The following is a 72089-nucleotide window of genomic DNA, read 5'->3' on the forward strand; positions in this document are numbered from 1 at the left end:
AACATGTCAGAGACAACGCTCTCACGCAGGATGTGAGCCTCATCGAATCTGCCCGGATATTTGGCGTTCACTGCCATAGTTATCTGGTTGCAGTCGACAACTAATTGGACCTTCAGGGAGTGAAATCCTTTTCTGTTGCGAAAAACCTCTGGGTCCTGAGAAGGTGTCCGCATGGCGATGTGAGTACACTGTATTGCTTCCTGCACCTTGGGTAACTTAGCAATGCGGTAGAATACTCCAGCCCTGTCAGTCTGTGCCTCGGTGGTCATGGAGAAGCTGATAAAGTCCATCCTATGCGTGTATAGAGCCTCCGTGACCTGTCTAATGCAGCAATGTGTGGCATGGTGAGACAGAGGGGAAATGTCGACCACGGAAACCCGAAAGGAACCGGATGCGTAGAATGACAGTCCCGCAGTGACCTTGACCTCGACGAACAGTTATGTCCTCAAGATGCTGGCAGGCTGCAGATCTGCCCTGATGAGCTGGCATATTTCACTGATCACCACTTTGTGGAAGCGCAGTCTAAGAAGGCAGGTGTTCTCGGATACGTTGAGGTAAAACCGCTTCTCCCTGTAAGTGCGGGGTGTGTATGGTCTGGATCTCCTCCTCAGTCTGGCATGTCTTAGATTGGGCACACAATGCTGTACATTAAACATTGTGCCATTTGCACTCTGCATCATCAGCGTAGTAATCGATGTAGTTTGAGAAATGTCTGGCCCCATTCATAGAAACATAGAAAATAGGTGCAGGAGTAGGCCATTCGGCCCTTCGAGACTGCACTGCTATTCAATAAGATCATGGCTCATCATTCACCTCAATACCCCTTTTCTGCTTTCTCTCCATACCCCTTGATCCCTTTAGCCATAAGGGCTATATCTAACTCCCTCTTGAATATATCCAGTGAACTGGCATCAACAACTCTCTGCGGCAGGGAATTCCACAGGTTAACAACTCTGAGTGAAGAAGTTTCTCCTCATCTCAGTCCTAAATGGCCTACCCCTTATCCTAAGACTATGTCCCCTGGTTCTGGACTTCCCCAACATCGGGAACATTCTTCCCGCATCTAACCTGTCCAGTCCCGTCAGAATCTTATACGTTTCTATGAGATCCCCTCTCATCCTTGTAAATGCCAGTGAATAAAGGCCCAGTTGATCCAGTCTCTCCTCATATGACAGTCCAGCCATCCCTGGAATCAGTCTGGTGAACCTTCGCTGCACTCCCTCAATAGCAAGAACATCCTTCCTCAGATTAGGAGACCAAAACTGAACACAATATTCCAGGTGAGGCCTCACTAAGGCCTGTACAACGCAGTAAGACCTCCCTGCTCCTATACTCAAATCCTCTAGCTATGAAGGACAACATACCATTTGCCTTCTTCACCACCTGCTGTATCTGCATGCCAACTTTCAATGACTGATGAACCATGACACCCAGGTCTCGTTGAACCTCCCCTTTGCCTAATCTGCCAGATAATATTCTGCCTGTGTTTTTTTTCCCCCAAAAGGGATAACCTCACATTTATTCACATTATACTGCATCTGCCATGCATTTGCCCACTCACCTAACTTGTCCAAGTCACCCTGCAGTATCTTAGCATTCCTCCTCACAGTTCACACCGCCACCCAGTTTAGTGTCATCTGCAAACTTGGAGATATTACACTCAATTCCTTCATCTAAATCGTTAATGTATATTGTAAAGAGCTGGGGTCCCAGCACAGAGCCCTGCGGCACTCCACTCGTCACTGCCTGCCATTCTGAAAAGGACCCTTTTATCCTGACTCTCTGCTTCCTGTCTGTCAACCAGTTCTCGATCCACGTCAGTACATTACCCGCAATACCATGTGCTTTGATTTTACACACCAATCTCTTGTTTGGGACCTTGTCAAAAGCCTTTTGAAAGTCCAAATACACCACATCCACTGGTTCTCCCTTGTCCACTCTACCAGTTACATCCTCAAACAATTCCAGAAGATTTGTCAAGCATGCTTTCCCTTTCATAAATTCATGCTGACTTGGATCGATCCTGTCACTGCTTTCCAAATGCGCTGCTGTTTCATCTTTAATGCTTGATTCCAACATTTTCCCCACTACTGATGTCAGGCTAACCAGTCTATAATTACCCGTTTTCTCTCACCCTCATTTTTTAAAAAGTGGTGTAACATTAGCTACGCTCCAATCCATAGGAACTGATCCAGAGTCGATAGACTGTTGGAAAATGATCATTAATGTATCCACTATTTCTAGGGCCACTTCCTTAAGTACTCTGGGATGCAGACTATCAGGACCTGGGGATTTATCGGCCTTTAATCCAATCAATTTCCCTAACACAATTTCCCGCCTAATAAGGATATCTTTCAGTTCCTCATTCTCACAAGACCCACTGTTCCCTAGTACATTTGGAAGGTTATTTGTATCTTCCTTTGTGAAGACAGAACCAAAGTATTGGTTCAATTGGTCTGCCATTTCTTTGGTCCCCATTATAAATTCACCTGAATCTGACTGCAAGGGACCTACGTTTGTCTTCACTGATCTTTTTCTCTTCACATATTTATAGAAGCTTTTGCAGTCAGTTTTTATGTTCCCTGCAAGCTTCCTCTCGTACTCTAATTTCCCCCTCTTAATTAAACCCTTCCTCCTCTTCTGTTGAATTCTAAATTTCTCCTAGTCCTCAGGTTTGCTGCTTTTTCTAGCCAATTTATAAGCTTCTTCCTTGGTTTTACACTATTCTTAATTTCCCTTGTTAGCCACGGTTGAGCCACCTTCCCCATTTTATTTTTACTCCAGACAGGGAGGTACAATTGCTGAAATTCATCCATGTGATCTTTAAATATTTGCCATTGTTTATCCACCATCAACCCTTTAAGTATCCTTTGCCAGTCTATTCTAGCCAATTTACGCCTCATACCATCGAAGTTACATTTCCTTAAGTTCAGGAATTAACTGTGTTACTAGTTTCTGAATTAACTGTGTCACTCTCCATCTTAATGAAGAATTCTACCATATTATGGTCACTCTTCCCCAAGGGGCCTCACACAACAAGATTGCTAATTAGTCCCGTCTCATTACACATCACTCAATCTAGGATGGTCAGCTCTCTAGTTGGTTCCTCGACATATTGGTCTCGAAAACCATCCCTAATACACTCGAGGAAATCCTCCTCCACCACACTGCTACCAGTTTGGTTTGCCCAATCAATATGTAGATTAAAGTCGCCCATGGTAACTGCACACATCCCTTATTTCTTGTTTGATGCTGTCCCCAACCTCACTACTACTGTTTGGTGGTCTGTGCACAACTCCCACTAGTGTTTTCTGCCCTTTGGTATGCTGCAGCTCCACCCATACCGATTCCACATCATCCAGGCTAATGTCCCTCCTTACTATTGCATTAATTTCCTCTTTAACCAGCAATGCCACCCACCTCCTTTTCCTCTCTGCCTATCCTTCCTAAATATTGAATACCCCTGGATGTTGAGTTCCCAGCCTTGGTCACCCTGGAGCCATGTCTCCGTGATGCCGGATATAAAAGGGGTCAGAGGGTCTAGTAAGGAGGAGGAACTGAGGGAAATCCTTATTAGTCGAGAAATTGTGTTGGGGAAATTGATGGGATTGAAGGCCGATAAATCCCCAGGGCCTGATGGACTGCATCCCAGAGTACTTAAGGAGGTGGCCTTGGAAATAGCGGATGCATTGACAGTCATTTTCCAACATTCCATTGACTCTGGATCGGTTCCTATCGAGTGGAGGGTAGCCAATGTAACCCCACTTTTTAAAAAAGGAGGGAGAGAGAAAACAGGGAATTATAGACCGGTCAGCCTGACCTCAGTAGTGGGTAAAATGATGGAATCAATTATTAAGAATGTCATAGCAGCGCATTTGGAAAATGGTGACATGATAGGTCCAAGTCAGCATGGATTTGTGAAAGGGAGATCATGCTTGACAAATCTTCTGGAATTTTTTGAGGATGTTTCCAGTAAAGTGGACAAAGGAGAACCAGTTGATGTGGTATATTTGGACTTTCAGAAGGCTTTCGACAAGGTCCCACACAGGAGATTAATGTGCAAAGTTAAAGCACATGGGATTGGGGGTAGTGTGCTGACGTGGATTGAGAACTGGTTGTCAGACAGGAAGCAAAGAGTAGGAGTAAATGGGTACTTTTCAGAATGGCAGGCAGTGACTAGTGGGGTACCGCAAGGTTCTGTGCTGGGGCCCCAGCTGTTTACATTGTACATTAATGATTTAGACGAGGGGATTAAATGTAGTATCTCCAAATTTGCGGATGACACTAAGTTGGGTAGCAGTGTGAGCTGCGAGGAGGATGCTATGAGGCTGCAGAGTGACTTGGATAGGTTAGGTGAGTGGGCAAATGCGTGGCAGATGAAGTATAATGTGGATAAATGTGAGGTTATCCACTTTAGTGGTAAAAACAGAGAGACAGACTATTATCTGAATGGTGACAGATTAGGAAGGGGGAAGGTGCAGCGAGACCTGGGTGTCATGGTACAGTCGTCATTGAAGGTTGGCATGCAGGTACAGCAGGCGGTTAAGAAAGCAAATGGCATGTTGGCCTTCATCACGAGGGGATTTGAGTACAGGGGCAGGGAGGTGTTGCTACGGTTGTACAGGGCCTTGGTGAGGCCACACCTGGAGTATTGTGTACAGTTTTGGTCTCCTAACTTGAGGAAGGATGTTCTTGCTATTGAGGGAGTGCAGCGAAGATTCACCAGACTGATTCCCGGGATGGTGGGACTGACCTATCAAGAAAGACTGGATCAACTGGGCTTGTATTCACTGGAGTTCAGAAGAGTGAGAGGGGACCTCATAGAAACGTTTAAAATTCTGACGGGTTTGGACAGGTTGGATGCAGGAAGAATGTTCCCAATGTTGGGGAAGTCCAGAACCAGGGGTCACAGTCTAAGGATAAGGGGTAAGCCATTTAGGACCGAGATGAGGAGAAACTTCTTCACCCAGAGAGAGGTGAACCTGTGGAATTCTCTACCACAGAAAGTAGTTGAGGCCAATTCACTAAATATATTCAAAAGGGAGTTAGATGAAGTCCTTACTACTCGGGGGATCAAGGGGTATGGCGAGAAAGCAGGAAGGGGGTACTGAAGTTTCATGTTCAGCCATGAACTCATTGAATGGCGGTGCAGGCTAGAAGGGCTGAATGGCCTGCTCCTGCACCTATTTTCTATGTTTCTATGCCAATTACATCATACCTGTTAACTGCTATCTGCGCAGTTAATTCGTCCACCTTATTCCGAATACTCCTCGCATTGAAGCACAGAGCCTTCAGGCTTGTCTTTTTAACACACTTTGCCCCTTTAGAATTTTGCTGTAATGTGGCCCTTTTTCTTTTTTGCCTTGGGTTTCTCTGCCCTCCACTTTTACTATTCTCCTTTCTATCTTTTGCTTCTGCCTCCATTTTATTTCCCCCTGTCTCCCTGCATAAGTTCCCATCCCCCTGCCATGTCAGTTTCACTCCTCCCCAACAGCACTAGCAAATATTCCCTGTAGGGCATTGGTTCCGGTCCTGCCCAGGTGCAGACCATCCGGTTTGTACTGGCCCCACCTCCCCCAGAACCGGTTCCAATGTCCCAGGCATTTGAATCCCTCACTTTTGCACCACTCCTCAAGCAATCTGAGCTATCCTGCGATTCCTATTCTGACTAGCACGTGGCACTGGTAGCAATCCTGAAATTACTACTTTTGAGATCCTACTTTTTAAATTTAGCTCCTAGCTCCCTAAATTAGTCTTATAGGACCTCATCCCATTTTTTACCTATATCGTTGGTACCTATATGCACCATGACAACTGGCTGTTCACCCTCCCTTTTCAGAATGTCCTGCACCCGTTCCGAGGCATCTTTGACCCTTGCACCAGGGAGGCAATATACCATCCTGGAGTCTTTGTTGCAGCCGCAGAAACGCCTATCTATTCCCCTAACAATCGAATCCCCTATCACTATAGCTCTCCCACTCTTTTTCCTGCCCTCCTGTGCAGCAGAGCCATCCACGGTGCCATGAAGTTGGCTGCTGCTGCTCACCCCTGATGAGTCATCCCCCTCAACAGTACCCAAAGCGGTGTATCTGTTTTGCAGGGGGATGACCTCAGGGGACCCCTGCACTACCTTCCTTGCACTGCTCTTCCTGTTGATCACCCATTTACTATCTGGCTGTGTACCCTTTACCGCGGTAAGACCAACTCGCTAAACGTGCTATTCACGTCATTCTCAGCATCGTGGATGCTCCAGAGTAAATCCACCCACTGCTCCAGGGCCGCAATGTGGTCCGTCAGGAGCTGGGGGCGGATTACACTTCCCGCACACGTAGTCGTCAGGGACAGCGGAAGCGTCCCTGACTTCCCACATAGTACAGGAGGAGCATAACATGTTTTCCAGCTCTCCTGCCATGAATTAACCCCGAGATAAACTTAATTTGGCAACAACATTGATAAATGTTACTTACTGATAAAGAAAAAGAAAAAGAAAAACTACTCACCAATCACCAGCCAATCACTTACCCCCCTTGGCTGTGACGTCACCTTTCGATTTCTTTCTACATCTTTTTGCCTCCCAGCTGCAGCTGCACCAGCTGGCCTCTTGTAGGCCGCTCGCCTCCCGAACTCCCACCTCTCCCTGGACTGCTCACTGATGGGCCTCTTGTAGGCCGCTCGCTTCTCGAACTCCCTTCTCTCCAACGCTCCCTGGACTGCTCAATGATGGGCCTTTTGTAGGCCGCTCACCTCCCGAACTCCCTCCTCTCCGACGATCCCTGGACTCCTCACTGATGGGCCTCTTGCAGGCCGCTCGCCTCTCGAGCTCCCGCCTCTCCGACGATCCCTGGACTGCTCACTGATGGGCCTCTTGCAGGCCGCTCGCCTCTCGAGCTCCCGCCTCTCCGACGATCCCTGGACTGCTCACTGATGGGCCTTTCATAGTCTGCTCGCCTCCTGAACTCCCGCCTCTCCGACGCTCCCCGGACTGCTCACTGATAAAAGTATAATGCCGATTGTTCACAAGCAATAAATTTCAACACTAAAGGACACCTACAGTAAAACCCAATCGTCCACAGTCTGAAAAGATGTCTGTTCAGATGGTCACTTCACCTGAGAAGAACTCCAGAGTTAATCCAAACTCCCCCGAAGTTGAAGCAGCCTTTTCAATGAAGCGACCTGCGATTTGAAAAATAGCTGTGATTAGTTCAGAATAGTTCCACTTTTTCAGAGCGGTGTTTTGGGCGAGCGATATTGTGGGCGAGATGTGCGCGAGGTGGTGAAAGTGATGCTGGGCGATATACTGGGTGTTAGTTTCTGCAAATGTGTTCTTTACGACAAAAAAAAAAGTGGGCGGTCGGTATTGTATCTCGGCGTTAATTACGTGCCGAAAGCTGGCCGATATTATGGGCATTGATTTCACCCATTCTGATGATTCTGCCCCAAAAAAGTGGGCGGGTGGTATTATTTTTTTCCCGGTGTAACGTACATGCCGAAAGTAACGCTCGGCAATAAGTGTCCGAAAAATGGGTGTCAGTTTCCATTTTGTGGCTAAATGGGCGATATATGGACATTACACCTCATTTCAGCGTTAAAATGGATGTTAAGTGGGCATTATGCATGTCAAAATAATGGAAAATCTAGCACTCTCAATATTCTTGCACAAGATGAAGTGAATCCCTCTAAGGCATTTGAAGCATAAAGATTGCTTTAAACGGGAATGTTAATGATAATGTGATTAATAAAGCATTGCATTGCTGCTGGTAAGTCTTCCTGTGTTTAAAGTTTCATTTGCCAAAGCTTGTTTGTTTGCTAGTTTCTCGCTTACCTGAGATGCGACTCTTCCTGGCATATAATTCTGCCAGCAGCCCTTCACAACATTGCCCAAGTTACTATCATTCACATGTGAGCTTGGGTGGTGTGAAAGAGTATACAGGCCGGGGCTCTTTTCTCTAGAAAAGAGCAGACTGAGGGAGATCTGACAGAGGGATTTAAGATTCTGAAAGAGTTTGATAGAGTGGATAGAGAGAGATGTTTCCATTTGTGGGGGAGACTAAATCTAGGGGCCATAAATATGATAGTCACTGATAAATCTAGGAGAAACTTAGTTACACAGAGTGGTTAGAATGTGGAACTCATGACCACAAGGAATAGTTAAGCCGAATAGCACTGATGCATTTAAGGGGAAGCTAGAGAAACACACGATGGAGAAAGGAATAGAAGGATATGTTGATGGGGTTAGATGAAGAGGGGTGGAAGGAGACTCATTTGGAGCATAAACACTGGAATAGACCAAATGGGCTATTTCTGTGCTATACATTCTCTGTAATTCTATTTAATGGTAGGTTGTTGAACTATGGGAGAACATCGTCATCAAGGCTAATCCTGTGTTTCACAGACACCCACACATGGTCACTTTTCAGTAAGAGTCACTGGACAGTGATTGTGAGCTGGGAGCCTGACTCCACTATGCTGTGGCTGAGGCTGAGGCTTTAAACTGCCAAATAAATATGTTAAACAGCAAATATATAAGTGACTAGAAGCAATGAGCAATGATATAGGAACAATAAGAACAGGAGTGGGCCATACGGCCCCTCGAGCCTGCTCCGACATTCAATAAGATCATGGCTGATCTGATCATGGACTCAGCTCCACTTCCTTGCCCGCTCCCCATAATCCCTTATCATTTAAGAAACTCTCTATTTCTGTCTTAAATTTATTCAATGTCCCAGCTTACACAGCTCTCTGAGACAGCAAATTCCACAGATTTACAACCCTTAGAGAAGAAATTTCTCCTCATCTCAGTTTTAAATGGGCAGCCCCTTATTCTAAGATCATGCCCTCTCGTTCTAGTCTCTCCCATCAGTGGAAACATCATCTCTGCATCCACCTTGTCAAGTCCCCTCATAATCTTATACGTTTCGATAAGATCACCTCTCATTCTTCTGAATTCCAATGAGGAGGCCCAACCTTCTCAACCTTTCCTCATAAGTCAATCCCCTCATTTCTGGAATCAACCTAGTGAACCTTCTCTGAACTGCCTCCAAAGCAAGTATATCCTTTCGTAAATATGGAAACCAAAACTGCACGCAGTATTCCAGGTGTGGCCTCACCAATACCTTGTATAGCTGTAACAAGACTTCCCTGTTTTTATATTCCATCCCCTTTGCAATAAAGGCCAAGATTCCATTGGCCTTCCTGATCACTTGCTGTATCTGCATACTCACCTTTTGTGTTTCATGCACAAGTATCCACAGGTCCTGCTATACTGCAGCACTTTGCAATCTTTCTCCATTTAAATAATAACTGGCTGATCATACACCTCAACTTTATTTATTCGTCTTTGCTCCATATTTCTTGATATCCTTACCGAACAGAAAACTCTCTCTCTCAGTCTTGAAAGCTCAAATTGTCCCAGCATCCTCTTGGGAGCAAGTATTCCAGACTTCTACTACCCTCTGTATGAAAAGTGCTTCCTGATTTCACTCTTGAATGGCATAGCTCTAATTTTAAGATGAATTCTTCTTGTTCTTTTTTTCCTCCACCAGAAGAAATAGTTTCAATAATTATCAAATCCTTTTAACATTTTAAACTCCTCAATTAAATCACTCCTCAATCTTCTATCCTCAAGAGTGGTAACAGCATTTACCACATTAACTGTCCCTCCACAAAAGATACAAAATAACTAGTTGCATGTATTGTGCTAACCTGAAATGTTAACTGGATCGGACACAATGCAGAAGGAATTTGATGGGCACGAAGTCAGTGAAACGGCCGCACCACCTGCCCAAAGCCGGCATCAAGAGACCTGAACAATATTGGGGTTCGGGCCACATTTAAAAGTTGACAAGCTACGAAAGCCAAAGGTGCGAACTGATGCAGCTCGCTTGTTCTGGGAGGACAGAAAATCAGCAGACAGATCAAAACTGGTAGGCTGGTAGGAGGGAAAGGGGGCTTCAAATGGGCCAGTGAGGGGCCAAAAGTTTTTGCTCCTCCTAGCTCTATCAAATAAAATAACAGTTTCCAGGGTCTCCAGCGGTCCCTTTAAGGATAAGACCCCAATTTTCAAATTTAAGCAACCTCTTGCCTGTTTCATGCTGGCAGGCTCCTCGTCCATTAATAGGCCTCCCTGAAAATTGCATCAGGTGGGCCTTGGGCACCACTAGGGTGACCAAGGTGACCCCTCCCCCACTGATTTTCAGCTGCCATTTTTCAGGCGAATAACTGGTGACCATGAATTTGGAATCCTCCCCACAACCAATGTTAACCTTGATGAGATGGTTTGTTACTCACCATCCACAGACTTTCGGTTATCTGTCTATTGATCTCTGATGGCTTCTGATGGACTACCTAGTTGGAACAAGGCAGACTGAGAAATACTTTTCAAAATTTGACTAGAACAATGGTATTTTACATATGTGTCTTTTAAACTCAAGTAGAGCTGCCAATCAAACATATATTCAAACAAAACCCACAAGACACTTGCAAATAAATTGAATGCAAGCACTCCCTCTATTACTTGGCGCATTCAAAGGCCGGGAACTTTCACAGAGCTGCTCTCGGTCCGTTGCCATAACTCTGCTAGAAATGATTTGTGTGTGTTTAAGCAAGGTTTCAGAGGCATTTTCACCAATGCTATAGCAAAAGATCTAAGGGAATTCCTGGGAAAAATATTGATTTTTCTAGGACTATTCTGTGTCAAAACAAGCTGGACCACTTCCTGCGAGTGATTCTGGTTTTTAACCTGTTATGTACTATTACTAAAAGAAAGAAGCCAGTACCATGATACATCATAGTCACAAATGCTTCATTTTTGTCATACAGGAATTGAACCGGGAACATTCCTGGCTCAGTACCAAATCAAGTAGTGCATTTACCCACTGATCCACTTGGGTGCTATCACTGAACTTTGATCAGAGGAAATGAATCCTGAAAAGAAACACAATAAACTTCTGGAATAGACATGGAACTAGTTATGAGATAGAGAAAAGCTACAATGATCCTGACACTGAAATAAAAGTTCGTCGTCATATCATCATCATAGGCAGTCCCTCGGAATCAAGGAGACTTGCTTCCACTCCTGAAGTGAGTTCTTTAGTGGCTGAACAGTCCAATACGAGAGCCACAGACTCTGCCACAGGTGGGACAGATAGTCGTTGAGGGAAGGGGTGGGTGGGACTGGTTTGCCGCATGCTCTTTCCACCGCCTGTGCTTGATTTCTGCATGCTCTCGGCGTTGAGACTCGAGGTGCTCAGCGCCCTCCCGGATGCACTTTCTCCACTTCGGTGGTCTTTGGCCAGGGACTCCCAGGTGTCAGTGGGGATGTCGCACTTTATCAGGGAGGCTTTGAGGATGTCCTAGTAACATTTCCGCTGCCCACCTTTGGCTCGTTAAATATGTAAACAAATGAGGAGAATATTTTTTACAGTTCACCTTTTTTATACCTCAGGCAAATTCCCAGTACCCAGTGTATGCATTAACTGCCTCCATTACATATTGTCCCATGTGATACTTATTAGACATAGCCTTGGGAACAGAGATTAAATATATTAGTACATGGGCATCCCTAATAACCATGGCCGTGATTTCTCCACACGCAGCGGGATCGATGCGGCTGAGGTCGGTGGCCTGTTGAAAAGCCGCTCCCGATTCGAACTCGCTCTCTCTATGTAATCTTCCCATGATTGGGCTTGTTAAGCCCGCCCTGCAGGCTTCCCGGCCAATTAAGAGGAAGCCGGTCTGATGACATCAATTGATGGCGCATCATCAGCCGGTTTCCTTAAAGGGATCATGCCCACAATGGTTTTGACAGTTCTTCTTTCAGTGTCCTGCAGCATTGGGGAGCTGCAAACATTGACAAGCACTGCACAGAGGTGCACGGCTACATCTGGGCTCTCCCATGACTCACTTTAGATGCTTATGGAGGGAGTCACAGCACGCAGAGAGGTCTTCATCCCTTGCCATGGGCGGAAAGGACCTTCCCAGGACACCAACGCAGCCTGTTTTATACATTGCACGGGAGGGCACAAGAAGGGACGTCATCAGAAAGACCAGGCTGCAGTGGCACAAACACTTCAATTATCTCAGCAGATAACAAAACGTTACTGCAAAGCAAAACTCAACATCATCCTGCTGTGCCACTCATCACATCCCCATCACTCTGGCTTCCCTACTCTACCCTGTGATATATTCTTTATGACATCACAACACACTCAGACTTCACAAGATAGCTCTTAACTCAGGAACATGTCAGGTGACCTGTCACCGGATGTCTTTATTGTATTGATAGCAATGTCTGCATTACCACAGTAGTCCACTAGGTGGAACTATATTACACTTCTAATTCCTTAAATGAAGAAGTAATTATAACAATCATCATACAAAACTTGCATGGGTATACATAACAAAAGATATGGACTTGTTTAGTCATATTTACAAATCAAAGTTAACCACATGTTTTATGTTTCGAAGAGAATACCTTCACTCTCGAACAGAACCTTCCAACATGGTGTCAAACTTGGACTCATTCTAGGCTGATCCTGAGGAAAGTTTTCCTCCAAGGGATGCCTTTGATTTATATTTGAACTCTCTACAACTTGAGACTGTTTGTCTGCCTGATTTGGACTCAGACTTAAATTCTGACTTTCTCTTGGACTTGTTTCTAGTACATTTGATGTAGGATTTGCTATTCTACTTTACTTGTAATAAGACTATTTGATGAGTTAGAAATAATCGAATCATTCCAACTTTCAACTCCTTCCACATCTGTAGGTAAAATATGATCAATGTGAACAAAGCTAACCTTTCCATGATCAAACATTTTGACAAAGTATGTGCAAGGACCACATATCTTCACCACTCTTACTGGTAACCAGTTACCATTTATTGTGATGGCTCTTCACTCTCACCTTCTGATTTAATTTCACACTTCTCTCCCTTATTCTACCTCTATCATGATTCTCTTTAGATATGTCACAGTGAACTAACATGGTGCTCTCTACCAATTGGTTTTTACACTCATTGAATGCTCTTTCGCATTCTTCTGACCACTTCCAATGGACCTGTTTTTTCAACAGCTCTTTCAGTGGAAGTAACATGCAGCCAACTTCCCATAATAGTTCAAAAGACCCAAAAATGATCGAAGTTCAGTGACATTCTTGGGAGTGGGTGCATTTCTAATAGCATCCAGCTTTCCCTTGGTTGGATGTAAACCATCTTTGTCTACTCTGTGCCCAAAGTACGCCACTCAGTTCTGAAACAGCTCATACTTGAGAGCAGTCACTCATACTCTATGCTTCTCTAGCTGTTTAAGCACTTCATTCAATACATTATTATGAATTTACCTGTTTGTTGCTGAAATGAATATGTCATCTAAATAACATACTACCCTTCAATGCCTTGCAAAATCTGGTGCATCCCCCTTGGAATATGGCGGCGGCGGCGGAAGACACTCCAAATGATAGCCTATTAAATTGATATAGGTCTAGATGAGTATTTATAGTCAAGCATGACTTGGACTCCTCATCTAGTTCAAGCTGTAACTAGAAATTTGTAAGATCCAACTTTAAGATCTGACCACCTGTCAGTGTTGTGAACAAATCTTCTACATCTGGCAATTTATTGGGTAGATTACCCTCTAGAACTTGGTTTACGGTTAGTTTATAAACACCACACAACCTTGCCTTACCATTGGATTTAGGTACAACAGTAATGGTTGTAGTCTAATTACATATATATATCTTAGAGATAATGCTCTCAGTCTCTAGTCTTTTGAGTTCTTGCTCAACTTTCTCTTTGAGTGCGTATCGTACGGGACATGGCTTGCAGTAAATTGATCTTGCATCCTTCTGTACACTAACACTCGCCTTAAAGCCTTGGATCAGACTGGCTGTTTCGCAGAACACCTTCGGATACTTCTTGATGACATCATCCTTTGATGCAAATCTTGTTTCAACACAAAAAATCTCACTTCAATCCAGCTTCAGTGATCCCAAACAATTTCTACCAAGTAAGGCAGGCTTGTCTCCTGCCACCACTAAGAGAGGTAAGCTTTAAAGTTTATCCTTGTATTTCATTGGTACGGTGATACGGCCTACCACAGGAATTTGGTCCCCTGAGTAGCCTTGCCGGGCGGGAGTCGAGAGAGGCAGCGGCCTATAAAAGGCTCAGCAGTCCGGGGAGCGTCGAGAGAGGCGGGAGTCGAGAGAGGCAGCGGCCTATAAAAGGCTCAGCAGTCCGGGGAGCGTCGAGAGAGGCGGGAGTCGAGAGAGGCAGCGGCCTATAAAAGGCTCAGCAGTCCGGGGAGCGTCGAGAGAGGCGGGAGTCGAGAGAGGCGTACCGGTGCAGCTCCAGCTGGGAGAGAAGGCAAAAAAGAAGTAGAAAGAAATCAAAAGGTGACGTCACAGCCAACGTGGTAAGTGATTGGCTGCTGATTGGTGAGTAGTTTTTCTTTTTCTTTATTAGTCAGTAACTTTTAACATTGTTGTCGGCAATTTAAGTGTATCTAAGGGTTAAGTCATGGCAGGACAGCTCGGTCACGTGATATGCTCCTCCTGTACCATGTGGGAACACAGGGACAACACCAGTGTCCCTGACGACTACATGTGCGGGAAGTGTGTCCACCTCCGGCTACTGACGGTCCGCGTTGCGGAGTTGGAGCTGAAGGTGGATTCACTCTGGAGCATCCACGATGCTGAGAATGACGTGAGTATCACGTGTAGCGAGTTGGTCTTACTGCAGGAGAAGGGTCCACAGCCAGAAAGGGAATGGAAGACCAGCAGGAAGAGTAGTGCAAGGAAGGTAGTGCAGGGGTCCCCTGTGGTCATCCCCCTGCAAAACAGATACACCGCTTTGAGTACTGTTGAGGGGGATGACTCATCAGGGGAGGGCAGCAGCAGCCAAGTTCATGGCACCGTGGCTGGCTCTGTTGCACAGGAGGGCAGGAAAAAGAGTGGAAGAGCGATAGTGATAGGGGATTCAATTGTAAGGGGAATAGATAGGCGTTTCTGCGGCCGCAACCGAGACTCCAGGATGGTATGTTGCCTCCCTGGTGCAAGGGTCAAGGATGTCTCGGAGCGGGTGGAGGACATTCTAAAAAGGGAGGGAGAACAGCCAGTTGTCGTGGTGCACGTTGGTACCAATGACATAGGTAAAAAAAGGGATGAGTTCCTACGAAATGAATTTAAGGAGCTAGGAGCTAAATTAAAAAGTAGGACCTCAAAAGTAGTAATCTCGGGATTGCTACCAGTGCCACGTGCTAGTCAGAGTAGGAATCGCAGGATAGCTCAGATGAATACGTGGCTTGAGCAATGGTGCAGCAGGGAGGGATTCAAATTCCTGGGGCATTGGAACCGGTTCTGGGGAGGTGGGACCAGTACAATCCGGACGGTCTGCACCTGGGCAGAATCGGAACCAATGTCCTCGGGGGAGTGTTTGCTAGTGGTGTTGGGGAGGAGTTAAACTAATATGGCAGGGGGATGGGAACCAATGCAGGGAGATAGAGGGAAACAAAAAGGAGGCAAAAACAAAAGACAGAAAGGAGATGAGGAAAAGTGGAGGGCAGAGAAACCCAAGGCAAAGAACAAAAAGGGCCATTGTACAGCAAAATTCTAAAAGGACAGAGGGTGTTAAAAAAACAAGCCTAAAGGCTTTGTGTCTTAATGCAAGGAGTATCCGCAATAAGGTGGATGAATTAACTGTGCAAATAGATGTTAACAAATATGATGTGATTGGGATTACGGAGACGTGGCTCCAGGATGAGCAGGGCTGGGAACTCAACATCCAGGGGTATTCAACATTCAGGAAGGATAGAATAAAAGGAAAAGGAGGTGGGGTAGCATTGCTGGTTAAGGAGGAGATTAAGGCAATAGTTAGGAAGGACATTAGCTTGGATGATGTGGAATCTATATGGGTAGAGCTGCAGAACACCAAAGGGCAAAAAACGTTAGTGGGAGTTGTGTACAGACCTCCAAACAGTAGTAGTGATGTTGGGGAGGGCATCAAACAGGAAATTAGGGGTGCGTGCAATAAAGGTGCAGCAGTTATAATGGGTGACTTTAATATGCACATAGATTGGGCTAACCAAACTGGAAGCAATACGGTGGAGGAGGATTTTCTGGAGTGCATAAGGGATGGTTTTTTAGACCAATATGTCGAGGAACCAACTAGGGGGGAGGCCATCTTAGACTGGGTGTTATGTAATGAGAAAGGATTAATTAGCAATCTCGTTGTGCGAGGCCCCTTGGGGAAGAGTGACCATAATATGGTGGAATTCTGCATTAGGATGGAGAATGAAACAGTTAACTCAGAGACCATGGTCCAGAACTTAAAGAAGGCTAACTTTGAAGGTATGAGGCGTGAATTGGCTGAGATGGATTGGCGAATGATACTTAAGGGGTTGACTGTGGATGGGCAATGGCAGACATTTAGAGACCGCATGGATGAACTACAACAATTGTACATTCCTGTCTGGCATAGAAATAAAAAAGGGAAGGTGGCTCAACCGTGGCTATCAAGGGAAATCAGGGATAGTATTAAAGCCAAGGAAGTGGCATACAAATTGGCCAGAAATAGCAGCGAACCTGGGGACTGGGAGAAATTTAGAACTCAGCAGAGGAGGACAAAGGGTTTGATTAGGGCAGGGAAAATGGAGTATGAGAAGAAGCTTGCAGGGAACATTAAGACGGATTGCAAAAGTTTCTATAGATATGTAAAGAGAAAAAGGTTAGTAAAGACAAATGTAGGTCCCCTGCAGTCAGAATCAGGGGAAGTCATAACGGGGAACAAAGAAATGGCGGACCAATTGAACAAGTACTTTGGTTCGGTATTCACGAAGGAGGACACGAACAACCTTCCGGTTATAAAAGGGGTCGGGGGGTCTAGTAAGGAGGAGGAACTGAGGGAAATCCTTATTAGCCGGGAAATTGTGTTGGGGAAATTGATGGGATTGAAGGCCGATAAATCCCCAGGGCCTGATGGACTGCATCCCAGAGTACTTAAGGAGGTGGCCTTGGAAATAGTGGATGCGTTGACAGTCATTTTCCAACATTCCATTGACTCTGGATCAGTTCCTATGGAGTGGAGGGTAGCCAATGTAACCCCACTTTTTAAAAAAGGAGGGAGAGAGAAAGCAGGGAATTATAGACCGGTCAGCCTGACATCGGTAGTGGGTAAAATGATGAAATCAATTATTAAGGATGTCATAGCAGTGCATTTGGAAAGAGGTGACATGATAGGTCCAAGTCAGCATGGATTTGTGAAAGGGAAATCATGCTTGACAAATCTTCTGGAATTTTTTGAGGATGTTTCCAGTAGAGTGGACAAGGGAGAACCAGTTGATGTGGTATATTTGGACTTTCAGAAGGCGTTCGACAAGGTCCCACACAAGAGATTGATGTGCAAAGTTAGAGCACATGGGATTGGGGGTAGTGTACTGACATGGATTGAGAACTGGTTGTCAGACAGGAAGCAAAGAGTAGGAGTAAATGGGTACTTTTCAGAATGGCAGGCAGTGACTAGTGGGGTACCGCAAGGTTCTGTGCTGGGGCCCCAGCTGTTTACACTGTACATTAATGATTTAGATGAGGGGATTAAATGTAGTATCTCCAAATTTGCGGATGACACTAAGTTGGGTGGCAGTGTGAGCTGCGAGGAGGATGCTATGAGGCTGCAGAGCGACTTGGATAGGTTAGGTGAGTGGGCAAATGCATGGCAGTTGAAGTATAATGTGGATAAATGTGAGGTTATCCACTTTGGTGGTAAAAACAGAGAGACAGACTATTATCTGAATGGTGACAGATTAGGAAAAGGGGAGGTGCAAAGAGACCTGGGTGTCATGGTACATCAGTCATTGAAGGTTGGCATGCAGGTGCAGCAGGCGGTTAAGAAAGCAAATGGCATGTTGGCCTTCATAGCAAGGGGATTTGAGTACAGGGGCAGGGAGGTGTTGCTACAGTTGTACAGGGCATTGGTGAGGCCACACCTGGAGTATTGTGTACAGTTTTGGTCTCCTAACCTGAGGAAGGACATTCTTGCTATTGAGGGAGTGCAGCGAAGGTTCACCAGACTGATTCCCGGGATGGCGGGACTGACCTATCAAGAAAGACTGGATCAACTGGGCTTGTATTCACTGGAGTTCAGAAGAATGAGAGGGGACCTCATAGAAACATATAAAATTCTGACGGGGTTAGACAGGTTAGATGCAGGAAGAATGTTCCCAATGTTGGGGAAGTCCAGAACCAGGGGTCACAGTCTAAGGATAAGGGGTAAGCCATTTAGGACCGAGATGCGGAGGAACTTCTTCACCCAGAGAGTGGTGAACCTGTGGAATTCTCTACCACAGAAAGTTGTTGAGGCCAATTCACTAAATATATTCAAAAAGGAGTTAGATGAGGTCCTTACTGCTAGGGGGATCAAGGGGTATGGCGAGAAAGCAGGAATGGGGTACTGAAGTTGAATGTTCAGCCATGAACTCATTGAATGGCGGTGCAGGCTAGAGGGGCCGAATGGCCTACTCCTGCACCTATTTTCTATGTTTCTATGTTTCTATGTTTATCTTTGACTTTTCCAGTGGAAAATTTCTCAACTGGTCGAGATATACGCCAGTGTCGATTTCCATGGTTTTCCTGGTTCCTGCAACATCTACTTGGATGATGATACTTTTCGAAGCACTGTTAGATAATCTCGCGCTCCTGATGGTGTGTATCTCTTCGTCCTGTTGCTTTGCTTCCATGCTATGTAGTCTCTGGGGATTTCTACTTATAGCCTTGAAAGTTGGTTTACTCTTCCGTCGGCATGCCTTCGCAAGATACCCAGTCTTGTTGCAGAAGAAATACTCTGCCTTCACATATGGGCAATTTTGAGCAATGTGTTGTCCCAAGCACCGATACCATTATGAGTTGCTGAGGCCTTGGGGCCTTTTACTTTTAACCTGCAGGCGCTTCACCTCGGTTGTCTGGTGACTGGTACGAAATTCTCGGGAATATGGGTCCGCCATATCCATTGACATAGCTCTCTGACAAGCTAAATCAAAAGTCAAGGTAGAAGTTGTCAACAACTTTTTTCTGATCGCTTCATTCTTCATCCCACAAATAAAGCGGTCACGCAATGTTCGGTCCTGAAAGTTTCCGAAGTGACAGTGAATAGATAGTTTTTTTAATGCTACAGTGTGTTCACTGATACTTTCGTGAATAAGTTGATCTCACTTTCCAAAATGATAACTTTCAGCAATTTCCAGGGGCTCAGGACTGTAGTGCTGTTCTAATTTCCTTAGAATCTCCATAAGTGATGTATCCTTTGGCTTGATGGGAACAAGAACATTTTTCAGGGTTTCATACACCTCGGGGTCTGCTTCAGTCAGAAAAATAGCCCGTTTTCTTTCCAACACCACCTGGTTACGGTTTTAATCATCGGGTACTTCGATGATACTATTTGCGGTGAAAAACATTTCTAGCCACTCCACATACTCTCCAAAAGTTTCACGGTTGTGATGGAATTCACCCAAGCACCCTATTATTCCCATAGGTGCAGCCATCTGGACTCTGGCAGTTCAGCCAAGATTGCTTATAATTTACCTTGGATTTTTAGCTGTTCTGCAAACAAAGGATCTCTCTAGTCTCTCTGTTGTTCGGCTCGAATCATCCATCAACACAAATTTCAGCTAGGGAATCCAGAAATCCTGTCATTCATCGCTAATGTGATATATTATTTACAACATCACAACACACTCAGACTTCACAAGATGACTCTTAACTCAGGAACTTGTCAGGTGACCTGTCACCTGATGTCTTTATTGTATTTACAACAATGTCTGCATTACCACAGTAGTCCACTAGGTGGAACTATATTACATATCCCTGCACATCCTTTCTCACACCAATTTACCTTGCTCCTCCATCCATCCTTCTCTCTCTATCTACATTATCAGTTCCCCATTTCACTCACCCTCATTCTTGTCCAATTATACCAACTAACAATACACAAAGGTGGGCACTTGGGTCCTTTTACCAATGTTCATGTATAGTTAATGTTGATGTATTGTCAAACATTGAAATGTTTAATTTCAGAACAGGTTTCTTGAACAGGTTTGTGAGCACCTTTGGGAGTGGCTGAGTATGTTGTCGTGAATGGTGAGACATAAGGGTACCCCCCACAATGGTGATGAGTGTGAAAGGAATGGGTTGGACGTTGCCGGGATGCTTTATGGAGCTGGTGTGGGGTGGTGCCAACCTGGTGCATCATGTGGTAGTCCGGATGTACAGCTTCAAGTGAAGTAAATGTGGGCACGGTGAGGCCATCACTGGCCTCCCAGGCAGCATTGTGGTTGGGTGCTGATGCCTGTGTACTGTGCAGCATCAGGTGATTGCGGAGAAAGTTGGTGTTTTCAGTGGTGATGCTGGTATGTTTAGTGATGTTGGTGTTGGGACTGATCGTGGTGGGATTCTGAGGACCAAGGTGAGATTTTTTCAAAGGCACCAATGCTGTTGGAATAGATGGCAGTGAGGTTGAGATTGCAGAAGCACCGTGTTAATGGTGAGAGAGGTGAATAGAGAGTTCACTGCAAACACTCCAAAGTGCATACAGCTCACAAATCTTTTCCAAATCCTGAAGGCTTCAGCTTCTGAAATGGTTGCTGTGAAATGGTAGCTGTTATACCACTTCTGCAGCTGTCAACTAGCCAAAGCAATAGAGTCACTGAGAACCCAACACACTCGAGGGATGGCAAAGCCGTCAAAATGTTGGTAAAATTGTAAGTGTCTGTTTTTAAGCCCCTTAACTAGCATTTAAGTACATTTTAATTATGTTAATTACCTGTCCCGCTGCTTGCTGTCAGGTCAGCTATCTGAACGCCGACGTGACAGTTCAGAAACTCACACGAAGGCGGGTTCAGAGCGGGATTCTGACCCGCTGTCAATCAAAGACATTTTGACAGCGGGCCCGCTTCCAAACCCGCACTCGCAGGGCTGGGAAGATTCCCGCCATGTGTTTTTGTTTTCCTTCCCCTGGATTTTCCTAGTATTGTTTCTTGTGATTCTCTATACAATGATGTTGTATTGTCCAAGATATAATTGGTATGAAAGTAACTGTAAATTTTCTTGGGTTGTCGAACATCTGTAAAAGCCAACACAAACTCATCTTTATGGGTCATACCTGTGCACTCCAGAGCTGTTCACGTGGATGGGTGTATCCCATTTTAAATCTCCTGTACAAGGGTTTAGGAATTTGGTCAGACTCATAAGGTACAAGTTTAGACCATAGCCTGCAGCAATTGAGAAATAGCTTTGTACATGTACAAACTGAGAGACTCACACGGAAATATTATCACACAGTTCAACCTCAAACTACCTTCCTCGACTTGCATGTGCAATGATTAATGAGCCATGATTTGGCAGCTTAATTAGTGCCCAGATCTGGTTTCACATACTTCCTATATATTAATAATGTGAGTTTTTCATGTTATTGTTCCTATGTTCACAAAGGTGGGGTTATCGGTACTTTCAATAGTATCTAAAGATCGCTAGGATTCCTTGTTTACTTTTCAGTAATTGCGATTAGGATGTTAGAAAACTTATTTCAGAACACAAGAGAATTTTCTTGAGGAATGGACATTGCTGACTGACAATTTGAAAGGTTGCATAGAAGGTGAAGATGGTGGTCACATTTACTCACACTGGTATTGTGTAATTTGTCACTCCAAATCCTCTTTCAATTCCTCAAATATCTTAAACTGCATCTGTTTGGTGAATCAAAATCTCTGAGGTTGAAGAATACTGGTCCACTAAAGATTAATCTGTTGTACAAAGATTGGGGGTTTTAGCCTCCTTGTGCCACGACCGTAATTGTTCCACTATTAAACATTTGTTTGATTCCCTACTAGGCAACACTGAACCATACTGTGTGTTATTCTTTACATTGCTTCTTCATGGCCTAAACAATAGCACAGAAATCATGTGATTAGCACATTTGAATGTAACAACTTTGCCGCAGAACAAAACTTGACTCCTGTTCATTAGCACACGATATGAAATGTAATACTGTAAATTTGACAGAATTGAAGACATGACCCAGATATACTGCAGAGTGGCGCAAAAGGCAACTTTTCACCATTTGAAGCAAACAGCTCTAACCTTACCACTGTAAATGGAACAAATGTCAGTCCACGCACACTTACCAGTTATAATTCAATGAGATATGGTCACCTGATGCAATTTGCACAGGCTAATTGGGGTAATAATCACCCAACACACATTTGCTGCTGTACATCATTACTGCCACTGCACTGTGTTTTAAAATAGCTATTTTAATCATGATTTCTTTAAAAAGTGGTTCACATACATCATTATTCGCCATTTTTGCAGTGCGACAGATGCAGGAAAAATGCAGCGAACAGTGCCAGCCCTTATCATGGCCTTCTTTGACCTTACAAAAGCCTTTGACTGTCAACTGCGAGGGTCTATGGCACATCCTCCTCCATTTCGGATGCCCCCAAAAGTACGTCACTATCCTCCACCTGCTCCATGACGACATGCAGGCCGTGATCCTTTACCAATGGATCCATCACAAACCCAATCCACATCCGGACCAGGATCTAGCAGGACTGAGTCATCGCCCCAACCCTCTTCTCAATCTTCCTCGCTGCCATACTCCACCTCACAGTCGACAAGCTCCCTGCTCCCCGCTAAACTATAGAACCAGTGGGAACCTGTTCAATCTTCGCCATCTCCAGGCCAGGTCCAAGAACACCCCAACCTCTGTCGTCAAGCTACAGTAGGCAGATGACGCCTGGTCTGCGCACACACAGAGGCTGAACTCCAGGACATAGTTGACGTATTTACTGAGGCGTACGAAAGCATGCTAAACCTCAGTTATACAAAGGTCCTCCACCAGCCTGTCCTTGCCGCACAGCACTGCCCCCCAGTCATCAAGATCCATGGCGCGGCCCTGGACAACGTGGACCACTTCCCATATCTCGGGAGCCTCCTATCAACAAGAGCAGGCATTGACGACGAGATCCAACACCACCTCCAGTGCACCAGTGCAATCTTCGGCCGCCTGAGAAAAAAAGTGTTTGAAAATCAGGCCCTCAAAACTGCCACCAAGCTCATGGTCTACAGGGTTGTAGTATTACCTGCCCTCCTGTATAGCTCAGAAACATGGACCATGTACAGTAGATACCTCAAGTCACTGGCGAAATACCACCAACGATGTCTCTGCAAGATCCTACAAATCCTCTGGGAGGACAGACGTACCAACGCTAGCGTCCTCAACCAGGCCAACATCCCCAGCATTGAAGCATTGACCACACTTGATCAGCTCCGCTGGGCAGGCCACATAGTCCGCATGCCAGACACGAAATTCCCAAAGCAAGTGCTCTGCTCCGAACTCCTTCACGGCAAACGAGCCAAAGGTGGGCAGCAGAAATGTTACAAGGACACCCTCAAAGCCTCCCTGATAAAATGTAACTGATACCTGGGAGTCCCCGGCCAAAGACCACCCTAAGTGGAGGAAGTACATCCGGGAGGGCACTGAGCACCTCGAGTCTCGTCGCCGGGAGCATGCAGAAATCAAGCGCAGGCAGCGGAAAGAGCATGCGGTAAACCTGTCCCACCCATCACTTTCCTCAACGACTATCTATCCCACCTGTGACAGAGACTGTAGTTCTCATATTGGACTGTTCAGCCACCTAAGGACTAACTTTAAAGAGTGGAAGCAAGTCTTGCTCAATTCCGAGGGACTACCTAAGATATTGATGATGATATTCACCATTTTACATCCAGAAGGAATACGGAGCCCACCTGATGGAAAAAGGTTATTATTTTGGACTTGTTAACAGGAAATGAAAAACTCAGTAATGCCCCAAGGTCAAATATATTTCAATTTCCATACATTAAACAAAACATAAAAAGACTTCTCAGTATCTGTAGCACTTGAATGATCTGAAACCAAGATGACAGACCAGCTCATCTGATTCAACTCCGTATTAGTGAGGTAGGAAAAAAATCACAGGAAGAAAATTTTAAGGCCTAAGGCTAAGTAATAGTCTTTCTTGATGATCACAGAATCATAGAATGATTACAGGAGGAACAAAGGCCATTTGGACATTCGAGCCCGTGCCGGCTCTCTGCAAGAGCATCTCAGCTAGTCCCACTCCCCTGCCCACTCCGCTCAGCCCCGCAATTTTTTTTCTTTCACGTTTAGGTACTTACCCTGTTCCCTTTTGAAAACCATGATTGAGTATGCCTCCATGACCCTTTCATGCAGTGCATTCCAGCTCTTAACCACTCACTGTGTAAAAAAAAAAATTTTTACGTCACCTTTGGTTCTTTCGACAATCACCTTAAATCTGTGTCCATTGGTTCTCGACCCTTCTGCCAATGTAACAGTGTCTCTCTAACTACTCTGTCCAGATCCCTCATGATTTTGAAAACATAGAAACATAGAAAATAGGTGCAGGAGTAGGGCATTCGGTCCTTCGAGCCTGCACCACCATTCAATAAGATCATGGCTTATCATTCACCTCAGTACCCCTTTCCTGCTTTCTCTCATTACCCCTTGATCCCTATAGCCATAAGGGCCACATCTAACTCCCTCTTGAATATATCCAATGAACTGTCATCAACAACTCTCTGCGGCAGGGAATTCCACATGTTAACAACGCTCTGAGTGAAGAAGTTTCTCCTCAGCTCAGTCCTAAATGGCCTACTCCGTACTTTAGACTGTGTCCCCTGGTTTTAAGAACATAAGAACATAAGAATTAGGAACAGGAATAGGCCATCTAGCCCCTCGAGCCTGCTCCGCCATTCAACAAGATCATGGCTGATCTGGCCGTGGACTCAGTTCCACTTACCCGCCCGCTCCCCATAACCCTTAATTCCCTTATTGGTTAAAAATCTATCTATCTGTGATTTGAATACATTCAATGAGCTAGCCTCAACTGCTTCCTTGGGCAGAGAATTCCACAGATTCACAACCCTCTGGGAGAAGAAATTCCTTCTCAACTCGGTTTTAAATTGGCTCCCCCGTATTTTGAGGCTGTGCCCTCTAGTTCTAGTCTCCCCGACCAGTGGAAACAAACTCTCTGTCTCTATCTTGTCTATCCCTTTCATTATTTTAAATGTTTCTAGAAGATCGCCTCTCATCCTTCTGAACTCCAACGAATAAAGACCCAGTCTACTCAATCTATCATCGTAAGGTCACCCTCTCAGCTCCGGAATCAGGCTAGTGAATCATCTCTGTACCCACTCCAAAGCTAGTATATCCTTCCTTAAGTAAGGTAACCAAAACTGCACGCAGTACTCCAGGTGCGGCCTCACCAATACCCTGTACAGTTGCAGCAGGACCTCCCTGCTTTTGTACTCCATCCCTCTCGCAATGAAGGCCAACATTCCATTCGCCTTCCTGATTACCTGCTGCACCTGCAAACTAACTTTTTGGGATTCATGCACAAGGACCTTTTGCCTGGAGCACGACCCATCTCCTCTATCTGGGAGTCTACCTTAGCCCCGACGAGGGAGCCTGGCTGGCGAACTGGCAGGAGCTGGAGGCCAAGGTCGCCGCTCGCCTAGGGCGCTGGACAGGACTGCTCCGAGTGCTGTCCTACAGGGGTCGAGCGCTAGTCATAAACCAGCTGGTGGCCGCAATGTTGTGGTACCGGCTGGTCACTTTGACCCCTCCCCCTGCGTTTGTCGCCAAGATACAGAAGAAGCTGGTGGACTTCTTCTGGAACAACAGGAAGCACTGGGTCTCTGCCGCGGTCTTGAGTCTCCCGCTTGAGGAGGGCGGTCAGTCGTTGGTGTGCGTCAGCGCCCAGCTCGCGACTTTCCGTCTTCAGACCCTGCAGAGATACCTTTACGTCGAGCCCCCCTCCTAGGTGGTGCGCTCTGGCGAGGTATTTCTTCCGCCAGCAGCGCGACCTCAATTATGACACGCAGCTCCTGTTTGTGAACTTGGGGGGTGCCAGGACCGCCCTCCGGGAGCTGCCTGTCTTTTACAGGGAACTCATCAGGGTCTGGAACAAAGTCTCCACCAAGCGCAGCTCTCCGCCGGCTGGAGTGGCGGCCGTCCTGCAGGAGCCGCTGCTCGGGAATCCGTACCTCCACGGCCGAGGTTTCATGTGGCAGTCGGAAGAGAGGGCTGTGGCTGGTGAGGTGACCAGGGTCAGGGACCTGCTCGATGGCGGAGGAGCGGGCTGGATGGCGCCAAACACGCTGGCGCAGCGCCTAAACTCTGCCAACGTCCGCCACGCGGCCGATGCCATCGAGTCGCTAAAAACAGCTCTGGGCCCTGACTCCGTTAGGTGCATCGAGGAGGCTCAAGCACGTGGGGAGATCCCGTCCGAACTGACCCCCGTCCGGACGGAATTCCTCATCGGCGCCAAACCCCGGAACCTCCCTCGGGGGCCGGCGCCTCACAACTTGAGCCGCCTCGGGGAAATCCCCTCCGTGCCTTTCAGTTCCGTGCGGAGGGGTTTCCTGTACGGGCTGCTCCTGCACACCCTCAACTTTGCCATCCTCGCCGGCCGTCCGGACACGCCATGGCATACCATCTTGCCGTCCGGAGGAGGCGGGGGTCCCCGATGGAGGGCACTCTACGCAGGGGTCCTCCCACTATTCATCGGGGACTTGGCCTGGAGGGTGGTGCACGGAGCAGTGCCGTGCAACAAATTTTTAAGCCGGTTCACGGACTCCCAGGCCGCCTGCAATTTCTGCGGTCTGGAGGAGTCCGTGTTCCATGTTTTTATTAAGTGCACGAGGTTGCAGCCCCTGTTCCATTATTTGAAGGGGCTGCTCCTGAAATTCTGGCTGCACTTCAGTCCCACCCTCCTGATCTTTGGGCACCCTGTGCGGAGGGGAGCGGGTAGGTCCGAAGGCCTCCTCGTAGGACTGCTCCTGGGCACGGCCAAGGGTGCCATCAGCCGGTCCAGGCAGCGGGCGGTCGAGGGGGTCGTTCAACCTGACTGCCTGCCTCTCTTCCGCTCTTACATCCGGTCCAGGGTGTCCTTGGAGATGGAGCACGCGGTGTCCACCGGTACGCTCGCGGCCTTCCGCAAGAGGTGGGCACCGGAGGGACTGGAGTGCATCATCACGCCCGGCAACCAAATTTTAATTTGATTTTACGTTTTAAAGTTTAATTTGTTTTAATTGCCGGTGCTTTTAGTGTCCCCTTCCCTTTTATAGGGGGCACCGGAGAAATTGTGATTTTAGTGCCCAAAAAAAAACACAAAAAAAAAACAAAAAACACAAAAAAAAAAACCAAAAAAAGGAAAAAAAGGGCCTTGTAAATGTCTGGTGTGTCACCCAGGTTGGGTGGCACAGTTTAATGTTAATGTTTTTGCAGGTAAACTCAAAAGAGTTTCATGCACAAGGACCCCCAGGTCCCTCTGCACCGCAGCATCTTGTAATTTCTCCCCATTCAAATAATATTCCCTTTTCCTGTTTTTTTTCCCCCAAGGTGGGTGACCTCACATTTTTCGGCATTGTATTCCATCTGCCAAACCTTAGCCCATTCGCTTAACCTATCTAAATCTCTTTGCAGCATCTCTGTGTACTCTACACAACCCACTTTCCCACTAATCTTTGTGTCATCTGCAAATTTTGTTACACTACACTCTGTCCCCTCTTCCAGGTCATCGATGTATATTGTAAACAGTTGTGGTCCCAGCACCGATCCCTGTGGCACACCACTAACCACCATTTTCCAACCCGATAAGGACCCATTTATCCCGACTCTCTGCTTTCTGTTAGCCAGCCAACTCTCTATCCATGCTAATACATTTCCTCTGACTTCCCCAACATCGGGAACATTCTTCCTGCATCTAACCTGTCCCATCTCGTCAGAATCTTTTACATATCTATGAGATCCCCTCTCATTCTTCTAAACTCCAGTGTATAAAGTCCCAGTTGATCCAGTCTCTCCTCATATGTCAGTCCAGCCATCCCTGGAATCAGTCTGGTGAACCTTTGCTGCACTCCCTCAATAGCAAGAATGCCCTTCATCAGATTAGGAGACCAAAACTGAACACAATATTCCAGGTGAGGCCTCACCAAGGCCCTGTACAATTGCAGTAAGACCTCCCTGCTCCTATACTCAAATCCCCTAGCTATGAAGTCCAACATACCATTTGCCTTCTTCACCGCCTGCTGTACCTGCATGCCAACTTTCAATGACTGATGAACCATGGCACCCAGGTCTCGTTGCACCTCCCCTTTTCTAATCTGCCGCCATTCAGATAATATTCTGCCTTTGTGTTTTTGCCAGCAAAGTGGATAACCTCACATTTATCTACATTATACAGCATCTGCCATGCATTTGCCCACTCATCTAACCTGTCCAAATCACTCTGCAGCCTCTTAGCATCCTCCTCACAGCTCACACCACCACCCAGTTGAGTATCATCTGCAAACTTAGAGATATTACACTCAATTCCTTCATCTAAATCATTAATCTATATTGTAAAGAGCTGGGGTCCCAGCACTGAGCCCTGTGGCACTCCACTAATCACTGGCTCCAATTCCGAAAAGGACCCATTTATCCTGACTCTCTGCTTCCTGTCTGCCAACCAATTCTCTATCCACACCAGTACATTACCCCCAATACCATGTGCTTTGATTTTGCACACCAATCTCTTATGTGGGACCTTGTCAAAGGCCTTTTGAAAGTCCAAATACAACACATCCACTGGTTCTCCCTTGTCGACTATTAGTTACATCCTCAAAAAATTACAGAAGATTTGTCAAGCAAAATTTCCCTTTCATAAATTCCTGCTGACTTGGACCGATCCTGTCACTATTTTCCAAATGTGCTGCTATTTCATCCTTAATAATTGATTCCAACATTTTCCCCACTACTAATGTCAGGCTAAGCGGTCTAAAATTACCCATTTTCTCTCTCCCTCCTTTTTTAAAAAGTGGTGTTACATTAGCTACCCTCCAGTCCATAGGAACTGATCCAGAGTCGATAGACTATTGGAAAATGATCACCAATGCATCCACTATTTCTAGGGCCACTTCCTTAAGAACTTTGAGATGCAGACAATCAGGTACCCGGGATTTATCGGCCTCCAATCCCATCAATTTCCCCAACACAATTTGCTGCCTAATAAGGATATCCTTCAGTTCCTCCTTCTCACTAGACCCTCGGTCCCCTAGTATACCCGGAAGGTTATTTGTGTCTTCCTTCATGAAGACAGAACCAAAGTATTTGTTCAATGGGTCTGCCATTTCTTTGTTCCCCATTATAAATTCACCTGAGTCCGACTGCAAGTGACCTACGTTTGTCTTCACTAATCTTTTTCTCTTCACATATCAAAAGAAGCTTTTGCAGTCAGTTTTTATGTTCCCAGCAAGTTTCCTCTCGTACTCTATTTCCCCCTCCAAATTCAACCCTTTTGTCGTCCTCTGTAGAATTCTAAATTTCACCCAGTCCTCAGATTTGCTGCTTTTTCTGACCAATTTTTATGCCTCTTCCTTGGATTTAACACTATCCTGAATTTCCCTTGTTAGCCACGGTTGAACCACCTTCCCTGTTTTACTTTTACTCCCAACAGGGATGTACAACTGTTGAAGTTCATCCATGTGATCTATAAATGTTTGCCATTGCCTATCCACCGTCAACCCTTTAAGTATCATTTGCCAGTCTATTCTAGCCAATTCACGCCTCATGCCGTCGAAATTAGCTTTGCTTAAGTTCAGGACCCGAGTTTCTGAATTAAGTGTGTCACTCTGCATCTTAATAAAGAATTCTACCATATTATGGTCACTCTTCCCCAAGGGAAGATTGCTAATTAGTCCCTTCTCATTACACATCACCCAGTCTAGGATGGCCAGCTCTCTAGTTGGTTCCTCGACATATTGGTCAAGAAAACCATCCCTGATACACTCCAGGAAATCTTCCTCCACCGCATTGCTATCAGTTTGGTTGGCCCAATCTATATGTAAATTAAAGTCGCCCATGATAACGGCTGTACTTTTATTGCACACATCCCTTATTTCTTGTTTGATGCTGTCCCCAACCTCACTACTACTGTTTGATGGCCTGTACACAACTCCCACCAGCGTTTTCTGCCCTTTGGTATTCCGTAGCTCCACCCATACCGATTCGACATCATCCAAGCCAATGTCCTTCCTTACCATTGCATTAATTTCCTCTTTAACCAGCAACGCCACCCCGCCTCCTTTTCCTTTCTGTCTATCCTTCCTAAATGTTGAACACCCCTGGATGTTGAGTTCCCAGCCTTGGTCACCCTGGAGCCATGTCTCCGTGATGCCAATTACATCCTATCCATTAACTGCTATCTGCGCAGTTAATTCGTCCACCTTATTCCGAATACTCCTCGCATTGAGGCACAGAGCCTTCAGCCTTGTCTTTTTAACACACTTTGCCCCTTTAGAATTTTGTTGTAATGTGGCCCTTTTTGTTTTTTGCCTTGGGTTTCTCTACCATCCACTTTTACTATTCTCCTTTCTATCTTTTGCCTCTGTCTCTCTTTTATTTCCCTCTGTCTCCCTGCAAAGGTTCCCATCTCATTAAAATCTGCTCTAAGGAGAACAACCCCAGCTTCTCCAGCCTATCCATATAACTGAAGTCCCTCATTCCTGGAACCATTCTTGTAGATCTTTTCCATAGCCTCTCCAAGGCCTTCACATCCTTCCTAAAGTGCGGTGCCAGAATCAGACACAATACTACAGGTGAGGCCGAATAATTGTTGCATAGAAACATAGAAAATAGGTGCAGGAGTAGGCCATTCGGCCCTTCGAACCTACACCACCATTCAATAAGATCATGGTTGATCACCTCAGTACCCCTTTCCTGCTTTCTCTCCATACCCCTTGATCCCTTTAGCCGTCAGGGCCATATCTAACTTTGTCTTGAATATATCTAACGAACTAGCATCAGCAACTCTCTACAGCAGAGAATTACACGGGTTAACAACTCTGTGTAAAGAAGTTTCTCCTCATCTCGTTCCTAAATGGCCGACCCCTTATCCTAAAGCGGTGTCCCCTGATTCGGAGTCATCGGGAACATTCTTCTTGCATCTAACCTGTCCATTCCCTCAGAATTTTAAACGTTTCTATGAGATCCCCTCTCATTCTTCTAAACTCCAGTGAATACAGGCCCAGTCAATCCAGTCTCTCCTCATATGTCAGTCCTGCCATCCCTCAGTCTGGTGAACCTTCGCTGCTCTCCCTCAATAGCAAGAACGTCCTTCCTCAGATTAGGAGACCAAAACTGAAAAAATATTCCAGGTGAGGCCTCACCAAGGCCCTGTACAACTGCATTAAGACTTCCCTGCTCCTATACTCAAATCCCCTAGCTATGAAGGCCAATATGCCAGTTGTCTTGTTCACCGCCTGCTGTATCTGCATGCCAACTTTCAATGACTGATGTACCATGACACCCAGGTCCCGTTGCACCTACCCTTTTCCTAATCTGCCGCCATTCAGATAATATTCTCCCTTCATATTTTTGCCAACAAAGTAGATAACCTCACATTTATCCACATTATAGTGCATCTGCCATGCATTTGCCCACTCACCTAGCCTGTCCAAGTTACCCTGCAACATCTTAGCATCCTCCTCACAGCTCACACCACCACCCAGCTTAGTGTCATCGACAAACTTGGAGATATTACACTCAATTCCTTCATCTAAATCATTGATATATATTGTAAAGAGCTAGGGGTCCCAGCACTGAGCCCTGCGGTACCCCACTCGTCACTGCCTGCCATTGAGAAGGACCCGTTTATCCCCACTCTCTGCTTCCAGTCTGCCAACCAGTTCTCTATCCACATCAATACATTACCCCCAGTACCATGTGCTTTGATTATGCACACTAATCTCTTGTGTGGGACCTTGTCAAAAGCCATTTGAAAGTCCAAATACACCACATCCACTGGTTTTCCCTTGTCCACTCTACTCGTTACATCCACAAAAACTCTAGAAGACTTGTCAAGCATGATTTCCCTTTCATAAATCCCTGCTGACTTGGACCGATCCTGTCACTGCTTTCCAAATGTGCTGCTATTTCATCTTTAATAACTGATTCCAACATTTTGCCCACTGCTGAGGTCAGGCTAACCGGTCTATAATTCCCCGTTAGCTCTCTCCCTCCTTTTTAAAAAAGTGGTGTTACATTAGCTACCCTCCAGTCCATAGGAACTGATCCAAAGTCAATAGACTGTTGGAAAATCACCACCAATGCATCCACTATTTCTAGGGCCACTTCCTCAAGTACTCTAGGATGCAGACTATCAGGCCCTGAGGATTTATCGGTCTTCAATCCCGTCAATTTCCCTAACAGAATTTCCTGACTAATAAGGATTTCCTTCAGTTCCTCCTTCTCATTAGACCCTCGGTCGCCTAGTATTTACGGAAGGTTACTTGTGTCTTCCTTCGTGAAGACAGAACCAAAGTATTTGTTCAATTGGTCTGCCATTTCTTTGTTCCCCATTATAAATTCAGCTGATTCTGACTGCAAGGGACCTACGTTTGTCTTCACTAATCTTTTTCTCCTCACATATCCATAGAGGCTTTTGCAGACAGTTTTTATGTTCCCAGCAAGCTTCCTCTCATACTCTATTTTCCCCCTCCTAATTAAACCTTTTGTCCTCTTCTGCTGAGTTATAAATTTCTCCCAGTCCTCAGGTTTGCTGATTTTTCTGGCCAATTTATATGCCTCTTCCTTGGATTTAACACTATCCCTAATTTCCCTTGTTAGCCAATGTTGAGCCACCTTCCCCATTTTATTTTTGCTCCAGACAGGGATGTACAATTGCTGAAGTTCATCCATCTGATCTTTAAATGTTTGCCATTGCATATCCACTGTCAACCGTTTAAGTATCATTCGCCAGTCTATTCTAGCCAATTCACGTCTCATACCATCGAAGTTACCTTTCCTTAAGTTCAGGATTCTAGGGGCCAAATTTCGGCCTGAGTTGCTCCTGTTTTTTTGGAGCAACTGGTTTAGAATGGAGTATCTTAGAAATTGCAATTCTCGGCATTTAGTTTGCTCCAGTTCTAGTCAGTTAGAACAGTTTCAGTTTGGAACAGATTTTTTTTTCCAAAAGGGGGCGTGTCCGGCCACTTACGCCCATTTTGAAAGTTTAGGCAGTGAAAACTTACTCCAAACTAACTTAGAATGGAATAAGTGCAGATTTTTGTACGCTCAGAAAAACCTTGCCTACACTTAGAAAATCAGGCGTAGGTTACAAATCAGGCATAGGGAACGGGGACGGGGAGGGAAGTTTACATAGAAACATAGAAACATAGAAAATAGGTGCAGGAGTAGGCCATTCGGCCCTTCTAGCCTGCACCGCCATTCAATGAGTTCATGGCTGAACATTCAACTTCAGTACCCCATTCCTGCTTTCTCGCCATACCCCTTGATCCCCCTAGCAGTAAGGACCTCATCTAACTCCTTTTTGAATATATTTAGTGAATTGGCCTCAACAACTTTCTGTGGTAGAGAATTCCACAGGTTCACCACTCTCTGGGTGAAGAAGTTCCTCCGCATCTCGGTCCTAAATGGCTTACCCCTTATCCTTAGACTGTGACCCCTGGTTCTGGTCTTCCCCAACATTGGGAACATTCTTCCTGCATCTAACCTGTCTAACACCGTCAGAATTTTATATGTTTCTATGAGGTCCCCCCTCATTCTTCTGAACTCCAGTGAATACAAGCCCAGTTGATCCAGTCTTTCTTGATAGGTCAGTCCCGCCATCCCGGGAATCAGTCTGGTGAACCTTCGCTGCACTCCCTCAATAGCAAGAATGTCCTTCCTCAAGTTAGGAGACCAAAACTGTACACAATACTCCAGGTGTGGCCTCACCAATGCCCTGTACAACTGTAGCAACACCTCCCTGCCCCTGTACTCAAATCCCCTTGCTATGAAGGCCAACATGCCATTTGCTTTCTTAACCGCCTGCTGCACCTGCATGCCAACCTTCAATGACTGATGTACCATGACACCCAGGTCTCTTTGCACCTCCCCTTTTCCTAATCTGTCACCATTCAGATAATAGTCTGTCTCTCTGTTTTTACCACCAAAGTGGATAACCTCACATTTATCCACATTATACTTCATCTGCCATGCATTTGCCCACTCACCTAACCTATCCAAGTCGCTCTGCAGCCTCACAGCATCCTCCTCGCAGCTCACACTGCCACCCAACTTAGTGTCATCCGCAAATTTGGAGATACTACATTTAATTCCCTCATCTAAATCATTAATGTACAGTGTAAACAGCTGGGGCCCCAGCACAGAACCTTGCGGTACCCCACTAGTCACTGCCTGCCATTCTGAAAAGTACCCATTTACTCCTACTCTTTGCTTCCTGTCTGACAACCAGTTCTCAATCCATGTCAGTACACTACCCCCAATCCCATGTGCTCTAACTTTGCACATCAATCTCTTGTGTGGGACCTTGTCGAACGCCTTCTGAAAGTCCAAATATACCACATCAACTGGTTCTCCCTTATCCACTCTACTGGAAACATCCTCAAAAAATTCCAGAAGATTTGTCAAGCATGATTTCCCTTTCACAAATCCATGCTGACTTGGACCTATCATGTCACCTCTTTCCAAATGCACTGCTATGACATCCTTAATAATTGATTCCATCATTTTACCCACTACCGATGTCAGGCTGACCGGTCTATAATTCCCTGTTTTCTCTCTCCCTCCTTTTTTAAAAAGTGGGGTTACATTGGCTACCCTCCACTCCATAGGAACTGATCCAGAGTCAATGGAATGTTGGAAAATGACTGTCAACGCATCCACTATTTCCAAGGCCACCTCCTTAAGTACTCTGGGATGCAGTCCATCAGGCCCTGGGGATTTATCGGCCTTCAATCCCATCAATTTCCCCAACACAATTTCCCGGCTAATAAGGATTTCGCTCAGTTCCTCCTCCTTACTAGACCCCCCGACCCCTTTTATAACCGGAAGGTTGTTCGTGTCCTCCTTCGTGAATACCGAACCAAAGTACTTGTTCAATTGGTCCGCCATTTCTTTGTTCCCCGTTATGACTTCCCCTGATTCTGACTGCAGGGGACCTACGTTTGTCTTTACTAACCTTTTTCTCTTTACATATCTATAGAAACTTTTGCAATCCGTCTTAATGTTCCCTGCAAGCTTCTTCTCATACTCCATTTTCCCTGCCCTAATCAAACCCTTTGTCCTCCTCTGCTGAGTTCTAAATTTCTCCCAGTCCCCAGGTTCGCTGCTATTTCTGGCCAATTTGTATGCCACTTCCTTGGCTTTAATACTATCCCTGATTTCCCTTGATAGCCACGGTTGAGCCACCTTCCCTTTTTTATTTCTATGCCAGACAGGAATGTACAATTGTTGTAGTTCATCCATGCGGTCTCTAAATGTCTGCCATTGCCCATCCACAGTCAACCCCTTAAGTATCATTCGCCAATCCATCTCAGCCAATTCACGCCTCATACCTTCAAAGTTAGCCTTCTTTAAGTTCTGGACCATGGTCTCTGAATTAACTGTTTCATTCTCCATCCTAATGCAGAATTCCACCATATTATGGTCACTCTTCCCCAAGGGGCCTCGCACAACGAGATTGCTAATTAATCCTTTCTCATTACATAACACCCAGTCTAAGATGGCCTCCCCCCTAGTTGGTTCCTCGACATATTGGTCTAAAAAACCATCCCTTATGCACTCCAGAAAATCCTCCTCCACCGTATTGCTTCCAGTTTGGTTAGCCCAATCTATGTGCATATTAAAGTCACCCATTATAACTGCTGCACCTTTATTGCACGCACCCCTAATTTCCTGTTTGATGCCCTCCCCAACATCACTACTACTGTTCGGAGGTCTGTACACAACTCCCACTAACGTTTTTTGCCCTTTAGTGTTCTGCAGCTCTACCCATATAGATTCCACATCATCCAAGCTAATGTCCTTCCTAACTATTGCCTTAATCTCCTCCTTAACCAGCAATGCTACCCCACCTCCTTTTCCTTTTATTCTATCCTTCCTGAATGTTGAATACCCCTGGATGTTGAGTTCCCAGCCCTGCTCATCCTGGAGCCACGTCTCCGTAATCCCATTACAAACATTACACACTTCAGTTTTACAAATAAAGAGTCATCATCAATAATAAATGATAAATACATCAATAAATTAATCAAAAAAAACCGATAAAAATGTTTTTAAAAATCAAGAAATAAAAAATTTTCTACTCACTGACTGCAGCACCGGGAGCCCTCCAACAGCGTGCTGGGATGGGGCCCCCCCAGTATGTGTCTCTCTGTCTCTCTCTCGGGCTGTCTGTCTGTCGGTGTCTATGTGTTTCTGACAGCGAGGGGAGGATGGGGAGGAGGAGAAGGAGGGAGAGAGAGAGAGAGAGAGAGAGAGAGAGAGAGAGGCTAGGAGAGGGAGGAGGCTGAACGGGCCTGGCCGACGTGAAGAAGCCGGGCCCAAGACTTCGGGTGGGGCCCGCCCCCAGCAAGATGCCGGGCAGGCGGGCCCCGCCGAAGGAAGAGGGAGCGGACCGGAGTTAAAGTGGCCGGGGGAAGCCGGAGCTGGGCGGGGTGGGGGGGGGGGCGGGAGGAGCGGGCAACAGAGCGGGAGCTGGGGGTTGGGAGGGGGGGTGGGGGTTGAGAGAGCCAGCTGAACAGAGGAGGAAGCTGGAGCCAGAGCAGGAGCTGGACGAGGGAGGTGCAGCCTGATCTTCGCTACCCCAGTGAGCCCATTCGGCCAGGGCTAGGGGCTGCGTGCTTTGGCCCCTCCCACACAGTTTCGGGCGCCTCGAGCTACTGCACATGCGCGCCCACTGTAGCGTGATTTCAGCGCAGGGATCTGGCTCCGCCCCCCCACACCTCGTGCTGCACCACGCCAAGCTCCAAAGGACCTGCAGGGAGCCGGAGAATCTGAAGGTATTTTTTGACGCACTTTCGGGTGCGAAAAACGGGCGTCCCGGTCGGGGCTGCGGTTTTCTAGGCGCGGCCTGAAACTTGGGCCCCTAGTCTCTGAATTAACAGTTTCACTCTCCATCTTAATAAATAATTCTTCCATTTTATGGTCACTCTTCCCCAAGGGGGCTCGCACGAGATTGCTAATTAGTCCCTTCTCATTACACATCACCCAGTCTAGGATGGCCAGCTCTCTAGTTGGTTCCTCGACATATTGGTCGAGAAAACCATCCCTAATATACTCCAGGAAATCCTCCTCCATCGTATTGCTACCAGTTTGGTTAGCCCAATCTATATGTAGATTAGTCGCCCATGATAAATGCTGTACCTTTATAGCACGCATCCCTAATTTCTTGTTTGATGCTGTCCCCAGACTCAGTACTATTGTTTGGTGGTCTGTACACAACTCCGAGTGTTTTCTGTCCTTTGGTATTCCGCAGCTCTACCCATACAGATTCCACATCATCCAAGCTAATGTCCTTCCTTACTATTGCGTTAACTTTCTCTTTAACCAGCAATGCTACCCCATCTTCTTTTCCTTTCTGTCTATCCTTCCTGAATGTTGAATACCCCTGGATGTTGAGTTCCCAACCTTGGTCACCCTGGAGCCATGTCTCCGTATTCTCAATTATATCATATTCGTTAATAGCTGCCTGCACAGTTAATTCGTCCACCTTATTCTGAATACTCCTTGCATTGAGGCACAGAGCCTTCAGGCTTATCTTTTTAACGCACTTTGTCCCTTTACAATTTTGCTGTAATGTGGCCCTTTTTGCTTTTTGCCTTTGGTTTCTCTGCCCTCCACTTTTACTTTTCTTCTTTCTATCTTTTGCTTCTGACCCCATTTTATTTCCCTGTGTCTCCTTGCATAGGTTCCCATCCCTCTGCCATATTAGTTTAACCCCTCCCCAACAGCACTAGCAAACACTCCCCTGAGGACATTGGTTCCGGTCCTGCCCAGGTGCAGACCATCCGGTTTGTACTGGTCCCACCTCCCCCAGAACCAGTTCCAATGTCGCAGGAATTTGAATCCCTCCCTCCTGCACCATTCGTCAAGTCACGTATTCATCTTAGCAATCATGCCATTCCTACTCTGACTAGCACGTGGCACTGAGGTCCTACTTTTTAAATTTAACTCCTAGCTCCCTAAACTCAGCTTTAGGACCTCATCCCGTTTTTTACCAATATTGTTGGTACCTGTATGTACCACGACAGCTGGCTGTTCACCCTACCCCTCCAGAATGCACTGCAGCCGCTCTGAGACATCCTTGACCCTTGCACCAGGGAGGCAATATACCATCCTGGAGTCTCATTTGCAGCCGCAGAAATGCCTATCTATTCCTCTTACAATAGAATCCCCTATCACTATAGCTCACTATAGTTCTCCCATTCTTTTTCCTGCCCTCCTGTGCAGCAGAGCCACCCGTGGTGCCATGGACTTGGCTACTGCTGCCTTCCCCTGATGAGTCATCTCCCTCAGCAGTACCTAAAACGATGTATCTGTTTTGGAGGGAGATGCCCGCAGAAGACTAATGCACTACCTTCCTTCCACTGCTCGTCATGGTGGTCACCCATTCCCATCTGCCTGTGTAACCTTTACCTGCGGTGTGACCAATTCACTAAACGTGCTATTCACGACATCCTCAGCATCGCGGATGCTCCAGAGTGAATCCATGCGCAGCTCCAGTGCCGCAATGTTGTCTGTCAGGAGCTGCAGCTGGATACACTTCCCGCACATGTAGTCGTCAGGGACACTGAAAACGTCCCTGACTTCCCACATAGCACAGGAGGAGCATGACACGGGTCTGGGCTCTCCTGCCTTGACTTAACCCTTAAATTACTTAATTTGGCAACAATGCCAAAGCTAGCTGCTCCTCCGACTGCCACCGATCCCCGGACTCCTGCTGGGCCTTTTTCTGCCGCTGCTCGCTCCACCTCCGGCCGCTGGTCCTCTGACTGTTTTATACAAGTTCATCATAATTTCCATGCTTTTGTACTCAATACCTCTATTCATAAATCCCAGGATTCCGTAAGCTTTGTTAACTGCTTTCTGAACCTGCCCTGCCACTTCAACGATTTATGAACATATACCCCTAGATCTCTCTGTTCATGCATCCCCTTTAGGATAGTACTCTTAACTTTATTTTTCCTCTCCTCATTCTTTCTATCAAAATGTATCACTTCAACTTTTCTGCATTAAATTTCATCTGCCACATATCCACCCATTCCACCAGCCTATCTATGTCCTCTTGAAGTCTATCACTATCCGCCTCACTATTCACTATACTTCCAAATTTTGTATCAAATGCAAATTTTGAAATTGTGTCCTATACACCCACATCCAAGTCATTAATATATAACAAGAAAAACACTGGTCATAGTACCGACCCCTGGGGAACACCACTTTATACATTTCTCCAGTCCGAAAAGCAAGCGTTCACCACTACTCTCTGTTTCCTGTCACTCAGCCAATTTTGTTTCCAAGTTCAAGTAAGCCACGGTGCCAAGTTCATGGCACTGTGGCTGGCTCTGCTGCACAGGAGGGCAGGAAAAAGAGAGGGAGAGCGATAGTGATAGGGGATTCGATTGTAAGGGGAATAGATAGGCGTTTCTGCGGCCGCAACCGAGACTCCAGGATGGTATGTTGCCTCCCTGGTGTAAGGGTCAAGGATGTCTCGGAGCAGGTGCAGGACATTCTGAAAAGGGAGGGTGAACAGCCAGTTGTCGTGGTGCACATTGGTACCAACGATATAGGTAAAAAAAGGGATGAGGTCCTACAAGACGAATTTAAGGAGCTAGGAGCTAAATTAAAACGTAGGACCACAAAAGTAGTAATCTCAGGATTGCTACCAGTGCCACGTGCTAGTCAGAGTAGGAATCGCAGGATAGCTCAGATGAATACGTGGCTTGAGCAGTGGTGCAGCAGGGAGGGATTCAAATTCCTGGGACATTGGAACCGGTTCTGGGGGAGGTGGGACCAGTACAAACCGGACGGTCTGCACCTAGGCAGGACCGGAACCAATGTCCGAGGGGGGAGTGTTTGCAAGTGCTGTTGGGGAGGAGTTAAACTAATATGGCAGGGGGATGGGAACCAATCCAGGGAGACAGAGGGAAACAAAAAGGAGACAAAAGCAAAAGACAGAAAGGAGATGAGTAAAAGTGCAGGGCAGAGAAACCCAAGGCAAAAAACAAAAAAGGGCCACGGTACAGCAAAATTCTAAAGATCAAGGTGTAATAAAAAGGCAAGCCTGAAAGCTCGGTGCCTCAATGCAAGGAGTATTCGGAACACAGGAGAGGGCTCTGAGCTAGTTAGAATGGGTGAGAGCTCAGATGAACAGGATCCCAAGAAAGAATGCAAAAGGAAGGAGGCAACAGAGCAGCGTAGCACTGGGGTAAGTGCAAACCACAAGGTGATAGGAAGGGACAATATGTATGAATATAAAGGGGCTGCAGGAGGGGTCAAAACTAAAAATCATGGTTTAAAAACTAGTATTAAAACACTCTACCGAAACGCATGCAGCATTCAAAATAAAGTAAATGAGTTGACGGCACAAATCATTACAAATGGGTATCATTTGGTGGCCATTACAGAAACATGATTGCAGGGTGGCCAAGACTGGGAATTAAACATACAGGGGTATCTGACAATTCGGAAAGATAGACAAGAAGGGAAAGGAGGTGGGGTAGCTCTGTTAATAAAGGAAGATATCAGGGCAGTTGTGAGAGAAGATATTGGCTCTAATGAACAAAATGTTGAATCATTGTGGGTGGAGATTAGAGATAGTAAGGGGAAAAAGTCACTGGTGGGCGTAGTTTATAGGCCCCCAAATAATAACTTCACGGTGGGGCGGGCAATAATCAAGGGAATAATGGAGGCATGTGAAAAAGGAACGGCAGTAATCATGGGGGATTTTAACCTACATATTGATTGGTCAAATCAAATCGCATGGGGTAGCCTTGAGGAGGAATTCATAGAATGCATACGGGATTGTTTCTTAGAACAGTATGTTACAGAACCTACAAGGGAGCAAGTGATGTTAGATCTGGTCCTGTGTAATGAGACAGGAATAATAAACGATCTCCTAGTAAAAGATTCTCTCGGAATGAGTGATCACAGTATGGTTGAATTTGTAATAGAGATTGAGGGTGAGGAAGTAGTGTCTCAAACAAGCGTACGATGCTTAAACAAAGGGGACTACAGTGGGATGAGGGCAGAGTTGGCCAATGTAGACTGGAAACACAGACTAAACGGTGGCACAATTGAGGAACAGTGGAGGACTTTTAAGGAGCTCTTTCATAGTGCTCAACAAAAATATATTCCAGTGAAAAAGAAGGGCGGTAAGAGAAGGGATAACCAGCCGTGGATAACCAAGGAAATAAAGGAGAGTATCAAATTAAAAAACAATGCGTATAAGGTGGCCAAGATTAGTGGGAAACTAGAAGATTGGGAACATTTTAAATGACAGCAAAGAATGACCAAGAAAGCAATAAAGAAAGGAAAGATAGATTACGAAAGTAAACTTGCACAAAACATAAAAACAGATAGTAAAAGCTTTTACAGATATAGAAAATGGAAAAGAGTGACTAAAGTAAATGTTGGTCCCTTAGAAGATGAGAAGGGGGATTTAATAATGGGAAATGTGGAAATGGCTGAGACCTGAAACAATTATTTTGCTTCGGTCTTCACAGTGGAAGACACAAAAACCATGCCAAAAATTGCTGGTCACGGGAATGTGGGAAGAGAGGACCTTGAGACAATCACTATCACTAGGGAGATAGTGCTGGACAGGCTAATGGGACTCAAGGTAGACAAGTCCCCTGGTCCTGATGAAATGCATCCCAGGGTATTAAAAGAGATGGCGGAAGTTATAGCAGATGCATTCGTTATAATCTATCAAAATTCTCTGGACTCTGAGGGGGTACCAGCGGATTGGAAAGCAGCTAATGTCATGCCTCTGTTTAAAAAAGGGGGCAGACAAAAGGCAGGTAACTATAGGCCAGTTAGTTTAACATCTGTAGTGGGGAAAATGCTTGAAGATATCATTAAGGAAGAAATAGCGGGACATCGAGATAGGAAAAGTGCAATCAAGCAGACGCCACATGGATTCATGAAGGTGAAGTCATGTTTAACTAATTTACTGGAATTCTTTGAGGATATAACAAGCATGGTGGATGGAGGTGTACCGATGGATGTGGTGTATTTAGATTTCCAAAAGGCATTCGATAAGGTGCCACACAAAAGGTTACTGCAGAAGATAAAGATACACAGAGTCAGAGGAAATTTATTACCATGGATAGAGAATTGGCTGGCTAACAGAAAGCAGAGAGTCGGGATAAATGGGTCCTTTTCGGGTTGGAAATCGGTGGTTAGTGGTGTGCCACAGGGATCGGTGCTGGGACCACAACTGTTTACAATATACAAAGATGACCTGGAAGAGGGGACAGATTGTAGTGTCACAAAATTTGCAGATGACAAAAAGATTAGTGGGAAAGTGGGTTGTGTAGAGGACACAGAGAAGCTGCAAAGAGATTTGGATAGGTTAAGCGAATGAGCTAAGGTTTGGCAGATGGAATACAATGTCGGAAAATGTGAGGTCATCCACCTTGGAAAAAAAAACAGTAAAAGGGAATATTATTTGAATGGGGAGAAATTACAACATGCTGCGGTGCAGAGGGACCTGGGGGTCCTCTTGCATGAAACTCTTTTTGGAGTTATCTGAAAAACATAAAACATTAAACCGTGCCACCCGACCTGGATGACACACCAGACATTTACAAGGCCCTTTTTTTCTTTTTTTGTGGTATTTTTTTCCCTTTTTTTTTGGGCACTAAAATCACATTTTTTCCAGTGCCCCCTATAAAAGGGGAGGGGGACACTAAAAGCACCAGCAATTAAAACAAATTAAACTTTAAAACATAAAATCAAATTAAAATTTGGTTGCTGGGCGTGACGATGCACTCCAGTCCCTCCGGTGCCCACCTCTCGCGGAAGGCCGCGAGCGTACTGGTGGACACCGCGTGCTCCATCTCCAAGGACACCCTGGACCGGATGTACGCGCAGAAGAGAGGCAGGCAGTCAGGTTGAACGACCCCCTCGACCGCCCGCTGCCTGGACCGGCTGATGGCACCCTTGGCCGTGCCCAGGAGCAGTCCTACGAGGAGGCCCTCGGACCTACCCGCTACCCGCTCCCCTCCGCACAGGGTGCCCAAAGATCAGGAGAGTGGGACTGAAGTGCAGCCAGAATTTCAGGAGCAGCCCCTTTAAATAATAAAACAGGGACTGCAACCTCGTGCATTCCATAAAAACATGGAACACGGACTCTTCCAGACCGCAGAAATTGCAGGCGGCCTGGGAGTCCGTGAATCGGCTTAAAAATTTATTGCACGGCACTGCTCCATGCACCACCCTCCAGGCCAAGTCCCCGATGAATAGTGGGAGGACTCCCGCATAGAGTGCCCTCCATCGGGGAACCCCGCCTCCTCCGGACGGCAAGATGGTACGCCATGGCGTGTCCGGACGGCCGGCGAGGATGGCAAAGTTGAGAGTATGCAGGAGCAGCCCGTACAGGAAACCCCTCCGCGCGGAACTGAAAGGCACGGAGGGGATTTCCTCGAGGCGGCTCAAGTTGTGAGGCGCCGGCTCACGAGGGAGGTTCCGGGGTTTGGCGCCGATGAGGAATTCCGTCCGGACGGGGGTCAGTTTGGACGGGATCTCCCCACGTGCTTGAGCCTCCTCGATGCACCTAACAGAGTCAGGGCCCAAAGCTGTTTTTAGCGACTCGATGGCTTCGGCCGCGCGGCAGACGTTGGCTGAATTTAGGCGCCGCGCCAGCGTGCCTGGCGACATCCAGCCCGCTCCTCCGCCATCGAGCAGGTCCCTGACCCTGGTCACCTCACCAGCCACAGCCCTCTCTTCCGACCGCCACATAAAACCGCGGCCGTGGAGGTACGGATTCCTGAGCAGCGGCTCCTGCAGGACAGCCGCCACTCCAGCCGGCGGAGAGCTGCGCTTGGTGGAGACTTTGTTCCAGACCCTGATGAGTTCCTTGTAAAAGACAGGCAGCTCCTGGAGGGTGGTCCTGACACCCCCCAAGTTCACAAACAGGAGATGCGTGTCGTAATTGAGGTCGCGCTGCTGGCGGAAGAAATACGTCACCAGAGCACACCACCTAGGAGGGGGCTCGACGTAAAGGTATCTCTGCAGGGTCTGAAGACGGAAAGTCGCGAGCTGGGCGCTGACGCACACCAATGACTGACCGCCTTCCTCAAGCGGGAGACTCAAGACCGCGGCAGAGACCCAGTGCTTCCTGTTGTTCCAGAAGAAGTCCACCAGCTTCTTCTGTATCTTGGCGACAAACGCAGGGGGAGGGGTCAAAGTGACCAGCCGGTACCACAACATTGCGGCCACCAGCTGGTTTATGACTAACGCTCGACCCCAGGAGGACAGCACTCGGACCAGTCCTGTCCAGTGCCTTAGGCGAGCGGCGACCTTGGCCTCCAGCTCCTGCCAGTTCGCCGGACAGGATTCCTCGTCGGGGCTAAGGTAGACTCCCAGATAGAGGAGATGGGTCGTGCTCCAGGCAAAAGGCCTGAGCTCCTCCGGCAGGGAATCCACCCGCCACTGACCCACCAGGAGTCCGGAACATTTTTCTCAGTTGATTCTGGCGGAGGATGCGGCCGAGTAAATCTCCTGGCACTCACGCATCCTCCGCAGGTCAGCGGGATCCTCTACCGTGAGGAGCACGTCATCGGTGTAAGCCGAGAGGACGACCTCCACGCCCGGCCCTTGCAGAGCCAGTCCCGTCAACCTCGTCCGCAGGAGGCGCAGGAAAGGCTCCACGCAGATGGCATATAACTGGCCGGACATGGGGCATCCCTGGCGCACCCCTCTCCTAAAGCGAAGGGGCGCTGTCAAAGACCCGTTAACCTTAATCAGACACTCCGCGGCGGCGTACAAAAGTCGGATCCGGGCGACGAAATGCGTTCCGAACCCGAAAGCGCGCAGAGTTCCGAGCAGATAGTCGTGATCCACCCTGTCGAACGCCTTCTCTTGGTCGAGAGATAGGAAGGCGACCGACAGACCAGCCTCCTGGGAATGATGGATGAGGTCGCGGACCAGATGGATGTTATCGTGGATTGTCCGGCCCGGGACCGTGTAGGACTGGTCGGGGTGGATCATGTGGTCCAGCACGGCACCAAGGCGAGCAGACATCGCCCTGGCGAAGATTTTGTAGTCCGTGCTGAGGAGGGAGACCGGGCGCCAGTTCTTAAGGAGGCGGAGATCGCCCTTCTTAGACAGCAGGACGATGACTGCCCTGCGCCAAGAGAGGGGCATCTCCCCGGTCGCCAGACTTTCCCCCAGGACCCGCGCGTAGTCGCTCCCCAGGACGTCCCAAAACGCCCTGTGGAACTCCACGGTGAGCCCGTCCAGCCCCGGGGATTTTCCCCTCGAGAGCCGGTCGAGGGCACCGATCAGCTCCGCCAGGCTTAGCGGAGCTTCCAAATTTTCACCGCACTCCGGGCTGACCTTCGGCAGGTCCTCCCACAAAACTCTACGCGCTTCCTCGCTGGACGGATCCGGAGAGAACAGAGCCCCGTAATATTCATGGGCCCTGTTGTTGACGCCCTCCGGATCCGAGACGAGAGAGCCGTCGTCGGCCAGCAGCGTCAAGAGCTGCTTACGGACACTCTGCCTTTTTTCCAGCGAGTAGAAGAAGGGGGAGCCGCGGTCCAGATCCCGCAGGAACCGGATCCGCGACCTCACGAACGCGCCTCGGGACCCGACGAGCTGCAGGTCCTTCAGCGCAGCCTTCTTAGCTTCGTACACCGTCCGCAGGGCCGGGTCCTCGACGACTTGACCGAGACGGGATTCCAGGTCGAGCACCTCTTTTTCTAGGCGCCCGACTCTGGCCGCCCGCTTCTTGGTCGACCCCCTCGCGTACTCTTGACAGAAGTCACGGACGTGAGCCTTGCCCACGTCCGACCATAGCCTCAAGGAGGAGAAGCCCCCATGCTTCCTTCTCCAGTCGGCCCAGAATCGACGGAACGAGTCCTGGAACCGCACGTCCTCCAGCAGCCGGTTGTTAAAGTGCCAGTACGCGGACCCCGTCCTCGCGCGGAGCGAAGCGAGCTCCGCCCACACCAGGTGGTGGTCCGAACACGGCACCGGCCGCATGGAGGCCGCCAGGACGCAGGAAACGTATGCCCGAGACACGTAAAGGCGGTCGACTCTGGACCATCCTACTCCAGGCCTCACCCAAGTAAAGGCGCTGGAGTCAGGGTGGAGATTTCGCCAGACGTCCACCAAGTCGAAGGACCCGACCAGGTCCCTCAACTTCTCCATCGCCGTCATGCTCTGCGGGGCACCGGAGCGGTCCCTCGCCTCGAGAGTGCAGTTAAAATCCCCCCCGAGGACAATGCAGTCGCCGATGTCGACGGAGCCAAAAAGAGCGGACACTTCTTCCAAGAAGCACACCTGCTGCGGGCCGGGCTGAGGGGCGTACACGTTCACGAGATGGAGCGGCACGTCCCCCAGGCGAACCGTTACGTGCAGCAAGTGGCCTGGCACGGGCTCCTCGACCCCCAAGATCTCCGGCTGAAAATGCGGGCCCAGCAAGATGGCCACCCCACTAGAAGTGGCGGTGAGGTGGCTCATGCGGACCTCTCCTTGCCATTCCAGGAGCCACGTGGCTTTGTCTCCCGGAACGGTGTGGGTTTCTTGCAGGAAGCACACCGCATATTTCCCCTCCCGCAGGAGCGAAAAATTGTCAAATCTACGGCGTGCCCCTCTGCCGCCGTTGATGTTGAGGCTGGCTATGGTTATCTTCATGGCAAAAGCATAGTGCAACCTCTCCCTTAACCTATTGTGGGGGAGGGAGCGGAGTCTTTTGTTGACCTCCACTCCTTCAGCAGCCCAGCAAGGAACTTTTTGAGCCGGCGCAGCTCAAGGCCTTGCGCCCTTGATAAGGGCCCGCCCGCGGCCATGGTTTTGGCAGCAATGCGGACGGAAGCGATGAGCAGCCCCGGCTCGGACCATCTTTCCCGGGCCAGATGGGCTCGGTTGCGGCAACCCTGGCTCTCGACCAAAAAGTCCCAGAGATCCTCTACGGGAATGAGGGGGGACTCAGCGGCGGGCACGAGGAGATCCACCGCCTCACTGGCGATGGACTCGAGATCTTCACCCGCGTCCTCCACCGAGTCCCCGTCCTCCTCCGGGAGGTCGCCGCTAGCAGCCGGCCCGTCGACCACACGAGGTACGGCAAACGGCCCGGCCGCTCCATCCGGCCCTGACTCTGCCCCGATCCCACCCCCAGGATCGTCGGCAGAGGAGTCCCCACTGGGCTCTTTTAGAATTGGTGCTGGGTCGGGAAGCGACAGCGGAAGGGGTTCGTCCTCCGCCCCAGGAACCGGGGAACAAGGAGAGACCCGGCCATAGAAAATCCCCAGGCCCTCCAGCTCCAAAGTAGGGGGCGAGGGTGGGTGTTCCTCCCCCTCCCCGCCGCCACCCCCCGGCCCAGCGTGTACAGATTCATTAAAAGTGTTAATACTTTGTATTTCTGCCGAGTCGAGCGACTCCCGGGGGAAGTTGGATAATAGCTGGGCGGGCTCAGGTTCGGCCTTTTCGGCCCCGCCCGCCTCAGTCCCCGGGACACTCGACCCGGCGGCTACGCATTCTTCCGCTGGCCCCACGCCCCCCACGACAGGCAGATCTTTCACGCCATCCCCGGGAGGCAGCGGCTGGGCAGCCTCGACTGCCTCACCCTCCACGGGGACAGATTCCTCGTGCCTACGGCGCAGTTTGGGGGCGCCGGTGGGGGACGCGGGACACGCGGCGAGCACCGACTCCTCCGCGGAGGGATGTTGTTCCCCCCCCGCCTCATTGGAGCGGCGCCTCCTTTTTTTCCTGGGGGGGCACGGAGACAGGGAGACACCCGTGTCTGCCAAGGGCTCCCGCTCCACTCCCCCCTTTTTCTTATCTTGCCCGCGCCCGAACCCCTCTGCGGTATTAGTCAAGGGCTCGGGCACGGGCTCAGGGCACCCCGCGCTCGCCGGTGACTGGGTTGGGCCGAGCGCGGTGAACAGCTTGTCTGGTGCACTAAGGGGACCCGCCTCTAGGTGCTTCGCCTTCTTCCGCGCCTTCTTTCCGGCCGGACGCTCTCCCTCCCCCCCGCCGGAGGCTGTGAAAACAAAGGCCCCCGACGATGCCCGCGCACCCACAGTTCCCGGCACGCGGACGCTACTAGGGGGAGGGGTGGCGGCGGTGCCAGCCTTGGCCACCCTCGGTGGTTTGGCGGCTTTGGAGGCATGGCACTGCACGCCGTCCGATGTCCAAAAGACGCAGTAGGCAGTTCCCTCGTGCACCACATTAAAATTGCCCTCTGTCGTCTCTTCCCGCGCCAGCCGGACAAAGAGCTGGCGGCGGAAGGAGAACACGTGGCGCAGGCTGTTCTCCCTGAGGCCAAGCGGTATGGGGTTGATCCCCGACCTTACCTCCCCCAGTTGGTGTAGGTGAGGGAGGAAGAGCTCAGCGGGAACAAAGGGCGGGACGTTTGATAGAATGACCCTCTGCGCGGTGGCCTCGAGAGGGTCCACCAGCAGGAACGCCCCGCCCACCGTGAGCCCCTTTTCAATGGCCAGGGACACCGCCCGCTCCGACCCCAGGAAGAACACGGCCTTCCCAGACATCTTGGAGGCTGCGACAATGGCCAAGGGGCCGACTACCCCAGCCATCGCCCGCACGCACTCCTCAATGCTCATTGTGGGGTGAGTGTAGCTCTTGACCCCGTGTTTCGTAGTTATAAGTCTGAATGGTGGCAGGGCAGCAGGTGGCGCAGAAGGTGCCGTGGATGTGGATGCCGCCTGCTACATAAGTCCTAGCTGGCCCTGCCACCGGCGTAGATGGGGTTGCCATCACCGAGTCCCTTTAAGGGCTACACCCACCCCAAAGTCACAGGCCTTAATGGTCTTTAAATGGCCTCGTTTAATACCACAATGAGCAGAGGAGCTCTTAACGAGGCACATCTCTCCCCTAGTTGACAATTGGGGAGGGGCCTTGCTCCCTCTGCTCAGTTGTCTTAATTGTTTTATATTTTTCCAATCAATTTGGGAGGAAAAGGGCTCTCAGAGAGAGAGGGGAGAGACAGAGAGTAACAGAGAAAGAGGGGGGTGGGAAGGGGGGAAACTGTGAGGGCAGGTCTCCCCTCGCAGCTGTGGGTGGGTGCAATCCCCAGATGGCAAACAAAAATAGTCTTTGGGGTGGTCTTCGGGTGAGGGGAGAAGATGTCTTCACCTGGTGCAGCTGGAGCCACACAGGCACACACTCCCAACGATGTTAATTAGGGTGGATTAATTGTTTCTTCAGCCTGGTAGCTCCAGCTATCCCAGGCTAGGCAATGGGGGAGGGGTGCTTCAAAGGTGTGTGGGCCTAGTTGTAAGCAAGGCCCCCACACACACTTCCACACACACACACCCCCCGCGATGTTCCGGCCCCCGACTGGTCTTCTTTCCTCCCCCCACCGATACAGCAAAGTCTTTTAGGGACTGCACCAATACACCCACCTGTAGAATGGTAGCGTCTCCCTCCTTCCACACTGGATGTTGTTGTTGGTCTTTCCCCCTCTCTCCAACTCTTTGTAGAAATGGTGAAGTTGTTCAAGTTTTCTGCTTTTTCCTCCTCTCCCTCTGGGTGAAAGTTGGTGGTGAAGCCCCTTCCTTCCTTCCTTCTCTTCCTGGGCTGATTCACAGGCCCAGCCAGGAGCAAAAGCAGCAGCTCCTTCTCTCACTGCTCACAGCTCCAACTGTTTAGGCCACGCCTCCACTGCTCCACAATTGGCCCAGGTGCAGCAGGTAATCAGGAAGGCGAATGGCATGTTGGCCTTCATTGCGAGAGGGATGGAGTACAAAAGCAGGGAGGTCCTGTTGCAACTGTACAGGGTATTCGTGAGGCCGCACCTGGAGTACTGCGTGCAGTTTTGGTCACCTTACTTAAGGAAGGATATACTAGCCTTGGAGCGGGTACAGAGACGATTCACTCTGCTGATTCCGGAGATGAGGGGGTTAAGTTATGATGATAGATTGAGTAGACTGGGTCTTTACTCGTTGGAGTTCAGAAGGATGAGGGGTGATCTTATAGAAACATTTAAGATAATGAAAGGGATAGACAAGATAGAGGCAGAGAGGTTGTTTCCACTGGTCGGGGAGACTAGAACTAGGGGGCACAGTCTCAAAATACGGGGGAGCCAATTTAAAACCGAGTTGAGAGGGAATTTCTTCTCCCAGAGGGTTGTGAATCTGTGGAATTCTCTGCCCAAGGAAGCAGTTGAGGCTAGCTCATTGAATGTATTCAAGTCACAGATAGATAGATTTTTAACCAATAAAGGAATTAAGGGTTATGGGGAGCGGCGGGTAAGTGGAGCTGAGTCCACGGCCAGATCAGCCATGATCTTGTTGAATGGCGGAGCAGGCTCGAGGGGCTAAATGGTCTACTCCTGTTCCTAATTCTTATGTTCTTATGTTCTTATGCTGCCACTGTCCCTTTCATTCCATTGGTTTCAACTTTGCTGGCAAGGCTATTATGTGACACTTTGTCAAATGCCTTTGGGAAATCCATGTACACCACGTCAACCGCATTGCCCTCATCAATCCTCTCTGTTACCTCATCAAAAAACTCGATCAAGATTTGCATTTAACAAATATGTGCTGGTATTCCTTAATTAATCCACACTTGTCTCAGTGACTGTTAATTTTAGCCCTGATTATTGTTTCTAAAAGCTCCCCCACTACTGAGGATAAACTGACCAGCCAATAGTTTCTGGGTTTACCGTTACACCATTTTTTGAACAAGGGTGTAACATTTGCAATTCTCCAGTCCTCTGGCACCACCGAAGGGGGACTGGAAGATTATGGTCAGTACCTCCGCAATTTCTTCCTTCGCTTCCCTCAGCGTCCTAGGATGCATCCCATCCGGTCCTGGTGACTTATCTACTTTAAGTACAGCCTTTCTAGTCTCTCATCTTTATCAATTCAAATCCCATCCAGGATCTCCTCGACCTCCTCCTTTACTATGGCTATGGCAGCATATCCTTCCTTGATAAAGACAGATGCAAAGTACTCTTTTAGTACATCAGCCATAACCTTTGCCTCTATGCGTAGCTCTCCTTTTTGGTCCCTGATCAGTCCCACCCCTCCTCTTACTACCCGTTTACTATTTATATTTCTTTAGAAGACTTTTGGATTACCTTTTATATTAGCTGCCATTCTATTCTCATACCCTCTTATTTTCTTTTTCGCTTCTACTCTGAACTCCGGGGGAATGGGACTAGCTGAGTTGCTCTTGCAGAGGGCTGGCATGGGCTCAAATGGCTTTCTTCTGTGCTGTAAACATTCTATGATTCTTTGATTCTATGAACTTTCTATATTTAGCCTAATTCTCAGATGTATTCTCAACCTGGCATCTGTCATATACACTCCTTTTCTGCTTCATCTTTATCTCTTTCATCATCCAGGGAGCTCTGACTTTAGTTTCCCTATCTTTCCCCCTAGTGGGAATGTACCTCGACTGTACCCGAACTATTTCCTCTTTAAAGGCAGTCCATTGTTCCACTACAGTTTTGGCTGCCGATCTTTGATTCCAATTTACTCAGGCCAGATCCGTTCTCATCGCACTGAAATTTGCCTTCCTCCAATTAAGTACTTTTACTCTAGATTGCTCCCTGTCCTTTTCCACAGCTAATATAAGCCTTATGATACTATGATCACTGTTCCCTAAATGTTCCTCTACTGATACTTGCTCCACTTGACCCACCTCAATCCCCAGAACCAGATCCAGCAATGCCTCCTTCCTCATTGGACCGGAAACATACTGATCAAGAAAGTTATCCTGAACACACTTCAGAAATTCTTCCCCTCTCTGTCCTTTACAATATTATTCCAGTGTATTTTAGATAGTTGAAGTTCCTCATTATCGCTATTCTATAGTTCTTGCATCTCTCTGCAAATTTGCTCCATATTTGCTCCATTTGTCTCTATATTTTTTGCATTGGTTAATGGTCTATAGAATATACCTAGTAGTTTAATGGTACCTCTATTATTTCTTAACTCTAGCCATATAGATTCTGTCCTTGACCCCTCCAGGACATCCTCTCTCCCCAGCACTGTAAGATTCTCCTTAACCAATATTGCCACACTATCGCCTATCTTTCCTTCCCTATCTTTCCTGAACACCCTATATCCAGGAATATTTAATAACCAATCCTGCCCATTTTTGAGCCAGGCCTCCGTTATTGCCATGACTTCATATTTCCCTGTGGCTATTTGCGCCTGCAGCTCACCAATCTTGTTTACTATGCTTCGTTTGTTCACATACATTCACTGTATACCTATCTTAGACCATCCTGTGTTCTCTCTTAGTCTGACCCCACGTTATACCTTCTTATTTCTTGCTTTAGGGCTATCCGTCTCTCACAATCCTTTGCACCCTTTGTTTCTCCTTTCTAATGCTACATCTCCCTGCCAACATAAGTTAAACCCTCCCCAACAGTACTAGCAAACCTCCCCGCGAGGATATTGCTTGAGGTTCTGTTGAGGTGCAACCCGTCCGGCCTGTACAGGTCATTTTCAGCTTTCCGAAGTAAAAGTATTAAGTAAGTCTCTAATATTCAATGTTTATAATGCAGAAATGTACAGATACTAAAATTATTGTTCGGAATTCACAAAAAAAAAAATTTCATGTTGAAGTGCTGTTGTAGATCTCAAGGTTAAAAAGCCAGCTGCAAGGAACCATACCAAAGCCTCCCTTTCCATTTTTTTTTCTTTTTTCTTTCTTCTCTTTTATCCTGAAGGTGCTAAGGAAGCTCCATGGATACTGGGAGCTTCCAGTGTTTACTCCAAGAGGTCACTTTTCAAGTCTGAGCATAAATGGTTATTGTCTGCGTGCTATTTATCATGGGGGGCATCACAACTGAACTAATATGTTCACATGCTCCAACAAGAGTAGCCAGACATCAATCAGTAGTCCAAAGTCCAGTTGAATTTCTAGCATGGAGTTGAACTAACACTAAGGGGTCACGTTTCGGGCTGCACCTAGAACGGCGCAGTCCCGACATGGACGCCTGTTTTTCCCGCCTAAAAGTTCGACAAAAATGTACCCTGCAACTCTCGGGCTCCCTGCAGGTCCCTCGGAGCTCGGCGCGGCGCGCAAACATCAGCAGAGGGTGGAGCCAGAGAGTCGCGCCGATTCTGCAAGTGCAGGGGGGCGGGGCCAAGTTAAATGGGAGAACTTCATGCCAGCAGCCCTGCGCGTGCGCGTTGGAGCCTGGGCGCATGCGCAGTAGGCCATAAACATTGGCACTCGGCCATTTTTAAAGGAACTTGAAGAAAAGTGCTGATTTGTCTCGTGGACCTCTGGAAAGGCTTGGGATTGAATTTTGGTGATTTTTTGGTGTCTGAAGGGGTGCTTTTAGCAGCACCGTTGAAGAAATCACCTGCTGAAATCAGTGAGTGCTGCTTTTTGCTGCTAAATTTCCAGAACAGGTGCTGCATAGGTGCATGCAAAATAAGGACTGTGTGTTTTGAAAAATAAGAGTGTCAATTCAATACAGCAATGGAACAACGTCCACCAAGAACAAAGAATTTCTTGCATGAGGAAGTGGAGATATTAGTAAACGTCATTTATAGAGATGGCAGGAGCTAGATACCAGCAACAGAAGTCGCATAAAAGTGCCACCTAAAAATATGAAGAAACGCTGGAACCAAGTTGCAGAAGATTACTGCGCAGTGGTGCCTCCCATGAAATCTGGAAGCCAGAATAAAAAGAAATGGCACGACCTTGGTCAAGTAGTTAGTGTAAGTAATATTTTCATTTTTTAATGTAATCGTAATTGTAACGTGACTATCTGTATGTCCCACCCTGCAGAAAGACGCACTCTGCAAAAAGTTATATTTTACTCTTTGCAGAAGAAATTGGCCCACAACAAAAGGGAAGCAACTCAAACAGGAGGAGGCACGCCCAATCTGCATCCACTGACACCCTTGGACAGAGGATAGCTGCTATGATGAGTCGTACATGGAGAAAAGCAATCAGTACAGCACAAGCTGGGCCCGCACACGAGGAAGAGGGCAAGTCCTGAAAATGCATCGTGGCCCTTCAAGTTAACCTGCTGCCTGGCCTGCTATGTGTGAGAGTACTCATGCCACCCATCCTGCCCCCTCCCTTGCTGTTAAACATTTGACTGTTCTGATGTATTTTGCAGAACATGATGATGATGATGATGATGATGATGATGATGATGATGATGATGCCAACCTTGAGGATCCTGAAGATACAGAACAAGAACCAGTACAACCAGATGTGGACGATCCAGACTGGATGCTGGCGGTGATGACTGAAATGTCTACAGGGGAGAGCTTCCAAATGAATGTTTACGAGCCCCCATTAAGGAGCATCAGAGCTTCAACCCCTTGCATAGGTTTTGGTTCCACCTTCCATGGTTTTGATTCCTATGTTGCGGGTCCCAGTGGTGCTGCTGGTGTAATGCAGCAGTCTACAGTCAGTGCACTACCGTCCCAGCCTGCACCTCCCTCTCGCATAGGTTCTGGTTCCACCTTCCATGGTTTTGATTCGAATGTTGCGGGTCCCAGTGGTGCTGGTGATATCATGGAGCAGTTTACACCCATTCACCCACCATCCCAGCCCACGGCTCACACTCGAGTGCTGTCGTCTGGAACACCGAGTGCCCCACCGTGCGCCTCTCTCTCTACTACTACCTTCTGGAACACCGAGCGTCCCTGCCCGCGCCTCCCTGTGTAGTGGTGCCGTTTGGAACACCGAGTGTCCCACCATCCCAGCCCACGCCTCCCTGTGTAGTGGTGCTGTTTGGAACACCGAGTGTCCCACCGTCCCTGCCCGCGTCTCCTAGTGCAGTGGTGCCACGAGGCAGACCCAGGCAGAGGAGAAGGAGATTGGAGACACGCTCTCCTGAGATGCAGCGTGCAACAGATGCGGCTCAGGTTGTGGCATTGGGTATGGAGACCAATGAGCTTACCCGATCACTCATCGGTAGTGTCAGTGCAGTGGGTGAAGAGGTGACAGTCCTGACGGGAAACATAGCAGTAATGACACGGGAACTTAGGGAGGGAATGTCAGAGAGAGTGCAATCGACGGCACAGGCCGTCAGGGAGGGCATGCAAGTGTCGGCACAGGCCCTCATGGAGGTAGCTGCTACAGTAAGGTCACACAGCCCGGCCAATCAAATGACAGCCCCAAGAAGTGAACATTCACTGAGATGTGGATGAGACATGGTTGCAGCCTTTCTTTGCTGCTTTTGTTATTGTTCTTGATGTAGCTGTAGTAGCGTTTTTCAATTTGAAATTGTTTTGTAACTTTACAACTTATAAGTGATCTTCGGGTTTTTAAGTGATCTTATCGTGTAAATGCTCTCACTTTTTGTAACTTATTTAATTTTGCACCTAAAAAGTGATCTTGAAGTTTAAGTGATCTTAAGAGTGTAAGATTTTTCACATTGAAATTGTTTTGTAACTTTACAAGTTTATAAGTGATCTTAAGGAGTCATATTAAAAAGTAAAGTTTGATATAATAAATATTTTATTACAGTGACATTAACTTTTCAGTAAATATTTTTTCATTAAAACTGTTTCATGTTCCATTAACACAACACTACATAGGAACAACTGCAAAGAATAAACATGTCCATATGCAAAAGTGGTCGCAGAGCCCTCAGGCATCAGTAGTTGAAGCGTTCACGGATGAGCTGCTGGCGCAGGGCTCGAGAAATCGTTAAAGGAGCACGATGGACGGCCCTCCTCCGACCTCGTGCTCCGGCATCAGACACTTGCATGCTTTCCTGATCATTGTCATCATCCTCATCCTGCTCTTCCAAATTACTATCATCAGGCACTGGCCCCTCATGTGGTCTTCTGGTTCCAGGACCAGCCCTTGCTGCCTCATGATGGCTAAGTTATGCAGCATGCAGCACACAACAGTGAAGTGACCGACAATCTGAGGAGAGTATTGCAAGTGGCTTCCGGAATGGTCCAGGCATTGGAAACGCTGTTTCAATATGCCAATGGTCCTCTCAATGATGCTGCGCGTCGCAATGTGCGCCATGTTGTATTGACGGTCAGCTTCCGTCCGTGTGACGTGTAGGGGAGTCATGAGCCAGGTGGTCAGGCCGTACCCTTTGTCTCCCAGTAGCCAGCTCTGCCCTTCCGGCTGTTGCTCAAACATGTCAGATATAACGCTGTCGCGTAGGATGAACGTATCATGAGTGCTGCCAGGGTATCTCGCATCGACTGATATGATGCGCTGCTTGTCGTCACACACGAGCTGCACATTGATGGAGTGGAAACCTTTTCTATTCCTGTACTGCTCAGAATCCTCCACAGGTGCTCACGAGGCTATGTGGGTACAATCAATGCAGCCCTGTACCTTTGGGAAGCCAACAATCCTGAAGAAGCCCACAGGCCTCTCATGGATCGCTTGTGCGGTCATTGAGAAATTGATTAAGTCATTCCTCCACGCATACAGTGCAGCCATGACCTGATAAACGCAGGCATGTATTGCACGTTGAGAGATGGCGCACACATCTCCAGTTGTAGCCTGAAACGATCCCGAGGCATAGACAGCAAGTGCAGTTGTTACCTTCACTTCAACAGACAAGGCAGTTGGCGTTCTGCTTCTGGGCTGCAAATCTGCTCTCAGCATGTCACAGATCTCAACGACAACTTCTCTGCGGAAACGCATCCTTTTGACACAATCAGCCTCGCTCATGTCCAGGTACGCGTGCCTGGCTCGATATCGCTGACGTGGGTAAGGTCTCCTGCCCATCAGCTATGGGTTATGACATTCCTGGTGCGGTGAGCTCTAATCAATTCTCTCCTATGCAGTGAATTGCTGGCGAACCATTGCATAATCCGTGGTGTTGACAATGCAGCACCCATACTGCAATTACAAATTTAAGTTTCAAACTGGCTAGCTGGCTGTCTCTCCCTCCCGGTGCTTTGCACGCCTACCTTGTCCCCTGGCCATATGGCCTCAGCCTCCCTCGCAGCTCGAAGGCTGCTTGCTGTGTCTTCGGCCGCTGTCGGCCACTGCCGCCGCCCCTATCCCGTGGCCGAATGGCCTCAGCCTTCCTCACAGCTCGAAGGCTGCTTGCTGTTTCTTCGGCTGCCGTCAGCCACTGCCGCCGCCCCTGTCTCCTACTTGGAAGGAAGGCCTGCCTGAAGCACCGCAGCTCGAAGACTGCTGCTGCTTCACAGGTAGGAATATTCAATAGTTTGTATTTGCTTTGTTTATAATTTTTTATTCAGGATGGCTCTTTATTTATACAAATAAGACTGTTGAATGCTTGTAGAATTTAATTACTTCCCTTCCCCCCCTCCCCCCATCCCCCTCGTTCCCTACACCTGATTTGTAACCTACGCCTGATTTGTAAAGTGTAGGCAAGGTTTTTCTGAGCGTATAAAAATCAACACTTAATCCATTCTAAGTTAGTTTGGAGTAAGTTTTCACTACCTAAATGTTCAAAACAGGCGTAAGTGGCTGGACATGCCCCCTTTTGAAAAAAAAATCTGTTCCAAAATGAAACTGTTCTAACTGACTAGAACTGGAGCAAACTAAATGCCAAGAATTGCAATTTCTAAGATACTCCATTCTAAACCAGTTGCTCCAAAAAAAACAAGAACTCAGGCTGAAACTTGACCCTTAAGTGTTGTGTCGAGCCAGTACCTCATTGCCAAACCTGCTACTAGCACAAATACCTCCCTCCCTCCCTCCTCTCTCTCTCTCTTTGGTTTAAATATCCTTAAACCACTTGCGTTTGGTCCCTATTCACAACTTTGTCACTTTCCAATCAAACGTATGTCAGAGACTGAAGCTGTTTTTAAGATCGTTTTGTTGCAGTTGTCAGAGATAAATGTTACAAATTCTTGAGGGAGAAAAAGTAACAATGATATAACCACATGACAGGCCTGTTATTGTGAACAAAATAAATCAAAATGGTGAAATCAACTCTTAAAATCCCTGGGATATAAAATATACAATTTTATCTGTAATGACAACCTTACAGACGGCCCATAGGTATCCATCATGATGTGCACTTTGTAGAGAGACACTTACTTTCCCTGAAAGGAAGCTTCCAGTGCGGAATAAATGACCATTTCGATTGAAGTGCCGACTGTATTTTTTGGTCACTATCCAGACAAGTTGTAATTGTTCAGTATGGAAACGAGAATAATTGTTGGGCTGTTGCTGTTTAAGGGTAGGGCCTACAGTGCTGTAGAAGAGCTTATGCCTGATTTAGTGATGGAAATCTTGTAATAGATGACCTTTTATGATCTTCCTGGTCAATGGCTAATATGATTGTGCTATAATTCAACCAGACACACCATCAACTGTACCACAAACTTTAATTCATAGATTTTCTTCAAAGCAACTGTTTTTAAATTTTAATAAATCTACTAAAGAATAATCTGAGAACTGTTTAGAAACATACAGTATTTGTAACCTGATTTTTAAAACTTGCTTTGAAGAGTACAGACTTGTTATCTTTTTGTTTCTATGCAGAAGTAATATTTGTATCTATCTGCATTCCTCATTTGAACAGTGTTGTGGTTTAACAATCAGCCACAAGGTCAATGCTGGATGCTTTGTGACAAAGGATATGGCCTCGCCACCTGGCTGATGACCCCCCTGCTTGGCACACACACCGAAGCGGAGAGGCGATACGAGAGCCACAGAGCAACTCGCAATATCGTGGAGAAAACCATTGAAGTGCTGAAGCAGCGCTTTCGATGCCTGGACCACTCAGGAGCCGACCTCCAATGCCACCCTGCGCAGGTAGCTCAATTCGTGGTGGTGTGCTCCATGCTGCACAACTTGGCTTTCAGGAGGGGACAAGAATTGCCTGATGAGTCTGACAGTCCACCTCACCAGAGAGAGCACGAGGAGGCGGACGCTGACATCAGCCCAGACAATCAGGCTGACACTGAAGCCATGTCCCCGCCCCCCTTTACACCACATGAAAGGGCCCGTGGTGGCATGATAGCTGCAAGAGCCTTAGGTCAGGAGCTCATCAATGATCGCTTTGCTTTAAAGAACATTGGTGTTATTTATAAGGCTGACACACTGCTGGGTGTGCAGATGATACATCAATGGTGGCCATCACCTTGGTGACAGTTAAAGTATAAGCTGATTGAAGTTAAGTGTCATTATACCCTTTGATGTTAAGGAATCACCAGCGTGTAACGGTGCAACTATCTGAGCAAGGTTTTGTTAAATAAAAAACATTTAAACCGAACATTAGTCTGAAATCATCAGTATTTCTGTGCAAACCAACCCTTCCCGCACCCCCCGACACCTGCTTCTCCTCCCCAAGTCTATCCCTTCCCCTTCCCCTCCTGACTCCAAGCCGCCTGGCCGAGGAGCTCCTCAGATGATGCTTCATTGTGCCGGAGGGGGTGGGGGGACGGCAGAAATGCTGCTTGGATGGATATGGGAGAGGACGGTCCCGAGGTAGGAATGTGCTCCGAGCCAGAAGCAAGATATTGCTGCTGGCTCTCATGTGTGGTTGGCAATGGGGAGGTGGCACCTTGGGGTGCAGTGCCGCGCTCCGGGACCACTGGGAGTCCTCTGCCACCAGTGTTCCTGGCTACCAGCTCCAGGGTCTCCTCCATCCCTTCCATGTTATATGTTATTTGTTGGACAAAAATTCAGTGCCAACTATGTTTTTGGTGTTTCGTAGGCTTTTTGCTACTGGTGCCTCTCCCTCGTGCCTCCCACAAAGCACACACTACAGCCACACATGCTTTCAGTGCCTCTGAGCTCCCTCTCTCTGTGTCTCCCATTCTGCGCATGTCATGGTGACCCTTGACCTCCTGAATCACAGGAATCAAGCGTTGCCATGCCGTTGCTAAGGACGGCGACACTTTACAGCAGAAGGTCAAAACAATTTAACACTAACACCCATTTCAGATCGCTCGCGGTTACGCCCATTTTCAAAAATGGACACTAGGTGCTCTGAGAGTAGGCGAGAAGCCCGCGACCTGAAAACCCTATTTTACGCCCAGGACGGAAATATCAGCACAAAAGTGGAGGTTCTAGCCCCATATCCCTTTGCAGATTTTTTGTGTTCTCCTCACAATTTGCTTTCCCACCCATCTTTGCATCATCAGCAAACTTGGCTTCATTACACTCAGTCCCTTCATCCCAGTCATTTTAATATAGATTATAACATAGAAACATAGAAACTAGGTGCAGGAGTAGGCCATTCAGCCCTTCGAGCCTGCAACACTATTCAATAACATCATGGCTGATCATCCACCTCAGTGCCCCTTTCCTGATTTCTCTCCATACCCCTTGATCCCTTTAGTTGAGGACCCAGCACCGATCCCTGCGGCACCCACTAGTCACTGCTTGCCAACTGGAAAATAACCCATTTATCCCGACTCTCTGTTAGTTAGCCAATCCTCTATCCATGCTAATATATTACCCCAACTCAGTGAGCTTTTATCTTGTGCAATAATCTCTTATGTGGCACCTTATTGAATGCCTTCTGGAAATCCAAATACACCACATCCACTGGTTCCCCCTTATCCACCCTGCTCGTTACATCCTCAAAGAACTCTGAGGCTGAACTCCAGGATATAGTCGATGTATTCACCGAGGCATATGAAAGCATGGGCCTTACGCTTAACATCCGTAAGACAAAGATCCTCCACCAGCCTGTCATCGCCGCACAGCAATGCCCCCCAGTCATCAAGATTCACGGCGCGGCCCTCAACAACGTGGACCATTTCCCATACCTCGGGAACCTCCTATCAACAAGAGCAGGCATTGATGCAGAGATTCAACATCGCCTCCATTGCGCCAGTGCAGCCTTCGGCCGTCTGAGGAAAAGAGTGTTTGAAGACCAGACCCTCAAATCTACAACCAAGCTCATGGTCTACAGGGCTGTAGTAATACCCGCCCTCCTGTATGGATCAGAGGCATGGACGATGTACAGAAGACACCTCAAGTCACTGGATATACCAACGATGTCTCTGCAAGATCCTGCAAATCCCCTGGGAGGACAGGCGGACTAACATCAGTGTCCTCGCCCAGGCTAACATCCCCAGCATTGAAGCACTGACCACACTCGATCAGCTTTGCTGGGCAGGCCACATAGTTGGCATGCCAGACACGAGACTCCCTAAGCAATTGTTCTATGTGGAGCTCCTTCACGGCAAACGAGCCAAAGGTGGGCAGCGGAAACGTTACAAGGACACCCTCAAAGCCTCCCTGGTGAAGTGCGACATCACCACTGACACCTGGGAATCCCTGGCCGAAGACTGCCCTAGGTGGAGAAAGTGCATCCGGGAGGGTGTTGAGCTCTTTGAATCTCAATGCCACGAACGTGAAGAGGTCAGTTGCAGGCAGCGGAAGGAGCATGTGATCAATCAGTCCCACCCACCCCTTCCCCGACAAATGTCTGTCCCACTTGTGACAGGGTCGGTGGCTCTCGTATTGGACGGTTCAGCCACCAAAGAACTCACTTTAGGAGTGGAAGCAAATCTTCCTCGATTCCGAGGGACTTCCGATGTTGATGATGACTCTTACTATCTGTTTTTATATTTCGTGCTAGTTTACTTTCATAGGGCCCAATTTTGGCCATGACTTGCATCAATTTTTTTGGAGCAAGTTGTTTTTTCTGGCGTAAGTTAAAAAATACCGTTTTCCCCAAAAAATTTGCTCCAGAATAAGTCGGTTAGGTACGATTTTTTTTTAGTTTAGTTTTTTTTTCAAAAGGGGGTGTTCCCCGACACTTACGCCAGTTTTGGCCATTTATGCCATTTTGGCCAGCTAAAAGTTACTTCAAATCCACTTAGGTCAGAGTATGTGGCCAGCTCTGAAAAATGTTGCGGGCAGTTAACAAATCGGCGCAGGTAGGACCTGCACTAAGCACCAAACATTCAATATAAAAGTTCAAATAACTACATAAAAATAGGGTAAATAATTGAACAACAATTAAAAAATTGTATTAAATCCTACCTTTAGTTGAAATCGGCCGGGGAAGGCAGCGGGCTGGGTCTGGGGGAGGGGGAGGGGGGGAGGTGGTGGAGGGAGAGGAAAGGCTGGTCTCGGCGGCATCTTTATAAAGTAGAACTCAAACTGCTTTGTTGTCTGCCCCTCAGTTGACCTCCTTAAAATGGGACTGCACATGGTCTTCATAGGCAGCTTGTCTGTTCCATGAAAAGGTCCTTTGGCACACTGGACACTCGTAAACAAAGTGCTTCACAACGTGCTGCTCAAAATCAAAGTCCTCCAGGTTGAACGGGAAGACGACCTCACACACTGGGTACTTTTGGCTGACAATGATCTGCTCTTCTGTGTCCTATGAAATCTCCTGGCCAACCTGGCTCTGCACCAAGTCAATGCTCGCACCGGTCTGCGATCCTTCGAGGCGTCGCTGAGGCGTGAATCCGGGAATCAGCAGAGGTCTATAAAAGGCCGCGAGAGGCAGCGGGAGTTCGTGGTCGCTGAGGCGTGAGTCCGGGGATCAGCAGAGGTCTATAAAAGACCGCGAGAGGCAGCGGGAGTTCGTGGTCGCTGAGGCGTGAGTCTGGGGATCAGCAGAGGCCTATAAAAGGCGTACTTGTGCAGCTACAGGGAGAAGGCAAAAAAGAAGTAGAAAGAAACAGAAATGTGACGTCACAGCCTAAGGGGGTAAGTGATTGGTGAGTAGTTTTTCTTTTTCTTTTTTATATTAGTCAGTAACTTTTAACATTGTTGTTGCCAATTTAAGTGTATCTAAGGGTTAAGTCATGGCAGGAGAGCTCGGTCGGGTGTTATGCTCCTCCTGTACCATGTGGGAACTCAGAGACACTTCCGGTGTCCCTGACGCCTACGTGTGCGGGAAGTGTATCCGCCCCCAGCTCCTGACGGACCGCGTTGCGGAATTGGAGCTGAGGGTGGATTCACTCTGGAGCATCCACGATGCTGAGAATGACATGAGTAGCACGTGTAGCGAGTTGGTCTTACCGCAGGAGAAGGGTCCACAGCCAGATAGGGAATGGAAGATCAGCAGGAAGAGTAGTGCTAGGAAGGTAGTGCAGGGGTCCCCTGTGGTCATCCCCCTGCAAAACAGATACACTGCTTTGAGTACTGTTGGGGGGATGACTCATCAGGGGAGGGCAACAGCACCCAAGTTCATGGCACCGTGGCTGGCTCTGTTGCACAGGAGGGCAGGAAAAAGAGTGGGAGAGCGATAGTGATAGGGGATTCAATGGTGAGGGGAATAGATTGGCATTTCTGCGGCCACAACCGAGACTCCAGGATGGTATGTTGCCTCTCTGGTGCAAGGGTCAAGGATGTCTCGGAGCGGGTGCAGGACATTCTGAAAAGGGAGGGAGAACAGCCAGTTGTCGTGGTGCATATAGATACCAACGATATAGGTAACAAATGGGATGAGGTCCTACAAGACGAATTTAGGGAGCTAGGAGCTAAATTAAAAAGTAGGACCTCAAAAGTAGTAATCTCAGGATTGCTACCAGTGCCACGTGCTAGTCAGGGTAGGAATCGCAGGATAGCGCAGATGAATACGTGGTTTGAGGAGTGGTGCAAAAGGGAGGGATTCAAATTCCTGGGACATTGGAACCGGTTCTGGGGGAGCTGGGACCAGTACAAATCGGATGGTCGGCACCTGGGCAGGACCGGAACCAATGTCCAAGGGGGAGTGTTTGCTAGTGCTGTTGGGGAGGAGTTAAACTAATATGGCAGGTGGATGGGAACCTATGCAGGGAGTCAGAGGGAAATAAAATGGAGGCAGAAGCAAAAGATAGAAAGAAGAATAGTAAAAGTGGAGGGCAGAGGAACCCAAGGCAAAAAACAAAAAGGGTCACATTACAGCAAAATTCTAAAGGGGCAAAGTGGGTTAAAAAGACAAGCTTGAAGGCTCTGTGCCTCAATGCGAGGAGTATTCGGAATAAGGTGGACAAATTAACTGCGCAGACAGCAGTTAACGTATATGATGTAATTGGCATCACGGAGACATGGCTCCAGGGTGACCAAGGCTGGGAACTCAACATCCAGGGTATTCAACATTTAGGAAGGATAGACAGAGAGGAAAAGGAGGCTGGGTGGCGTTGCTGGTTAAAAAGGACATTAATGCAATAGTAAGGAGGGGCATTAGCTTGGATGATGTGGAAGCGGTATGGTTTGAGCTGCGGAATATCAAAGGGCAGAAAGCGCTAGTGGGAGTTGTGTACAGACCAGCAAACAGTAGTAGTGAGGTTGGGGACAGCATCAAACAAGAAATAAGGGATGCATGTAATAAAGGTATAGCAGTTATCATGGGTGACTTTAATCTACATATTGATTGGGCGAACCAAACTGGTAGCAATGCGGTGGAGGAGGATTTCCTGGAGTGTATTAGGGATGGGTTTCTAGACCAATATGTCGAGGAATCAACTAGAGAGCTGGCCATCCCAGACTGGGCGATGTGTAATGAGAAGGGACTAATTAGCAATCTTGTTATGCAAGGCCCTTTGGAGAAGAGTGACTATAATATGGTAGAATTCTTTATTAAGATGGAGAGTGACACAGTTAATTCGGAAACTAGGGTCCTGAACTTAAGGAAAGGCAACTTCGACGGTATGAGGTATGAATTGGCTAGAATAGACTGGCAAAGGATACTTAAAGGGTTGAGGTGGATAAACAATGGCAAACATTTAAAGATCACATGGATGAACTTCAGCAATTGGACATCCCTGTCTGGAGTAAAAGTAAAATGGGGAAGGTGGCTCAACCGTGGTTAATAAGGGAAATTAAGGATAGTATTAAAACCAAGGAAGAGGCGTATAAATTGGCTAGAAAAAGCAACAAACCTGAGGATTGGGAGAAATTTAGAATTCAACAGAGGAGGACTAAGGGTTTAATTAAGAGGGGGAAAATAGAGTACGAGAGGAAGCTTGCAGGGAACATAAAAACTGACTGCAAAAGCTTCTATAAATATATGTGAAGAGAAAAAGATTAGTGAAGACAAACGTAGGTCCCTTGCAGTCGGATTCAGGTGAATTTATAATGGGGAACAAAGAAATGGCAGACCAATTGAACAAATACTTCAGTTCTGTCTTCACGAGGGAAGACACATATAACATTTCGAATGTACTAGGTGACAGTGGGTCTAGTGAGAAGGAGGAACTGAAGGATATCCTTATAAAGCGGGAAATTGTGTTTGGGAAATTGAGGGGATTGAAGGCCGATAAATCCCCGGGGCCTGATAGACTGCATTCCAAGTTCTTAAGGAAGTGGCCCTAGAAATAGTGGATGCATTGGTGATCATTTTCCAACAGTCGATCGACTCTGGAGCAGTTCCTATGGATTGGAGGGTAGCTAATGTAACACCACTTTTTAAAAAAGGAGGGAGAGAGAAAACAGGTAATTATAGACCAGTTAGCCTGACATCAGTAGTGAGGAAAATGTTGGAATCAATCATTAAGGATGAAATAGCAGCGCATTTGGAAAGCAGTGACAGGATCGATCCAAGTCAGCATGGATTTATGAAAGGGAAATCATGCTTGAATCTCCTGGAATTTTTTGAGGATGTAACTATCAGAGTGGACAAGGGAGAATCAGTGGATGTGGTGTATTTGGAATTTCAAAAGGCTTTTAATAAGGTCCCGCACAAGAGATTGGTGTGCAAAATCAAAGCGCTTGGTATTGGGGGTAATGTACTGGCGTGGATAGAGAACTGGTTGGCAGACAGGAAGCAGAGAGTCGGGATAAACAGGTCCTTTTCAGAATGGCAGGCAGTGACTAGTGGAGTGCCGCAGGGCTCAGTGCTGGGACCCCAGCTCTTTACAATATACCTTCACGATTTAGATGAAGGAATGGAGTGCAATATCTCCAAATTTGCAGATGACACAAAAATGGGTGGTGGTGTGAGCTGTGAGGAGGATGCTAAGAGGCTGCAGGGTGACTTGGACAGGTTAGGGGAGTGGGAAAATGCATGGCAGATGCAGTATAATGTGGATGAATGTGAGGTTATCCATTTTGGGGGCAAAAACACAAAGGCAGAATATTCTCTGAATGGCGGCAGATTAGGAAAAGGGGAGGTGCAACGAGACCTGGGTGTCATGGTTCATCAGTCATTGACAGTTGGCATGCAGGTAGAGCAGGTGGTGAAGAAGGCAAATGACATGTTGGCCTTCATAGCTGGGGGATTTGAGTATCGGAGCAGGGAGGTCTTGCTGCAGTTGTACAGGGCCTTGTTGAGGCCTCACCTGGAATATTGTGTTCAGTTTTGGTCTCCTAATCTGAGGAAGGACATTCTTGCTATTGAGGGAGTGCAGCGACGGTTCATCAGACTGATTCCAGGGATGGCTGGACTGTCATATGAGGAGAGACTGGCTCAACTGGGCCTTTATTCACTGGAGTTTAGAAGGATGAGAGGTGATCTCATAGAAACGTATAAGATTCTGACGGGACTGGACAGGTTAGATGCGGGAAGAATGTTCCCGATGTTGGGGGAAGTCCAGATCTAGGGGACATTGTCTTCGGTTAAGGGGTAGGCCATTTAGGACAGAGATGAGGAGAAACTTCTTCACTCAGAGAGTTGTTAACCTGTGGAATTCCCTGCCACAGAGAGTTGTTGATGCCAGTTCATTGGATATATTCAAGAGGGAGTTAGATATGGCTCTTACGACTAAGGGGATCAAGGGGTATGGAGAGAAAGCAGGAAAGGTGCACTGAGGGAGTGATCAGCCATGATCTTATTGAATGGCAGTGCAGGCTCGAAGTGCTGGATGGCCTACTCCTGCTCCTATTTCTTAGGATCTTATGTAATAGGGAATATCCATATGGTGGCAATGACGTTCACTGTATTGGACATACCTAATGGGCTGTGGTCTATCCCAGTAAGATGGGAGGATCAGTATAAATTTGTCTTTACAATCAAGGGACAACAGTACACATGGATGTGCCTCCTGCAAGGGTTTCATAACAGACCCTCAATTTTCCATCAGTATATGGCTGATGCTTTAAAAAACTTTTAGTCAGCATGGGCATTTGATCCAGTATTTAATCGACCTATTATTATTCGCAGAAAGTGCAGAGGACCACAGGCCACTACTGGATGAGTTACTAAAGCTGTTGGGGGAGGCAGGGTTTAAGGCAAACGCCAAGAAAGCCCAAATTGGACAACAGGAGGTGAAATCCTTCGGCTGACGATTAGGGAAGGGGAAAGGGCTATAGACGAGATGAAGAGGAGGGCAATACAGGAACTAGCCGCCCCAAAGAGTGTAACTGGAGTAAGATCTTTTCTGTGTATGACAGGGTATTGCGGGGATTTTATTGAAGGTTATGCAGCCAAGGCAGCCCCTTTGCTTAGACTCCTCAGGAAAGGAATAGGATGGGAATGGGATGAGAGTTGTAAGGAGGCAATTACCCGCCTAAAGGAAGATTTACAAACTGCATCCACACTAGGAGCAATAAACGGGAATGAGGACATTTATCTGGAGGTCGCAGCTACTGGGGTTAGTTTGATGCAGTGTTGCTCCAAGAGCGACATGACAGGTTGAGGCCAGTAGCTTATGCCTCCCGAGTCCTGACAGATGTAGAGAGGGGTTACTCAAACCGTGAAAGACAACTTTTGGCGAGCCATTGGGCAGTAAACATTTCCAATTATTTACGAGGTCATCTTTAATAACCTTACTGATATCGGTGTCACACCCCAACACAGATGTTATTGGACGGGAGGATAAAAGATGGGACAGTGAGTAGCAATCATATTGCTTTCTGGATATTGGGCTCTCTCAGATGAACCCGAGGGTGGAAAGATTGGCGGAAGCTAAGCTGGCCCTGAATATGATCTATCCGGGGATGCATCACATGTGCACGATAGAAGCGGTATGGGATGTAGAAGTGGGATTCCGGGCCGGGTAGCATCCGACAGAGAGAGATATCTATGTGGACAGGTCCAGCTCGGTAACAAATGATGAACGTAGGACAGGGTGTGGAAATTATGACCCAGGGGCTGGAATAGAGAAAGCCATCAAACTCCCAGCACACTGAGCGCACAGCTGGCCGAGCTGGAGGCTTAGCTTATGCGGTCACGCATCCCGAGGAATTCCAAATCCCTTACACCATATACTCAGACTCGATGTTCACGTTAAATTCTTGCACCGAATATCTGGCAATATGGGCTAGACGAGGATTCAAGTCCGCCGATGGGAAACCGTTGGTAACAGCCCCACTGCAGAACACAATCCTGGGTATTACAGGCAATAAAGGGGAGTATTACATTCAGAAAGTAAAGGCGCACTCAAAAACCCAGCCTAAATGGAAAGGTAACCAGAAGGCCGGCGAGTTGGAAAAAAGGGGTCAGAGAGGGAGTACTTTGGGACCCGCACCGATCTGGACAGATCGCAGCCATAATGGATATAAAGGGCCCAGTGGAGGTGAAGTTGCCCCCAGACCTGACTCAGGTTCAAGTGCAAGATGCAGTTCTAAAAACTATGATTAAGAGAAAGGTAGCAAGGGAACCAATTGAGGGTCCTTTTGGAGCAGCAGATATAGTGGTCAAAGAGGGGATGCTGTTTAAAGGGGAACGGTGGATCGTGCCCACACAATACTGGGAGGAATTTATGCAGCTAGCTCATGGAGGTCCAGGAACTGGACATCCAGGGCCGGAAACAACCTAGAAGAAAGTGGAGGAAGTGGGTTGGTGGCCTCATATCAGGCAAGAGGTGAAGGAATATTGCAGTGATTGCCTAGTGTGCGCTGTGAATAATCCACACCCCCCACCATAGAAAGGCACCGTTGGGACACAATAGGAGGGTAGAGGGACAATGGCGATCTATACAAATAGACTTCATCGGGCCCCTGCCCATCACAAAAGCAGGCAACAAGTATTGTCTGGTGTTGGTGGACATTTCCTCCAAGTAGGTTGAGGCCTTCTCTTGTCGAACAGCCACACTTTAAACACGGCTAAGACCCTGGTAAGGGTCAAGTTCTCCTGATAGGGACTGCCCTAGATCGTGGAATCAGATCAGGAGAGCCATTTCATGATAGTGGAAAGGATGAACTGGACCTTAAAGGAAATGTTTAGGAAGGAGATAGGGGAGGATCCAAAGAAATGGGACGAGGTCCTGCCACTAGTTCATATGAATATCAGAACACAAGAACATAAGAACATAAGAATTAGGAATAGGAGTAGGCCATCTAGCCCCTCGAGCCTGCTCCGCCATTCAACAAGATCATGGCTGATCTGTCTGTAAACTCAGCTCCACTTACCCGCCCGCTCCCCGTAACCCTTAATTCCCTTATTGATTAAAAACCTATCTATCTGTGATTTGAATACTTTCAATGAGCTAGCCTCAACTGCTTCCTTGGGCAGAGAATTCCACAGATTCACAACCCTCTGGGAGAAGAAATTCCTTCTCAACTCGGTTTTAAATTGGCTCCCCCATATTGAGGCTGTGTCCCCTAGTTCTAGTCTCCCCGACCAATGGAAACAACCTCTCTGCCTCTATCTTGTCTATCCCTTTCATTATTTTAAATGTTTCTATAAGATCACCCCTCATCCTTCTGAACTCCAACGAGTAAAGACCCAGTCTACTCAACATCATAAGGTAACCCCCTCATCTCCGGAATCAGCCGAGTGAATAGTCTCTGTACCACCTCCAAAGCTAGTATATCCTTCCTTAAGTAAGGTGACCAAAACTGCATGCAGTACTCCAGGTGCGGCCTCACCAATACCCTGTACAGTTGCAGCAGGACCTCCCTGCTTTTGTACTCCATCCCTCTCGCAATGAAGGCCAACATTCCATTCGCCTTCCTGATTACCTGCTGCACCTGCAAACTAACTTTTTGGGATTCATGCACAAGGACCCCTCCCCTTTTATAGGGGGCACTGGAAAAATTTGATTTTAGCGCCCCAAAAAGAAAACCAAAAACCAAAAAAAAAAAGGGGCCTTGAAAATGTCTGCTGTGTCACCCAGGTCGGGTGGCATGGTTTTAATGTTTTATGTTTTTGCAGGTTAACTCAAAAGAGTTTCATGCACAAGGACCCCCAGGTCCCTCTGCACTGCATCATGTTGTAATTTCTCCCCATTCAAATAATATTCCCTTTTACTAATTTTTTTTCCCCCAAGGTGGATGACCTCACATTTTCCGACATTGTATTCCATCTGCCAAACCTTAGCCCATTCGCTTAACCTATCTAAATCTCTTTGCAGCCTCTCTGTGTCCTCTCCAAAAGTCGAGGGCACTCTCTGTACGAGCTGATGACCGGTAAGGCGATGCTTTGGTACCGGTCTGACCGAAATGAGGGAGGTTAACCGAGACAGGTTTGTAAAAGACCTGTATGAGACCTTATGGAAAGTGCAATGAAAAGCCGTAACTAACATGGGAAGCCATCACCAGAACAGTAGAATGCTGTTAGAGCCACAGAAAGTGCAGGAGTGGAAGGTAGGGGATCAGGTCATGGTGAGAAATTATACCCCCGGGTAGGGGCATTCGAACTACTGTATATGGAGCCTTACAGTATAATGGACAAGGCAAGCCCGATAGTTTACGCAGTGCGGCTGCCAAAATGGACAAAATGGTTCCACGTTAATCAATGTAAACTCTATGACCCCGGGGAGAAGGGTATAAAACAAACCAGAGCCCAGGGAACGATCATGAGTTTGACCAATGTAAGTTTTCCTCCCATGTTGTGGAATAAGGAAGAAAACCCAGAGAGCGGAGCTGTAAGAAGGAGTAGTCAGACACCTCCTCGCACATTGACCCCGAGCCGCAAGAAGCCCCAACCTGGTAGAAAGGAAAAAGGGGCGCAGTGATTGCAGTAATTAAAGCATGTATAATATGTATATGACCTAAGTTTGACCTGTGGAGGGAAAACCTCCCACAGAGCGATGATATTTTTATTTTCTTTTATTTGCAGAGGCGAGTCGAATGGAGGACACAGGATGAATTGTGCTCTGTGGCTGAGCCTGTTGTTGGTGATCCTGATCAGATCAGGACAGATGGAGCAAGGCGACATTGAGATATCGTTTACTTACGGGTGTATGGGAGGAACCGGGCCCACCGTATAACAGGGAGGTAGAACATGGGGCACTGACGGCATAGCTACATAATTCCATCAGGGAAAGTGGCTGGGGTCAAATTCCACTAAATATTCCAATCACACTGGTTACAAATTTGCTGAAGCATCAGTACTCTGCCCCAAATTAAATATCACCACCAAAAAGGTACTGGTGAACGAGGGAAGGAGAGTGTGCCTAGAATGCTGGGGAAGTATCTCCGTGGGACGGTGGTGGTGACGGAAGATAGACAAGGCAAAGGGTAATGATTCCACAGATTGGGAAAGATTGGGGAACGACTCGTACAGATGGATTGTGGGGATAAGGGGGAAGTGAAATTATGTCAAGGCAAGTGGTGGAAGGGGGAACAAGGAGTTTATGTGTGTGTGCCAGAAGGGGGTGTCCATCACTTTTAAACTGCAATGGCAAGATTCCGGGTCTGGAATAGGCTGGACTCAGAGTTTCGATTTGTGTGTGGTCCCAGATCCTCCAAACACAGTCAATGTTACCGAACTAGTAGCACATAAAAGGAAGCCCCTACCATTAGCCTCAAAAACACAGGATAAAGCGGTTAAGTGCCCCATAATGACACCCAGACTGAGGAATGGGTTGGTGCTGATTCCAACCGGTGAAGTGTTGTACCATGATGTGCATTACGAGGTAGCATCTGTCATCCATAATTTAACAAAGGTACAGCTACCCCAGTGGTGCCCAGCTGAAATGGAAAATTTGGATGAATAACTGTTAAAGGGAATGTTCCGATAATTCTGCAAACTAAACTTTGGGAATGAAAGTCGAAAGGATTTATATAAACGAGCTGACAACAGTCAAGCCGGTTTGGGGAGAAGGAAGAGGGGATTGATCAATGATGCGGCCGTGATGATTCCAACCAAACTATAATGGGGATAGTTCTCAGGATGCCAGTGATGGGTCAGTCACAACGGCCAGTGCCAGTATATCGAGTGGAAAATCTTGGGGTTATCCGAAATGGGGTATGTGTGCGGTATCATGGGGCACCTCCTCATGTGGTTAAGGGGGGAAACTCCATGACTGGCACCAATCTGAAGGGATGTCAGGAAAGGGGTGCACATGTGG

General features: G+C 47.6%; 1 long non-coding RNA gene across 1 annotated transcript; it reads right to left on the minus strand.

Moving 5' to 3' along the window:
* Positions 1 to 7107: 7107 nt before the first annotated feature.
* Positions 7108 to 36209, minus strand: LOC139258971 (uncharacterized). The gene is made up of 3 exons (XR_011592382.1): positions 36193 to 36209; positions 24198 to 24276; positions 7108 to 7173 (listed from the first exon to the last, which is right to left on the minus strand). It is a non-coding gene; the product is annotated as an uncharacterized lncRNA (long non-coding RNA).
* Positions 36210 to 72089: the final 35880 nt, after the last annotated feature.

The sequence above is a fragment of the Pristiophorus japonicus genome, chromosome 3 (genome assembly GCF_044704955.1).
Source record: "Pristiophorus japonicus isolate sPriJap1 chromosome 3, sPriJap1.hap1, whole genome shotgun sequence".
In the NCBI taxonomy this organism is placed as follows: domain Eukaryota; kingdom Metazoa; phylum Chordata; class Chondrichthyes; family Pristiophoridae; genus Pristiophorus; species Pristiophorus japonicus.